At 40.0% G+C, this 71,203-nt stretch overlaps 2 protein-coding genes and 1 long non-coding RNA gene across 3 annotated transcripts in view; 1 reads left to right on the top strand and 2 right to left on the bottom strand.

The window, feature by feature from the left end:
- Sym (symplekin) overlaps positions 1-8,661 on the top strand; it is a 147,114-nt gene extending 138,453 nt beyond the window's left edge. The window contains exon 20 of the mRNA XM_068351892.1: positions 8,590-8,661. Within this exon, the coding sequence (XP_068207993.1) occupies positions 8,590-8,661 (72 nt within the window). The remainder of the gene's footprint in view (positions 1-8,589) is intronic.
- Positions 8,662-10,622: 1,961 nt separating this feature from the next.
- LOC137628472 (mitochondrial intermembrane space import and assembly protein 40) lies at positions 10,623-34,484 on the bottom strand. Its single transcript, XM_068359632.1, has 3 exons — positions 34,333-34,484; positions 21,280-21,366; positions 10,623-13,071 (listed from the first exon to the last, which is right to left on the bottom strand). The coding sequence occupies exons 1-3, from the start codon at positions 34,352-34,354 to the stop codon at positions 12,788-12,790; spliced, it is 393 nt and encodes a 130-aa protein (XP_068215733.1). The 5' UTR covers positions 34,355-34,484; the 3' UTR covers positions 10,623-12,787.
- A 31,344-nt stretch (positions 34,485-65,828) lies between these two features.
- Positions 65,829-71,203, bottom strand: part of LOC137622407 (uncharacterized) — an 18,833-nt gene continuing 13,458 nt past the window's right edge. The window contains exons 3-6 of the long non-coding RNA XR_011040447.1: positions 70,736-70,823; positions 67,827-67,994; positions 66,224-66,311; positions 65,829-66,022 (exon numbers count right to left, since the gene is read on the bottom strand). This is a non-coding gene — a long non-coding RNA (uncharacterized lncRNA). The remainder of the gene's footprint in view (positions 66,023-66,223; positions 66,312-67,826; positions 67,995-70,735; positions 70,824-71,203) is intronic.

Here is a 71,203-nt window from a genome sequence, read left to right as displayed (position 1 = left end):
CTGTCTGACTGAACATCGGTCCTTCTTCAGCATGGACTGGATGCATTCTTGGGCTTGACTGATTCTGGGGGCCGACGGAAAAGCCCGAAAAGCTTGACTCTGAATCTCCATTCCTAGGTATACTATAGTTTGGGATGGGACGAGTTGGGACTTTTCTATATTGACCAGGAGACCCAATTCCTTGGTCAGATCCAGAGTCCACTGTAGATTCTCCAGACAGCGACGACTTGACGCAGCTCTTAAAAGCCAGTCGTCCAAATAGAGGGAGGCTCTGATGTTTGCTAAATGCAGGAATTTGGCAATATTCCTCATCAGTTTGGTAAAAACTAGAGGTGCCGTGCTTAGGCCAAAGCACAGGGCTTGGAACTGGTATACAACCTTCCCGAAAACGAACCTTAGAAAAGGTTGGGAATCTGGGTGGATGGGGACGTGAAAGTAAGCGTCCTTTAGGTCTAACGAGACCATCCAGTCTTCCTTCCTGACCGATGCTAGAACCGACTTTGTCGTCTCCATGGTGAACGTCTGCTTTGTGACAAAGACATTCAGAGCACTGACGTCTAGCACCGGTCTCCACCCTCCTGTCTTCTTCGGCACTAAGAAGAGGCGGTTGTAGAAGCCCGGGGATTGATGGTCCCGGACTATGACTACCGCTCCCTTTTGTAGTAAGAGAGACACCTCTTGCTGTAAAGCTAGTCTCTTGTCCTCCTCTCTGTACCAGGGAGAGAGGTCGATGGGAGTTGTTGCTAGAGGGGGCTTGCGCAAGAATGGAATCTTGTACCCCTCCCTGAGTAACTTCACAGACTGTGCGTCTGCGCCCCTGTTCTCCCAGGCCTGCCAGTAGTTCTTGAGCCTGGCTCCCACTGCTGTCTGAAGAAGGTGGCAGTCAGACTCTGCCTCTAGAGGACTTGGAACCCTTCTTCTTGCTCCCACGTTGACTTCCGGCACGAGCACCTCCTCTGCTGGAGGCTCTGCCACGAAAGGGCGGAATGAACCTTGACGCTGGAGTGTCCATCCTGGGTCTAGGCACGGAGGGCAAAGGGGTGGCTTTGCGTGCGGATGACGCCACCAGGTCATGAGTGTCTTTCTGGATCAAGGAGGCGGCAATCTCCTTGATCAACTCTTCAGGGAAGAGACACTTCGAGAGCGGAGCAAACATAAGCTCCGACTTTTGACATGGGGTGACTCCAGCTGACAAGAAGGAGCAAAGGTGATCCCGCTTCTTGAGGACCCCGGACACGAAAGAAGCCGCAAGCTCACTAGAACCATCCCGTATGGCTTTGTCCATGCAGGACATAATGAGCATGGAAGTTTCCTTATCAGAAGGGGAGGTCTTCCTGCTCAACGCTCCCAAACACCAGTCCAAGAAGTTAAAGACTTCGAATGCACGGAAAACTCCCTTCATAAGATGGTCCATATCCGAAGGAGTCCAGCAAATCTTGGAGCGTCTCATAGCCAGCCTGCGGGGAGAGTCTACCAGACTTGAGAAGTCGCCCTGGGCAGAGGCAGGAACTCCCAAGCCGAGAACTTCTCCCGTGGCATACCAGACGCTAGATCTGGAAGCAAGCTTGACCGGGGGAAACATGAAGGATGTCTTCCCAAGTTGCTTCTTGGACTGCAACCACACTCCCAGTACCCTTAAAGCTCTCTTGGACGAGCGAGCGAGTACGAGCTTCGTAAAGGCAGGTGCTGCTGACTGCATGCCTAAAGCGAACTCAGAGGGAGGCGAGCGTGGTGCTGCAGACACAAACTGATCCGGATATAAATCCTTGAACAGCGCAAGCACTTTCCTAAAGTCTAAGGAGGGAGGCGCGGTCTTGGGTTCGTCGATGTCCGAGTGTTGGTCGTCAAGATGTGCAGCTTCGTCATCATCAGAGAGTCCATTGTCTGAATGTTGAGGAGGAAGAGGCAACGGAGTAGGTAACAGCTGGACGGCTGAGTCCGGCAGCACGGGTGCATGCGTGGCTGCACTGGACCCAACGTCATGCCACTGTGGGTCAGTCTGAGAACTGGCAACAACCATAGCTGAGTGGGTGCGCAAAGCGTCTACTCCCGACTGTGGACGGATAGCGGAGACCACCGTGGGTTGCGGAGGCTGACGCACCGCGTCAAAACACGGCAGCTTAACTCCACCCTCCTGTTGTTGTGGTAGCACACGCACGTCAACGGAGGGTTCCGTGCGTCTGTGAACGTCAGTATGCGTCTGGCAGGGTCGACTGCGCATGGGTGGAGGAGCTCTCACAGCCGGAGTGTGGGAGCAGGCAGCCTCAGCGTCTGCTGGGCGCACAACCGTGGTAGGTTGTAGGCTAACGGGTGCAGCGTCAACCTTCTCCGCACGAAACTCCTGCATAACAGCAGCTAACTGAGTCTGCATAGACTGCAGCAAAGACCACTTAGGGTCTACAACAGCTGGTGCGGCAACAGACGGAGTTACTGCCTGTTGCGGTACCACTTTGCCTCTCTTAGGAGGTGTGCAGTCGTCGGAGGACTGCAGCGAGTCCGAACTGACCCAGTGGCTACACCTGGGCCGTTGGACTTGCTCGGAAGGGACCTTGCGTTTAAGAGGCCGTGAGACCTTGGTCCATCGTTTCTGGCGAGAAACCTCTTCTGCAGACGAGGAATGAACGGGCTCACTCGTCTTCTTGTGGGTGGGACGATCTAGGCAAGATACGTCCGAAACCACGGAGGGAACGTCTGTCCGCTGATTAAAGCCTGTCGAACCCTTTGGTCGTACGACATTGCTTCTCCCCTGGGCTTGGGAGCTTGCAAGAGGTCCCGGACTGGGAGGACGACAGGCACGAACAGACGCACCCTCATGCGTAACACTGACACTTTTCACTGCACTAACACTCACTTCACTTCCCACTGCACTTTTACCTTTCAACTCCCTGACGTCAGCCATGAGTTGATTGCGGTCATTCGCCAATGACTCGACTCTCTCACCTAGAGCCTGGATGGCACGCATCATATCTGCCATCGAAGGTTGATGAGAGCTAGCAGGGGGGTCGGGTGCAACCACTACAGGGGAAGGAATAGGTTGTGGGGCATGGGGAGAGGAAAAATCAATTGAGCGAGACGAACTCCTCCTGATCCTATCCTTCTCTAGCCTACGTGCATATTTCAGGAATTCTTGAAAATCGAATTCCGAAAGCCCAACGCATTCCTCACATCGATCTTCCAATTGACAGGCTTTACCCCTACAATTGGAACAAACGGTGTGCGGATCGATAGAGGCCTTCGGAAGACGCCTTGAACAGTCCCTAGCGCTACACTTCCTGTACTTGGGGACTTGAGAAGGGTCAGACATCTTGAATTAGTCAAAGGGGGGAATTCAAAATCTATCCAAGTCGTCAACAAATAATCCAAAATCCAATAAAAGAATGCAAGGAAGTATTGAAGATAACTTCTGCACAGCGATAGCTAATAACCAGAAATGAATACTTCACCAAATAACGTGAAAATCAATCCAGAAAACAACAGCGTATTTAGTAGGTCTTGCCGGTGGCACGACAGAGAGAAAATTGGTTCTGTGTTGACATGGAGTACTTGAGTACCTGCTCGACAGATGGCGCTGTTGATGTACACCCCCACCTGTATAGCGATCGCTGGCGTATTTCGTCCTTAGGTTTTTCTGTCGGGCAGCAGAGCTGACAGCTATATGATCACCGGGTAAGTTTAATATTGAAAAATTTTATTTTAATTGTTAATTACATCCTTCTCTTATAGTTTATTTATTTCCTTTCCTCAATGGGGTATTTTCCCTGTTAGAGCCCTTGGACTTACAACATCCTGATTTTCCATCTGGGATTGTACCCAGCATGTAATAATAATATGATAAATTTCTGTTGATATATCATTAGAGTTTTACTGTATTTTATTACTGTACAGTACCTGTTTCATCTCAATCCCATTAATTCTTAATATCATTATTTCGTGTCCTTGATATCAAGCTTGAGGTCTAACAGTCTTATGTCAGAGTTAAAGGCAGCCTGACTATGCATATCTTACTTTTCAAGAGTATGCAACTGGTGTGAACAGGATTGTGATTTGTGTGCCTCATATTTATCATCTGTTTATTCTTTTTTCCCTTTAGTATAGTACAGTTACTAAGCAATAAAATTGTGAGTCCAATTTGTTCCTACATATATACAAACCTTTTGTCCTTTAAAATTGGGGATGTTTTTAGCTGAACTGGAACTGTTGAATTTGTTAATGAGGTAGTTAATGACAGGTAGTATTTGCGTATGAGTAGCCCCACCCACCTGCCTATCGAAGACTTCCCTTTTGTCTTTGGGTGCAACTAATATGGACATACTGTTGCAATTTATCCAAAGGCTTTCATATTTTTTTATTACTTTCCAAAAAGAGAATGCTGCCTGTTGTTGCTGTATTATATGCTGTATCTGCAGTATGTAACCCTGCTGCATAATTCCATGCAGGTATTGGAGCTAAGGGGATAAATTAAAATTGTAGGTTCTTGATATTCCCTTATATTAAAGACAGACAGACAAACATGAAAGCAGAAGAAAGTCTCATACTTGTCACACTTCAGTGACCACTTTACAAAGACTGGCTTATATATTGCACATGGCAGAAACTATGTGTTGTCACATGTAAATTAACAATAACATCAATATACATGAATTCATATGAGCTTGGCAATAGATTTGATATCTATACACCTCCCTTCCCCTTTACACTCGTAGCACTGTCTCAAGCGGAACAGCAAGTCATTGGGGCTTTGGGGGATCAAGTGATGGCTCTTATTCCTGGCCAGAGCAAGTGAACTCAGATCTAAGCAGAGGTGTCATCGGTAATGTTGAGCACTTGTTGTAAATGTTTGTTTCTGAACCGTACATGACCCCTTACTTGGAAGGCGCACCTCATACTGAACTGCCTTGACTTGCTGTGGCCCATCACGATGCCAACCATGTCCCATCGTAATGTCCTGATGTCCTGTATCCTGACTAGTTGACCGATGGTGAGATTAGTTAGAGGAATAACATATGCATTATAGAGGCTTGCGATCTTCTTGGTGTGGGGGTTAGTATAACAGTCATAATCCTCAGACTTGGTTTGCCACTCGTCTGTGAATGACTGTGGGTGGGCCGAAACACAGGTGCGGAAAGGGTGGCCATATATAATCTGCGCAGGAGAATGTCCATTTGGTGTCGTGGTGTTCTGAAGCTCTAGGAGTCTTCTATCCAAGGCTTCACAATCTGTGTTCCCAGATGGGGCATTCTTGATGACCAGGCATTTGACACATTTCACGGCAGCTTCCGCGTGTCCATTAAACTGAGAGTAATGCGGAGAAGTGATGATGTGGTGATCACTCCATCAGTTGGGGAATTGCTTGAAGGCTTAGTTGGAAAATGGGTGTTCTCCATTGGTCCGTATCCATAAGAGGAGTGGGACACTAACCTTGTGAAAAAAAACAGAACATTCTTCTGACTTTAAGATTGTGTCACATCCACAGGCCAGCCTGAAAGTCTGTCAGCAACAACAAGGGAGTATTTCCCTGCTACGTGGACGAAGTCAGCAGACACTTTTGAATGGCTGGGTTGGGGGGTTGTTACACCTGTAAGGTTCTTGTTGCTGACTGGAGAGAATCTTTTGGCAGGTGTCGCAGCTTTCTGCTCTACTCTTATGTTGTCATCAATGCCTGGCCAAAATTCAGTTTGCCTTGCATGACGTTGAGTAGCTTTGATGGCATGGAGGCGAAAAAATACAGTTTGCCTTGCACGGCGCCTAGTAGCTTTGATCCCCCGGTGGCTGCCATAGAGGCGAAGCAAAGTGCATCTACGGAGGGCTGTAGGAATGACGATCCAGGGTCCGTATAATACTAACTCCTTGTCTGCATAAAGGCTATCTTATAGCTTCCAATATGGGATGGCAGAGGCATGTAGGTCATAATGTTTGGTGAGAAAATCATTGGAGATGTAATGGATGAGGCAATTGTAGTTTGATACTGAGATACAGTTGTAAATTAAAATTGTAGGTTCTTGATAGTCACTTGAATTAAAGACACAAACAAACCTGGAAGCGGGAGGAAGGCCTATGCTTGTCACATTTCAGAATGACCGGATTATGCATTGCCCATGGTGGAAACTAACATTGTTGTTGCATGTTTTTGTAATTTTGCCTCAATGTTTAATCAAGATAGTGTTATTGTTTAGGTATTAATAAAGTACTGTATGAATATTAATGTAAACATAACTCTTCTGTAAATTATTAATAACATCAATGTACCTAGAGTAAATGGATATGAGCTGAGCTGTACATAATGTATTTGTTATCTATACAAATGGATGGACTAAGTAAAAGATTTGTATTTGGTTGGGCAAGGCTGGATGCTGCAATTAGTTTATGGCTAAACTGGCTGAAAATCCACTCTTTCTGTGATTCTTGTTGGGAGCATGATTGTTTGTAATTATCCCCATGTGCAGAATGCAGATAGTGGCAAGCATATACTTTGAAGGGGAAAAGAGAACCAAGCCTTCTCTGGTGTTGGTTTTGGCAATCCCCAAGAAGCCACCAAGGAAGTCTTTTACCTCTTTCTTTCCCATATCGAGTAGACTGCTTCTGTGATTACACACATGGATCAGTCCCCAGAGAGTATGCAGCAAGAGCAAGGAGATCTAGGATCTGTCCCAAGGGTTTTTTTCAGGTTCTGGCGATCTTTGGAATTCCCCTTGTAATCGCTGCACATAAAGAGGTTGGAAGCTCTTGTCCTGTGCTGTGTAGATTGCTAACTACAAATTTGACATAAGGAAGGCTTGTACCTCCTTAGGTCTGACTGGTAGGCCCTCTATGACTTTGTTGAGGGAGTTGGTAGTTAAGCTTACCTCACCCCTGATGCTATGAGTAAGAGGCTGCCAGTCTGGCCATCGGGCAACCTGACAGAGACACTGGGCAAAGCTGTGGGTAATGAATGTCTTTCGGGACAGTTACATTACTAACTTTTCTGGACCGTTGGCTCTACCTATCTTGCATACCCATATATAGGATATTTTTTTTGTCTGATCCTCCAACATCACTGAAAGACCTGGCTTTGCAGGCAGAAGTGGAAAGGACGTTGAAGAAGAACACACTCGAGGACGCTTGAGAAGTCTTCAAGCTTCTAGTCGACTCTTCCTGGTGGAGTAGTTAATTGGGGCTGGAGACCAGTCATTAACCTCTTTCCACTGAACAAGTTTGTTCTTTTAACAAAGTTCAGGATGGAAATGGTACGATCTGTGTTGGGTTCCATTAAAGAAGGAGACTTCATGCTTTCATTTTATCAGAAGGATACAGTACGTACTTCTAAATACTCATTCATTAGTGCTCTCGGAATTACCAGCACCTTCCTCTATGGTATGGTGTACCAGTTCAAGACTGTGCTATGGGCTGTGTACTGCTCCTCAGGTATTCATGCGAGTGTCCACCGTGGTAGCAGCTTGGGCCTATTTACATGATTCAATGATCCTGGCCTCCTCTGTGAGGCAGTTGCTACAGGCTCAAGATTGAATTCTTGCATTTTCTCACTATCTGAGGATTTTGATAAATTGGGAGAAGTGGAATCTCCTACCCAAGAATAGGTTGAAGTACTTAGGCATACTGATTGACACGGCAGTCGCGAGAGTCTTTCCTTCAGACAATTTCATCAGTAAGCTTAAGGAGATAGCACTGCTGTTCCTGTTCCAAGACAGTATTGTACTCCAAGCTCGGTGCTGGCAGAGTCCTCTTGGCTACCTTTCCTTGCTTGAACCACAGAAGCATACTTTTCCTTAGGAGGAACAGTAAGACCTTTGCACTCCTCAACAATATTACAATACTGTCCGTGACACAAGACACAAAGAGATTGCGGATCGTGATCGCCCAGAAATAATTCCATTGAAAAATCTAGGCAGAAATTACTAACAAATCCAGAAGACATTTAAATTTACTAAACACTTAAACTGTTGTCAGACTGAGTGCAACACAGGGACTGAAAAGACAGGTTCTGTGGTGTGCCCAATCTTCTTTTCTTATCATCAAGTGCTATTGTTTCATCATTACTTTACAAGAGGAACACATCTACTTTGAAAATTTAGTACTTAGAATTGCTTAATTGCCAGACCCAGAATTTTTTCTTTTAATCAGATAGTTATTTTTATAGAATTTAGTATCTATTTAAGAATGGTAACAGACTAGTAATTATAATTTATTATTAATGTGGATTAATATTGTCTAGAAGAATCTAATAATTATTTTCTTACAGGACTGATTTTGTGAGGCAATGCTTGGTGTTCCAAATTCATAAGACCTAAAGGATATCTGAAGCTGCTGGTGTTGCTGTTTCGTATCTTATTATTGTAGTAATGAAGGTTACTGCAAATGTGATTAGTTGTAATTAATTGTTACTCAGGTTGACTTCAATGTATACTGGTCTGAATTTCAACGTGTAAATTAACTATATTTTTGTTGAGGGTTTTGCTGAATTTTTATAGATAGATTTTTAACATTTAAATGTAAACTAACACAAAAATCCGATTCTCTGTCCATTATAGAGATATATGGTAAATTAGGTATTGCTAGTAACAATTTTCAAACCAAAATGTAATCTTTTTATAGGTTTTACATGAGTTGATCATTGATGCTGTTTTCAAATGTAAAAAATATGGAAATTTTTCAAACTTTTTATAAATTAAAACACCTGTGTTTAAGGTTAAAGTTGCAAAGAATTCCTATCATGAAAATTAATCTTAATCACACTCAAAGTATTTTATGATTCTAGAACTTTTCACAAAAAACCTTTGGTTGAATTATTTTCTTGTATCCATATTTAACTAGTTATTTTCTGCAATTTTTTTCCAAAATTATTCCACAAGTAGAAACTGTAATAATTTAATTTTTTTCTGGTAAAGTCTTTTCCAACTTTACTCTTTCTTAGATGTGGTACCTCTGTTATTTGTGATATTTTTTGAGTTACAAGTGAAAGTCATTTTATTGGAGCTTAAGTTCTCATTTTTAATGAAGTGGAAATTCAGAAATCATTATGATTGCTTTGAAAGATTGACATTTATGCTGTTTTTGGACTTCATAGCCTCTCAAAGTCATCATAATGTCATCCTCATTAGCGATATATGAACACTTTAACACCTAGATGTTAAAATGTGCTGACATTTGAGTAAATAAAAAGTAGGTTGGTAAAATGAATTAAAATTGTTTCTTGCTGTCTGAGGCCTATGAGGATGCACTATGTAAACAAGCATTAAGTTTTGGAGTTGTACTTCTAGGTACCTTGGAATAGTTGAACAGTGGCGTCAATATTCCAATGCTGGATAAATAGAATTTGTTTCACAATGAAACTTTTAAACTTTTTGTTTATCAGTATAAAATCCTATTAAATTATTACATAAGTGTCCTGCAATAAAAAATCTTAGCCATATCCCCAATTGAATCCACATAACAGTGAAGTATCTACATCGCAAAATATTTGCAAGATGCCCCAGGCAACTAAATTTTCAACCAGTTAATATTGAGATTGCCAGAGATATCTTTTCATGCTGGACTTTACTTCGTTATCGTAATTAGTAAATTGTGTAAAAAGGCCACCGAGTTTATGCTCTTCATTCTCACAGGGCTGGTCCAAAGGGTGTGTTCTTAGATATTAAATTTTGCTTCATAAAATATAGTTACAGTACTTAGGAATTAAATGATTTTGTTCATGTACAGTAAACTGTATAGCCACTACAAAAATGTCTGACAATTTTAATTATTGTCCTTGCTTTTTATTTTGAATAAGTACTGTACAATATTTCTTTTATCTTAAACTGTGCTGTAGAATTATACAAGGTATCTATCCGTAAATACATTATGCAACGTGTTTCCTTGAAAAATAGAATTTTGATAAAATTAATCATTTCTACACTCACCTAAGGTTCATTAGACAGTCTTCTCATAACTATTCCACTTGCTCCCGTCTTTTGTTCCTCGAATCCCGATTTAGTGTTACTTAGCTTTAGATTAATAGGGATGTCTTCCGACTTTGATAAGCTCTCCTGTTCAAGAGGTTTGCTGCTAGATGAAAAGGATCCTAATTCATATTACGTGTCGAGAGCAGCATTGTAATTTAGACAATTGTTCGAAGTATGTTAACAGTCCCTCCTAGGAAAGAATCAGTTAAGCAAGAAGTTTACAAACTAGAGCAATTTTTCCTGCATGAAATAAAAAATTCACTCTGTGAACCACACATCCACTTACAAACAAATGGGGCTTAAGGATGTTTTACAGCATCATAGAGCTTGGAATAAGGTGCTATACATTTATTCTGATTATTTGAATATGTGCCAATTTCATTATATGCATTACTACAAGGAAAATATACAAAGATATTCATTGCATGCTTTCAGAGATAATTTAACCAGTCCTTGTTCAAATAATTTTTTCTAAATATAGTGACAGTAACAATAAAGAAATTAAATGGGCAGGCTAAGAGGGACACAAACTTAATAACCTGATTTTTAAATTAAATTCTATTATTTTCGTGAACCTTTGAATAGAAAAGACTGCTTAATGCTCAATAATTTTATCGAGGGACTGCCACTTACCCTTCTTGTGGCTAAAGGGGAGTGACAACAGGATCACGTACAAAAACTAAAAACAATGATCCCGATTTATTGTGTTGAAAATCTAGACGATCTATGAATAAAGTAATGCTGTTCCACTAGAACCAAGGGAATGCTGCAATTGCTCATTGGTACAGTACTTTTTATAATGTACACCACATTTTATGTCCTTAATTTTTTTGCAAATAATTTTGGAGGGAATGTTGTTGCCTCCAAGGATGTTTTACACAAAGCCATCAATTATGCCTTCCATTTCTTTCCCAGGCCTTCACCTCGAAAATTCTCCCGAAAAAAAGGAAAATGAAAAATGATTTGATATAAAATTCCCTGCATATTCAATAATGTGGAATAAAGTAGAATTTCATAACCTCACGATATAAACATCAATCCATGTAAATGCTGACATTAGGAAATTAAAATACTCTGTAGAATATTCCAATAACACATTTTCCTACTTACTGATACAGTATAGAAAATTTGTTGGTAATGATGTACAAATTGCGTATTTTTCTCGTTTTCATCAAACAATGCATTCTAACATAGAATTAAAAGTATCTTTTATACATATCTGCTCACTTATAAAGTATGGTATATAAATTTGTTGGTAAATATTCGATATACAAGACTAACTTTGCTCAAGCTATTTTAGTCATCTGCTCATTCTGAGTGTACATCCCAAAGACATATTAACCCTTAACTTTTAGAAAAGAAAGCCATTATAACCATAAGAGATATTCTTTGAGATTCTTCACTACAAACATACAAATTCACAAATGCTTTACTGCTTGTCCAAGCAGGGACCAAACCCTGAATCACTAATTCCTATGAATGAATATATGTGGTATGGTAGAAAAAAAAGGTATAAAGAATTTGCATTTATAAGATCTATCAATGTAGGTTTATAAAGTTGATACATCCTGACAAAACCTTGCCACATTATGATGAAATACTGTATCCCTATCTTACATAAGACCAGTTGGATGCAACACTGGTTTTATTTGGAGATCACTTTTATCATGACAGTTGACACTGTAGGTATTACTTAGGGTCTTTGCAGTGTCCCTTTGCCCCTAGCTACACACTGTAAATAATGTACAAATTGCGTATCTTCCCCGTGTTCATGTTAAACAATGCAGTCTTTAATAAGATTAAAGAGTACATAAATTTGTTGGTAACTATTGGTAACTAATCAATATGCCAATCAACTTCTCAAAGTATATAAGTCATATCTGCCCATACTTCAATTTTACAGCCAACACACAAATTACCCATTCAGCCCGTAACTGCTCTATTTAGTTACTATACATCTGTTCCTGTTACCTTTCTTTCATGTTGCTGTCCAATCTCCATTCACTTTAACAATGAGCTTAATAATGGGTTCTAATTAGACACAATAATGTATGTGTAATGAGGTAGACATGGTTTACCCTAGAAGGAAAGGCCATTCTAATTACTATATGTTATGGCATTTAACCTGTTTCCAACCTGTGATTCAGGGCTAGATATCTACCAGAATAGCAATGAGTCATTTGTAAAGCAATAGTTGTTCTTTGATTCAATTCCCATTATTTAAGCAGTTTCCATAAAATATTCGGCTTCAATATTTTGTGAATTCCTGAGTTTTCCCACTGCTTATTTGTTTAACACAACTAACATATTCACTTGATTTCAACTGGAAATTACAATAACAGATTTGTTCATCAAAATAAGAATGAAAATTTCACAAAGAAAGTTTTCTCAATTGCATATGGAATTAATGTGCGTAATGATGTACATTTTTAAAAAAAATTCTTTACTAGAGCATTTAAATACCTTACAAAGCAGACATTCTATAAGACTGTGACAATACATGCTGCATATAAATATTTCTAGATTTATAGCTGCTGCACATGCTTTGTGCTACAAATGAGTATTTGTTTGGAATGTTTCTACTCATGTACTGATCTTGGCAGGTTTACTATAGGTAATCTGGTCTATTTCTTCAATATTGACCTATTTAAATACAAGCTAATAGCTTTGTACACAAGGTTACTTACACAATATACATATGATGTTCTTTGAAAATTTCATAACAAACTCTGTTTACCAGCATACTATACATTGTTATAAAACAAATCACAATCACATACAGTATAACATTAAAAAACAAATTTACAATATCTACAAATCCCAATATAATATAGCTAAAAACAAGGCAAAGGCTAATCCTTTGTTACAACTTCGGATTTAGACGATTCAGTATTAGCTTCTGTAGGTAAATCTTGCCCCTCTTTATCGTCTTTGTTACCATACACGTTTGGGTATTGAGACATGCACTCTGTCATCTGTTTGAATGGTTCTAAGCAATCAGAGCCTTTGGGATCTGATGTAGAATAGTGGAAACAAGTGAAAGCTTCTCGGAACTCAACACCGCACGGACCAGTTGCCATTCCTCCTAAACAGGGGCAACTCCAGTTAATTTCACCATCTGGCTGTAGTAGGCCAACTGGAAATAAGAGAATTCTTATCAGGAAAAAAAAACAGTATATATAAAAATGAAAAAAAAAATTGACTAAAATTTATTATTCCCATATTCACCTCTGAATAAAATCACAAATTTTTAAGTAATTTGTATTTTTCCTAACATACTTACCGAGAACTACTTTCTTAGGAGGTACCTAGAATCTCCTCTCAACCGACCAGAGTTTTGTGTAGTTTACCCTACTTCCGTTTTCTGTGAGGACTACCCCAGGCGTAAGGATACGTGCCCTGAGGCTAGTCCCGAGCCAGGTCGCGTGTTAGCTTGGGTCTAGCTCCTCAGTAAGTTCCTGGATGTTACAAAATGTCTTAAGGGTCAGTAAGGCACTCGGGGAAGGAAGGGAGGGCCATTACCCGAAAGTAGTTCTCGGCAAGTATGTTAGGAAAAATACAAATAACTTCTAAATTTGTGATTTGTTCCAACACAGAGACTTGCCTCGAACTACTTTCTTAGGAGACTTACACTTTAGGAGGTGGGAGTGTCTTCCTGAACCCAACTAATCTGGGCGACCAGGAACCTAGGTAGGAAACTAGGTTCTAAGATATCCGGAAAACGAAACATAGGGAAAAACTACACAAAGAGCTCATGTTAGTGTCTAAGTACTCACCCTTAAAAATTCCATGATGCTGAGTCCTGTGGCAAAGTTGGTTGCGGTGGTTGAGCCCAAGAGGTAGATGGGGTGTCTCTCCTCGTCTGGCTAGGAGAGGCTCGAGAAGTAGAGGGTCCATCCGACGTTGTCCTCCTGTAAGCAGGTCTCCTCATGGAGTGAGGTCTGGGCCCACTCACTTCCTTCCTCTTCATGACTTTCTCCATGATTTCCTCCATTTGTTTCAAAGGAAATAGAGTCACCCCACACGAGCAGGCTCCTCAAAGCCCTTGCTTCTCTGTCAGGGATTTTCCGGGATAGCTTGGTCAGGACCGTATCCCTTCTCCTAAGAATCCAGTTGGCCGACAGGGCAAGAGACTGGAATGTCAAGAACTTCAGTGTCCTTCCCCCGGAGATGATGAGTTCCTTCAGGAGGGCCTGATTCGTTGGGTCTGTCAAGTCGTAGGTGGCTTAGAAACCCACCAGAGTAGACGCCCACCAGTCCAACCAGGAGGCAACGTTGACTAAGTCTTTAGACATCTCCTCCATCATCGTCGCCTCTGACAAGGAGAAACAAATCGGGGCTGACGAGACTCTGTCCTCCGGGGCACCCTGACCTAACACTTCAAGGGAGGCCTCAATTTTGCAGGCTCCCGGTCGCTGCCCCTCCGGCACATAAAATTCACTCTGGGACCTTAGCCCTGGAGTAATTTTGAGGTACTCTGGGATTTGGGGGCTTCGGCATTGCCCGCCACAACCTTGTCCACGTGCGTGCGCCCCAGAACCACGTCCCTGGCCACAGGCAGCGCTAAGAAGGGTTTCTGCTGTACGGGGCCCTCCATTAGACGATTGAGGCTGGAACGCCAGGCATCTTCGTCGGTGGGAACAGGCTCCTCGATCCTGTGATGCCTCCGTATGAGGCCTATAACTTTCCGATAGGCTGAATCCTCGGTTGGAGAACCTTCCCCGTCGCCGACCGCGCCCTCCGTCTGAAGCTGAGGCGATGGTCCGACGGGCACCTCCGTCTGTCGCTGGGGTTCTGACTCGACAGGCACCTCCATGTGGCGGTAACGGGCTGTGTCGACGGGCACCTCCGCACCAGGCCTGGGTCTTGGGACGGGCACCGCCGTGTCGGCGAGGTCTTCCGTCCTTAACCTGTCCTTCGACAAAGAGGGTGAGACTTCCGTGGGCTTACCCGACGGAGGAAGTTGTCCCTGCGAATCCACTGGTCGAGTCTATTTTGCTGACTCGACGAGGCTGCCCGTCCGAAAAAGCGACTCCCTCCACTGTGCAGGTTGAGTCGGTTGTTTAGCGGTCTTACGCCTGTCTGAAGAGGTCCTTTTGTCTGGTCCTTATGAGGGTCAAACCTGTGGCTGGCAAAGGGCCTCCTTGGAGAACCGTCTCTGGACCGCCGACTCGCAGAGCTCGGGATAGCAGCGAAATCCGCGAGCTTCCTGCGGGGGACGAGGACCCATTCTTCTTTGGGAGACCTACTCCTCCTGTATTTCTTCCTCGGGGACCTGGAACGCCTTCTACTATATCTCGACCTCGAACGCGACCTCGAATGGGAACGTCTGCTCCTAGATCTATCCCTCCTCCGGCGGCGCCTCCTCCACGCTTCTCCCTCCGAAGAGAACGATGAACCTGCCACTGAAGACTCCGACGACTCTGCATAACACGACCGAGGGGCAGGCGCATGGGGAATGGAGGTCTTCGTGATCCGTTGGGTACCGGAGGTCGAAGGTTGTAGAAACACATCAGGAACCGCCGAAAGAGGAGCTGGGGGGGGGGGAGTTCGGTTGCACCACGTTGGGGAACCAGGAACCAAAGCCATCTTCCATCTTCAACGGGGACCTACCTGGAGTTTTCGGGAGCCTTCATCCGAAGGGCTCCGCTACCGTCGAGTCCATCTTATCTTGGGTGCCATCAGCTGCCGAGGTACCTGAAACACAGGCCCATGAAGCGGGCGAAGAGACAGGGACATTATTACCCCACATGGGGTCATCAGAGGAGACGTGCCCTCCATGCACAAGGGCAGTCTCCAAGACCCCCAGTAAAAGCACCTTCAGGCCCCCCACTTGCCTGCGAAGATTCAGCAACCCCAACATCACGAAGACTAGACTCCTGGGGAAGAGCAATCGGCTTCTTCCCCGCAACGGACTTACCTCGTCCCCTACTCTGGGTAGGGGAAGAAGGAACAGAAACATCGTCAGACTTCCCTCCTGGCGACGTCAAGGGCGAAGAGGTGCTCGCCTTCCTGGGGGATTGCTTAGCGGACTTCTTCTTTTTCGTACTAAAACGAACCCACTGGATCTCACTCCAAGACACACACTCCGGGCAGAATCGTACTAAAACGAACCCATTGGATCTCACTCCAAGACACACACTCCGGGCACGTGTCTGTCGGCGAGCACACTTTACCCCTACAGGAAGAGCAAAGGGAATGCGGGTCAACCTCCGGCTTGGATAAAAACACTCCACACGACTTCCCGGCTCTAGGCCCAGGACAACGGCGGGCCTGTTCCATAATGCACAACACAACACCGTAAGACACAGGAACGCAGGGAAAGGATAAGGAACACACTTGGGAAAGCTTAGGGAAAGCACAAGGGAATCAAGCAAACACGCGAGAACACAAGGGAAAGCACAGGGATACCACGCGGGAGACACGTGGGACACACGAGTCGGGGACACAAAGGGTCGCACAGAGAATGGAGAGCGTCGGGATGGTATCACAACGCGACCAGAGAACTTACTGAGGAGAGAGACCCAAGCTAACACGCGACCTGGCTCGGGACTACTGTAGCCTCAGGGCACGTATCCTTGCGCCTGGGGTAGTCCTCACAGAAAACGGAAGTAGGGTAAACTACACAAAACTCTGGTCGGTTGAGAGGAGATTCCAGGTACCTCCTAAGAAAGTAGTTCGAGGTAAGTCTCTGTGTTGGAACAAACAAACTATTAAGTGGAAGTGTCACCTTCACAATCTTTAGATGAAACAAAGAATATAATCCCCCCCCACATACCTTCCCATCATCAAATTAGCTAGCCAAACCCTCTCCACTCTTGGAAAGAGGAAGGGGCCATAGGATTGGCAGTAGATTAGCATGGGAAAGAAGGTAAAGAACTCTTCAGATTTAAGTAGACTTCAACAAAGAAACCAAGTAGAGTGGCCCACTAGTTCTATTCAGAGCTGAGTACAGTACTGTACAGAAATAGATTTCAGTTTAATAAAATATTAAATTCTATGGATATTACCACTGAATAGAACAGCTACATAAAACTTTCTGGCCCGTAGATGATGCATACAAACAACCTGAACCAAAATCTACAACTTACAAATTACGTCAGTAACCATTTTGCCTTTGCCTTTGTTTGTAACTTTACACAAAAACTGATGTACCAATTTTGATCAAACTTGGTAGTCATGTTGGTTATGACCTAAGGACGAATCTATACCACTTTGAGTAAAGTACATCAAAGTAGAGGTATGCAGCAGTACTTTGAAAATAATTGCAATGTTAAGTAAATGGAAAATATTTTATTAGTTTAATTTTTCATTGTGAACAACAAACATCAAGTAAAAACAACTAAACCAATTTCGACGAAACTTGGTGGTTATGTGGGCTATCACCCAAAAACAGCAGAAAGGTTTCCATTGCCTTCCTGGAACTTTCTTTGGACCAATTCTCGGTCCGCATCAGGTTTCCCACCGACCCTAAGCAGAGGTCCAGTCATGAAGTAGCCTGCATGGCATACCTCACCACCTTTTCGTGGTTGAGGATCTCCACCGCAGAGAACAAGACCTGTAACCTCAAGAGTCTCTCTAGAGAGATTACTTTGGTTAGTTCCTCCGCTGAGTTGGGAAGATGAAGGGCCAGAAGAGGCTCATTAAAGATCTCATAGAACTTCCTCTGCTGCCCAAGAGGCAACGGGAGGAGTCTAGGGGATGAACTTCCCCAGAGGGAGCTGGAAGAGCCGGTGATTTGGGCGATTGCCTTCCAACGGGGACTCTTCAGCCCATTAGACCAGGGCAAAGCTGCACTGGTCTTGGGGGCTACCGAGTGCCATAGAAATGGTCTAAGACTATGTCTTTACCTTCCTGAGGGGCCCCTGCCATCTGACAATCCATTGATGGCCCTCATGTAGGCCCAGACCTATCAGAAGGTGTGGTCGGACTCCCTCTGCTCTGCCTCCGATAGCCTCGGACTAGCAGCCTTAGGAAGATGGTTGTCGTGGGTCGTGGTCGTCTTCAGGATAAAGCAGTTCAGCAGTCGTTGGGCCAGCTGGAGAAAGGCTCTTGGGACCCCCCTGAAGGCTTAGAAGTCCTTGTAGAGGATTTTAGAAAGGTCTTGAAGTCCTTGAACTCCTTCCTTAGAGGGAAAAAGGTCTCCAGGAAAGAAACCTTTGGAGGGTTCTCCCTTCGTTCCTCGCCTGCAGGAGGAGAAACAGCCTCTTTTGGCTTTGAAAGCGGCCAAAGTTCCCTGGGTACCACCTCGATAGGAGACGGGCGGAAGGAACTTACCAGAGACTCCTCTCTGAGAAGCGACTCTTGAGAAGATGATGCCGGTATTGGGAGTGGTTTACGAGGGATAGGGACGACAATGCTTAGCCTTTGCCTGGAAGTTCTAACTGGAGTTATTCTGACTCTAGGCGAGACTACCTCCTGGGAGAACGTGGCCTGCGCTTGGGAGCAGGAGAACAGGAGAGGGCGAACAGCGAGTGCCAACGTACCGGAGAGCGCCTAGAAGCTTGCGAAGGAGAAGGTTTTGGTGTTAGCCACTTCTCTTTTGAACGTCGGTGTTCTTTGGAAAGGTGACGTTCTGGCGAATGACGGCAAGGTTCGGGAGAACGCTTACTTTCTGGCAAACGCTGACGAGCTTCTGGTGGCTGACGCTTGGATGGAGAGCGCAGAGAGGTCGGTGATCGATGAACAGTTGGTAAATGCCAGTCGCCTATCAATCATTTAGGAGATCGGCGAGCTGGCGAACAGCGAGACTGACGGCTGCAAGACTGTCGCCTGACTTCCGATTTCTTAGGAGATCGATGAGTTACTGGTGAACAAGGAGTCAACAGGGATTGGCGAGAATTCGAAGGTGGGTGAACAGTTGGTGAGCCGTCGGTGAGTGAAGAACCATTGGCAAATGGCAAGCAACTGGTTACTTGCAAGCAGGCAAAGGATGGGGACTGTGAAACAGTCTGGCCCCTAAGAGTTGATGGACCTTGGCGAGCAGGTCTGGAATCCGAAGATTTGATGGGTGAACGAACAAGTCGGTGACGTGCGTTGGACTGGCGAACGGCGAGGGTCAGTAATCAGCAGGCAAAGGGTTAGACTGACGAGACTCGTCAGACTGACAATCCCTGGGCGTCGGCGAGTGCTGAGGAGTCTGTGAACGGCGAGGTTCCTGACGATCCTCCGAAAGGGATCGTTCAGCAGCAGATGGTGAAGAGCCAAACAGACGTCTCTTTGCCCAAGGTGAAGGAGAACGTCTGAGGTGACGACGGCCACAAGCTCGACGAGTTCGCCGCTGGCGAGGGCTGCCTAGAATGATGGTTTCTCGCTGGCCTCCGAAGGGGTGTCTCCATGGGGGTTCTCCCTCACGAGTGAGAGGTACCACCCGTAAGAGAGAGTTGCTTCAGACTGCTCCACCCCGGACAGAAGATTGGTGGGGAGAGGGAAGCGAGGTCTTCGGCAACGGCAACAGAAGAGGCAGGGTTGGAATCGTCGGGCGGGACTGCAGAAGACTCCCTAGGGTCGCGGTCTACACTAGAAAGGGCCAAGGGATCTATCTTCGCAGAGGAAGAATGTTGCCTCTCCCCACCCAGTTAGATGAGCTGCCAAACAAGCCAAGGGACAGTCACACCTGAAAAACAGCAGAAAAGGTTACGGACTCCCCCGGGGGAGAGGAGGAGCAGCTTCGCTAGGGAAAGCAGCACCGTCTCTCGAGGACCGAGGTTATCCAGGCATTAATTGACCTGCGCTACTGTTCGATTGTTCCCCAAGAAAAACTAGTTGAACCGGAGCTTCAGAGGAATAGTGAGCCGTTGGTGCATGGCAAGCCGTCGGTGAGTGAAGAACCGTTGGCGAATGGCAAGCAGGTATATGATGAGGCCTGTGAACAGTCTGGCCCCTAAGAGTTCATAGAACTAGGTGAGCAGGTCGAGAATTCAGAGATTCGATGGGTGAACGAACAGTCAGTGACGAGCGTTGGACTGGCGAACGGCGAGGGTCAGTAATCAGCAGGAAAAGGGCCTTCTTCTGTCATCGCCCAAAACTTAACCACTGGGAGGCAGATCACCCAAGGGATTCTAAGTAGGTGTTATCACTATTACACAGCTGCCCTCTACAGGTGGGACATAACCGGTGAAGATCAGTGTCCACTGAGGGCATAGAAGTCCTGCAGGAGTGGCCTGCAGGTCCTCATACCAATGTCCAAATACATGCACACACACACACTGAAAAGAAAGAGAAGTGAAAAAGATTAATAATGACAAGAAGAGCGATAATGTCTGATCTCCACCCGAGCCAGAAGTAAAGTGAGGCTCAAAGCCCAGGTGTGGAAGTGAGAGGGGTAGCTACTAGCCTCCCTAACTACCGGGTGCGTGGTTAACCATCGCTAAAAATCTAATGACTCGTCTTTTAGCTTCGCCGAAAGTAATACCCTAATAAATAGCGTTGGTTTGTATTTTAGTTATGGAAAAAACTTGGAATATTAATGTTTCATCTCAATAAAATCATTAAAATTTTATTTATTTAATATCCTACAGTATGCTGTACCATTAAATAGTATATTGAATTAGTCACTAAGTTACCTTAAACAGCATGTTGAGCTAGTCACTAAATTACCTTAAACAGTATATTGAGTTAGTCACTATATTACCATTTTGTTCAATGACAATTTAGGGGTTCGGGTAAATGGTCTTATAACTCAAGTGGTGCTTAACGGGAAAAAGGTTGCGATTCCTGCTTCAAGTGAAGGATCTTTAAAACTCCATCCTGATTCAGGAAATTCAGCAAAATTTTCAGATTAGATATCATCAATGGAAGATCCGTGCTCCTGTGCCGAAAAATATTAGACTCCAGCTAGAGGGCAAATCCATTACAAGATTGCCAAGGGTTCTCCACTAGGTCCCCCTTCTTTATATCCATGGTAATTTGTCAGCCATTTTATAAGTTTGGATTTAATCATTCTACTATAATCCTTTGCTATCACTTCAATGCACTTCTTACTACCTCCACCTAAAGTCCAGATGATTTTTTTCAATTCTTAGTATCAAAATACCACTTGCATCAACACAATTCAATTCTCATTATGTCACAAAGTATAAGACAACTCTTATCAAATATTAGACAGTATCTAAAATAAAAATAATTGATTCATATCTAGAAACATGCTCTAACTCTTACATGAAATAATGAAATATTGCACTGGTTTAATACTACTTTATAATACTTACAAAATACAACTATATTACAATGTACACTGTACAGTAGATCCACACAAGGCAATAAAAATTTATATTGAAGACAGTTTACATCCTGTACTGTATTAATTTCTGAAGCCATATTAAAGAACTTAAAACCCAATTACCTGGTTGTTCATCACTGTCTTCAGGGAAGGAAACTTTTGCTGGAGTCTCATGGTCTTCTTCTGTCACAAAGATCACTCTGTCTTTCCCTGTGAATAACAAAAATAGAAATTTCTAAATTCTGGCCTCTTAATAAGATAACTAGCTATTTCAGCTTATAATATTCTTAACTCACCATAATTTCTACTCCATATGACACTAAGACCTTCTAGATGTATTTATAACTTGACTCTCAAAGCTTGTTACCGCAATTCTTCTCTAAACTGTACTATGCACTTGATTATTTACCTATCCCTCTCCAATTACTGTATTTCATTGTATGGTATATGTTATTCTTCATATATCATAATTTGTTTGCTACTTTTTCAAAAACTCATTTAATTTGGAGTTCACCACTAGTGAGCCATGAGGAAGTTCTCATAGTTCATAAGGTATTTAGTGAATTTGGTATGAAACTAGTACTGCCAAAAAAATTCTTGAAAATCTATTCAAAATACGGCAAGAGCAATTATTTTAATAAAATTCCCTGGCGTCTACTGTACACTGTTTGCTTCTCTCTTGAAGCTGGTTAAATGGCAATGTCTACCATAAAAACAAAAAATTTCTTGTTTTCTTTCCTTGGAGCAGCACTGTCCCTACAGTATAGTGTTGGGATCATCTGGCATTTTATGGCACTACTACTACTACATGGGTAAGATATATACCTTTGTCTTTCAGTTCTCTCGTAACAGGTTAGAGTGCACAGTTCTACCTGGACTTGATATAGTGTGTTGTACGAGGTTCTGTAGAAACTTATAATTAATTATTAGAAATTAATGTGAGCTGGCTGTTTCTGAATTCTATGTTGTCTTGTAAAGGTTGTTTAAGCAAATTTATTGCAGACGATAATGACCTGCATAATTCGTGTCATGTGCCATGGACACAAGTGGGATTTAAATAACCGTTGTGAAGAATGTACTGTAGTTCCCTCCCAGTTCTTTTATATAAGGGTTATCATCAGTTAGTAAGTGTGTCAAAGATTCAAGTCCTAAAAGAAAATTATCTTTTAATTCAGGGGAAAAGCAGATTAGACTAGGCTTAAAGGCTAGATAAGACTTTGGCTAGTTGAGTACTGTAATGAGGAAGTGAGGTTGCTGATGCCAAACTAGCTATAACCAAACTTGTGGGAATTGATACTAAAGACCTTCATAAGTATTTTTGTTTTTTATTCTGTTAAGTTTGTGTAATCTCAAAAGAATAGTGAGCCATCAGGCAATGGCAACGATCATACTCTAACCTTCACTGTTTTGAATTCAAGGCTGCTTCCATACTAAGTTGTGGTTGGCAGTTCAAGTATATCAATAAGTAAAGGTTCTGTTGGTACACAGCACACTATAGTCATTAAGCTCTCCTTGAGCTACCCTCTCCCAAATTACTTCAGGCCCTTCTATTGCATTACCCTCTCATTTCAGTGATCTGGTTAACTCTACGACCACCAAATTTCAAGATAGATGACTGGGCAGGCACTTTTGGATCCTAATATTCCTCTGCCTGCTGAAGTAAGCACTAATGAGGAACCTTTGTATATATTTATTTATAATGTGGCACATTGGAAGGCTACTATGGACCATAAGTCATAGTCAGTACTTCTATAAAAGCTTCAGCAGAAGCTGCGAAAAAGTTGCATCATGTTTTGAATGACAGTGGGGATCAGCCTCACCTACGAGCTCGACCACTAGCTTATCTTGAGTTTTATCTAGTGACGTTAATGAAATTGCTAGTACCTCTACTGCCGACAGGAATCCCTTAGCAAGCACAGGCTCAAAACAGTAGTTTTTGAATTTTGTTGCTGAGTGTACAGAACAACTGTGCTCCTCTATAGTTGGGCCAGTATCCAATGAGCAGAAACTCAATTTAATTATTTCTCCTATGCTGTGACCCATAGTAGATCAAGATTGGATTGATAATGTGGTAGTTCAGGTAGCTGCTAAAGCACAAAGAGACGCTCTGAGGTAAATTTTATGAAGCCTTTCTTATTTTCCCTACCACTTGGTATCTACTACTACTTCAGATTCAGTTTCCATCACTCCTAGGAAGTCTTTTTGGAACATGCAAGCCTTCAGGGTTTCGCTCTTACAGACAGGACTCACCAATCTCATAAAAAAAAAGAAAGACGGTCCTTCCCTGGAGGTTCCTATAGGGGTACCGTAATACTTTCCAATATTCAGAAAGCTTGGGAAACTCTTTAACCCAATCCTTAGGTCCCATCCGGGGCAAAGGAGGGGTATCAAATTTCTGTCCTCAATTTCTACCAACTTAATTCAGTTAAAGCTCATCTTTTAAGACTGGTAGATTACAAAAATTCTAAAGAAGAATGGGTTAAGAGGAGGTTTTAGATCCTTCCCCAGAGTTTTAAAATGACAAATTCGGAGATAATTTGTATTTTTCCTAACCATACAAACCTTAGCTATTTACATAGGGTTTACTTTCGGCGTAGCTGAAATGACGAGCCATTAGAATTTTAACGAGGGTTAATTACCCCCGCGCTAGTTAGCAAGGGGGTAGGGGAGTGGTAGCTAGCTACTCCTCCCCCCCCCTCACACACCGGTGAACTGCTTCACTTCACTTAGAGGTAGGACTTGCCTTGGGGGACAGGGCTGGCGGGCAAATATGTGTAAATAGCTAAGGTTTGTATGGTTAGGAAAAATACAAATTATCTCCGAATTTATCATTTGTTCCGTAACCGAAATATAAACCACGCTATTTACATAGGGTGACTTACCCTTAGGTAGGGAGGAAAGTCCCCAGCCTTACTGGCTTGGGCTTACCCGGGGACTCAGAATCCGAGTGAGCAGCACTCGAGAAAAAGAGTCCCTGCACTTCGCAAGTTTCTTGCTACGCAAGAAACGTGCGGCCTACATAAGCTTGTGTGTGGAGGGAAGAAGTGTGACTTGTCCTAGGAAGTCGACCTGAGGTCCTTTAGATGGAATTCTAGGCTAGGACGTTCCCAATACCACCTCGTCAGGGTATGGGGGACGCGACAGTATTAACTTAATACTAGGAACACAAGGAAGCATGGTTTACCTGCAGAGGTTTGAGGTCAGCTATGCAGAGAACCCAGGATGCTGCTTTCCCCAAGAGAGGGGAGGATGAAGAAAAAAGTAAGGGCCAGACATACTTCTTTCATTCATGCAGTCTACAACCGGGTAACAATGCCCTCAACCTTCTGCTACCTGTCCATTAAGGAGCCTGAGGTTAGGCCAGATGTTGTGTAGCCACCACAGGGCCGATAGAAAACGTAACGAGGCTCCTGTGGGTCACGTCCTGCAGGTAGTGGGCTGTGAAGGTCGTTTGACGCTTCCAGACTCCGGCTTGTAGCACCTGCGTCACAGAGTAGTTCCTCTTGGAGGCCAGGGACGTTGCGATGCCTCTGACGTCGTGTGCTCTAAAGCGACGTGACGGAGGAGGGTCTGGATTCAGGGCGTGATGGAAGACCCTTTGAATCCAGGCTGAAAAGGCATTCTTGATGACCCTCCTCTCTGTCCTCCCTGTGCTCCCAAACAGGGCTTGCACGTGAGGACCAACTGCAGCTGTTCTTTAAGATAACCCCTCCGACTCCTTACTGGGCATAGCAGAAGGTCTGGGTCATCTGTTACAGAACAGAGACTCGAAATCCTGAAGGAGTCGAACGGAAGGTCGGGGACTCCAAGATTTTGAGTCTAGTAACCAACTCAGGGACGAACCTGAACGCTACCTCCACTTATCCTCTTGAATGGGCGACGTCGTACGAGAGACCATGAAGTTTGCTGACACGCTTGCCCGAGGCCAGAGTGAGCAGGAGCACCGTCTTCCAAGACAAGTGACGATCAGATGCCTGGCGTAATGGTTCGCAAGATCTCTTAAGAGCCCTAAGAGCCCGAACCATGTTCCATGGAGGAGGTCTCACTTCCGACTGGGGGCAGGTAAGTTCGTAGTTTCGTATGAGCGAAGAAAGATCCAGCGAGGAGGAAATGTCTATTCCTTTCAGCCTGAAGGCCAGGCTTAAGGCTGAGCAATAGGTTTCCACCGCCGAGAGCGAAAGGCGCATTTCCTCCTGCCGATATACAATAACTCCGCTATTGCTGGAATAGTGGTATCAAGGGGAGAGGTACCTCTCCCATGACACCAACCACAGAAGACTCTTCACTTCGCCAGGTAGACCCCTGCGGATGACTTTCGCAGGTGTCGAGACATCCGCTCCGCAACTTGTTGCGGAACGCCTCTCTCTGTGAGGAGATGCTGGATGGTCTCCAGGCGTGAAGCCGAAGCGATGTTACGGCTTGTGGTAGATGTTGCAGTGCGGTTGTTTGAGTAGCTCGTGTCGTGGGGGAAGCTCTCTCAGGAGTTCCGTCAGGAGATGCAGAAGTTCCGGGAACCACTCTGCATGATGCCGCAGCGGAGCTATCAGAGTCATCGACAGGTTGACCGATAGTCTGGTCTTGTTGAGCCCCCTTCTCAACAGACAGAACCGATGTAGGAAGGCATCTTGCCAGAGTGCCTTGGGGTCTGGGACTGTGGAGTAGTACAGCGGAAGCTTGAAATTCAAGGCTGTCGCAAACAGGGGGGGCCGAAGACCACTCGGTACTCTCTATCTGTGTGGCCCTGCTCAGACTGTCGGAGAGCACATTCCTTTGCCCGAAATGAAGCCAGCCAATAGGGTATTGAGTGGACTTCGGTTCATCTCAGTATCTCTACTGCAAGATGAGAAAGCTGTTATGAAAAGGTACCTCCCTGCATGTGAAAAAAAACCACTACCGTGGAGTTGTCGTTCACGGAGTGACTCGCCAGGGTCTGTTGGAAGTGTTGAAGGGCCAGAATACGGCCTTCATTCCTAGCAGATTGATGTGGAGGTACCTTTCTGGTTCTGACTATAGGCCTGATTCAGAACGTGGGCCCCACCCTCCTTCTTTTGACGAGTCCGAGAACAGTATCAAATGCGGGGGAAGGACGAGAAGATCCATTCCCTTGAAAAGGTTTCCGTAGGTCAACTACCACTGCAGGTCCCAAAGGGACCAGAGTGTCCGGGGAATCGTTGTCTTGATTCCACCGGGACTTGGGCCGCCAATGCAGGGATCTCATCCTGAGGCGGCCGTTTGGAACTAGCCTGGACAAGGAGGAAAGGTGACCAAGATTGGGCTGGAAGCTCTCCTCGTCTGAGGAAAGGTTCTGCGACTATCCTCAGCCATGCTATCCTGACATCTGATGGGAAGGCTTGGAGATTGGAGACTAATATCATGCCTAGATATCCCAGTTGTTGAGATGGAAGCAAAGAAGACTTCTTGAGAATTACCATGATCCCTAGATCTTGGCAAAGTCCCAGAAGCTTGTCTCGGTGTTGAAGAAGGGTCGATTCCGAGACTGGCTGGGTTAGCCAGTCATCCAGAAAGCGAAGGAGACGGATGCCGCTCCTGTGCGGCCATGAAGATATCAGGGTGAACATTCTGGTGAACACCTGTGGTGCTGCGGAGAGATCGAAATACAGTACCTTGAACTGGTAAATCTTGTTGTCTAGGGTGAATTTCAAGTACTTCCTGGAAGACGGATGGATTGGGATCTGGAAGTACCCGTCCTTCAGATCCAGCGTGCACATGAAGTCTTGTGGTCTCACTACAAGCCTGATCGACTCTGCTGTCCCACGCTGAACAAAGTTTGTTCGACAAACTTGTTCAGGGCTGAGAGGACGATGACAGGTCTCCGGCCGTCAGACGCTTTCTTACGAGAAAAAGTCGACTGAGGAAGCCGGGGGGGGGGGGGGGGATGAGAGGAAGAAGAAGAGGAAGAAGCCGTCGATGACCTTTTGGAGAGCATCCTTCTAGAGCATGGTCTCGACTTCTATCCCATGGCATAGGAGCTCAGCGACACTGGATTCGCTGTCAGTGGAGGTAGAGATGTAAAGAACGGGACGCGATATCCTTGGCTGATCACGGAGATCGTGCAGGAATCGGCCCCGAGTTGCTGCCACCTGAACGCGCAACCTTAGGCATCCCCCCCACTGGGGACCATGCAGGGGGGTTGCCAATCCTAGCGTTTGCGGCTTCGGCCGCTCCCTCTAGGATTATTGCCTCCCCAGGAGGACATCCCGCCCTTCTTGTCTCTGACAGGAGGGGGCTGCTGTTTAGACACCTTGTCCTAGCTGCCGGGGCCGGTTCCGATGTCCTAGGCTGACGAAGGTGTTGTTGTTGAGGCGCTGGAGGCTTGTAGGGTCCGGATATAAGCGCCTTTGGAGGAGCAAATCGTGATTCGACTTTCTCCACCTCTCAGCTGTCCGTTCCCCGTCCTTGGACTCAAAACAAGGTCTTTCCAAAGATGGAAGAGTGTTTGAGCTTGCCGACATCCATGGTTGGGACTTCCGAGAGGAACCTCTCGGTCACTGCATCTCAATGCTTCAACATCGAGTTTGTCCACAAGTTCGAAACTTGGTGAGCCGGGAAACGATGGTGCTCGTGCCCGAGAGGAGGAAAGTTTCCATGACCTTCCTGGAGATCTCCTTCGACAAATTCTCGGATCGCAACAGGATGCCCAGAGATCCAAGCCAGACGATCAGCCATGAAGTGGCCTGCATCGCACACTTTGCGTCTTTCTCTTGGCTTAAGATCTCCGAAGTCGAGAATGTCACCTGCCAGGCGGAGAATTTCTCGAGAGAAAAATTCCCTGGTAAGCCCCTTCCACGGAATGGTGGAGAGGAAGGGCTAAACCAGGTTCCCCATGATCTCGAAGTACCTCCTCTGCTGACAGCTGACAGACGCAGTGTCAGCGACTCCCGCTGGAGGGAAGGGGATCAGATGATCCTGAGGAGTAGAGATGATGGGGCCTGCCTGAAAAGGAGGAGAAGAATGTTGCCCAGACCTCTCTGAAGCTTCTTCCTGCTCCTGCATGTGCGCTGCTTTACGTCTACAGGTGAGAGATCATGCCAACAATGATCTGGAAGTACGCGCTCCAGAAGACTCGCCAGGTTGCCCGCGTTACGAAACCAGACGGGAATCGCGGACGAAATCGCGCTGGCGCTCGTGCGATGGAAAACCGTTCGTTCGCGCGTGGGCGAACATGGGTGCGCGGTCGTAAGGGCGAGTGCAGGCGGCTGGGACTGGCGCTCGCGCGATGGAAAACTGTTGGTTCGTGCGCGGGCGAAAATGGTGCACATGTGCGCGGTCGTAAGGGCAAGCGCAGGCGGCCGGGAGACCGATGGCGCGTAAGCGAGCGATGGCGCATCTTGGCGAGCGACGGTCGTAGGCGGGCGAAGGCGCGTTGGCAAGCGGTGGCGCGTAGCGACCGATCGCGTACAGGAGAGTTAACCCGTGGGCGTGTAGGAAACCTACGACGATTGAAGAATTGGCGCGTTAAAAACGCTTGCGTGCAGGCGAAGAATTGCGCGGGCGCTTAAGAGATCGCTGGCGGGCAAGGAGAGCCCAGGGGTGCCTGTGAGCGCCCGTGCGCTAACTTAGGTGTCTCCTGGGCGGCGCGGTGTGAAGTGGAAGCGTGCTGGTGCGTTGGCGCGCTGGAACTGGAACCGCGCGAGGGCGCGAAACTCCAGAAGGGCGCTGCGAGCCCAGAAGAACCTGTGAGCCCCAGTGCGCTAGCGTAGGAACTTCTTGAACTGCGCGCGACGAGGCAGGAACCGGGAGATCGTAGGCGCGTAGTTGCGTGGCCAGAAGATATGCGCGGCCAGAAGATATCAGCAAGGGTGCAGAACCAGAGAGATCGTCGGCGAGGAGGCGAAGGAATAAACTCCTTGCCTGCGCCCAGATCCGAAGATCGTGGGCGCGTGGGCGAACGTCGGCGCGTATTGCACACATCAGGAAAGGGGGCGCAGATGTGCGCTGGTGAGCAGGAGAACGTGGGAGTTCAGGAGACCGTAGGTGCACAAGGCGCGTAGCCGCACAGAATGTCCCAGAAGCGTTGGCGAGACTCAGCTACCAGCGATCGCTGGAGCGTTGATTCAGCAGAAGACTGGTCCACAGCAGGAGAGTTATTTGCGAACTACTGCGCGCAAGCGAGCAGGAGAACGAAGTTGCACAGGTAAAAACCTGGCACCTAGGGACTTACTCACATTGTGAGATAAGCCCTTAGCCCCGAAGGGACCGGTGCCCGTCGGAAAACGGGGTGGAGTGGCGCCCATTGCGCATCTGCGTCCAGGAACGGAGCTGGGAGACAAGAAGGTCAGGCAGGTGTCGGAGATCACGAACGATCTGCCGAAACGTCTAGCGAAGCAGCTGTAACGGTCTGTTCTCTTCGAGGAGGATCCTCTGCGGCTGAAGATGAAGACGACCACGAACAGGAGCACCATCATCAGTCCTCCGAAGAGGAGTCTCTGTAGTGAACTCCCCCGAGGGGGAGAGATACTCGAAGGAGAGACCGTTGGACTCAGCTGCCCCCTCGAAGGATGTTCGGAGGGGGGAACTGAGCCTTCAGCAACAACAGCAGGGGAGTCCTCCGAAGAGGAGTCTCTTAGAGTGTCCTTCTCGTGAACGAGAGAGGAGAACACTTCGTAGAAGAGACCAGAAGAACTGATGAAGGCGCCCCTTAGGGCCGTTGGATCAGCAAGCTGACCATAAGAGAAACCCTCCGAAGAAGAGCTCCTGCAGCTGCCCAGCCCCTTGAGTGTAGCTGCAAGTGCGACCGCTCAGCACCAAGAGCATAATCGCACAAATTCCATGGTCCGGCCTTGCAACCGCTCAGCCCCTAGAGCATGGTTACAAAAGCGGTCGCTCAGCACCAAGAGCATAACCACCCGAGGACCAGGAAAAAACCAATCAGGTAATTATTAAGGTAAGAGAACTTGCCCCCCCTGAAGGGGAAAAAACTCATACCTGGGAAGGGAACCTCCCTCGGAAGGGAAGTTTCCCACCCATTAAGGCGAACCTCCTGAGCATTCTAAATGAACTAAGGAGCTGACAGTTGTCACGGGAGAACTTCTAGGAGAAGGGAACACGCCCATGACGAAGTCGTAGAGGAGGCAGCAACAGCAGACTCCCCAGGCCCAAACAGGACAGCTCTGCTTCGTTGGCACATTAGGCAAACAAAAAACTAGACAGTTAACTGTTAAAGTAAAATAATTAGTTAACATTTAATCCCCCGGGGGAACTCCGAAGAGGAACCCCGAGGGAAAAGAACATAAGAATTACGCACCAGGAATGCGCCCTCCTCCCCCACTGACACTCAGGGAAGGGGGGGAAGGCAGAGAACTGTAACAAAAACAGAATTATAACAATTATAATTATATAATTCATCTAAGAATGTTCACTAATAGTAAGAACGAATGAACCCCGAAGGGAAGCGTTCTACACAGAAGCTGAAAAGTTAACAAATACAATTAGATTTGATTAAAAATAATTGAGACAAAATAAACGGAGTAGCAACTCAACCCGCAACGGGAAGGAAGCTACTATAATACAAAGTAGTAATAAAAGGGTGAACGACCTCAAGAGAGAGAGAGAGAGACAGACCGTAGTCAAACTAAACTCCCATGTTCCGTACGCCGATAGACCAAGTTCCCCGTAGGGAAGGAGGAACAGTGGAGAAACAGATAAATAAATAAAGTCCAGCGATGACGATTCCCCACAGCGCCCGCCGAAGGGAAGACAGAAGGACCAAGGGAGAGATCGCGACCCATGAAATGTCACCGTGGGGACCTGGGACCACACGGAGATGTTGTCGTACAATTGAGTGGACTTCCTACACACACACACACACCACAAACACTGAAAAGGAAACTTACTGTATTTCTATACTCAAATATATACATAAACATAAGAATGTTTACATATATATTAAGTATGAGAAAAGTAAGTAATCAAGACAAAACAATAATGGCTGCCATGCGAGGACGGGACAGAAACGTCTGTTCATCGTCCGAGCCAAAAGTGAAGTGAAGCAGTTCACCGGTGTGTGAGGGGGGGAGGGGTAGCTAGCTACCACTCCCCTACCCCCTCGCTAACTAGCGCGGGGGTAATTAACCCTCGTTAAAATTCTAATGGCTCGTCATTTCAGCTACGCCGAAAGTAAACCCTATGTAAATAGCGTGGTTTGTATTTCGGTTACGGAACAAATAGGTTATTCCTAATACCAAAGGCATGTGGAGATGAACGCCATTCTGAATGTTTCAATAGAGTCCTTTCATTATATGTCATCAAACTTCCGGTCCGCCATCTTGGAGGACATACAAAGACGCGTTCAGTGAATAGCTGTGGTTGAACTCTTGAATAGTTAGCCATCTCATCACATTCACATTCACACAATGCCCAGTTTTTGCGCTATTGTTGGTTGTGGGTATCGAGGACAAAGAGGTGACAAGAGTTTCTACCGCATACCGGTAGTTATTCAGAATCAGAACAAAGATACAGAAGAATTATCCAAGCGCAGACGTGACTTGTGGTTGACCAGCATATCACGGGCTGATCTACGTGAATCCTCACTACCCTGGGCACGTATCTGTTCTGATCATTTCATATCAGGTCAGTCTCGGCTAGGCCCTAAAAGTATTATTATTCCTGTGTAAACATGCTATATCCGATCGCATGGGTGAGTTCACAAGTATCATCGTCAGTTCAGTGTGTAGTGTGTGTGGGGGAGGGGGCATCGCAATTTTTTAAACATCAAAAGGAGCATCTCAGATTTTCAAAACAAAAATTAAAAGCGCCCATATTGGCTATATTAACAAAGGCTACTTACCTAGGTCTCTATTTCGTCAAGGTGCTCATGCCTATATATAAATAAGTGTATATATATATTTATTTTAATTTGTGTATTAAATTGTGCAGACATACAGGCCTATGTGATGAATAAACATTGATTATAAATTATAATAATAATAATAATAATAATAATATCTGAAAGCTGGTTTAACCCGAAGGGGGCTTCAGCTTATATATGAAACATCGAAAAAATCATTAAACTTGCGCATTTAATTGCAAGGAGGCAAAACGATCATCCAAGAGCATTACAATAGAGTTTGTCCATCATATGTTTATATGTATATAAGAAATTATAGCATTTGTAACCAAACACAAACACAATGGTTAGGCATGAACTGATAAAGATTTGACATTATAATGCAAAACTTTTACATACATTTTGACAATCAAAAATTATAATACACAAGGTTAGGCTAAATTATCAATACAGTATTAGCTTTATAATTATAAACACACTCTTCATTGGCCCAGTGTTTATCTAATTTTGGACTTAAAAGCATTAAAGGGAAAAACAACAAATTCTGGAAGCAGATTATTCAATGGAAATGTATGCCCACTCATGTTCTGCCTTTGTAAGTTTAAAAAGCATCTGAATTGCATGTGCCATAAGTTAAATGAATTCTGCATCTAGTATGGATCTAGGCCATCAATTAGATCGAGTTTCTGCTTGTAAAAACGCTTATCACCACCCGACAATTGTTTGACAAAGTCGCTCTCATTGTCCATATTCGCTGTAGCAGCTGCCATGTTTTCGCTTTGTATGTCCTCCAGCATGGCCACCGGCGATTCCCAGGGACGTCATTGAAAGGACTCTATTCTAAACTGGTACAGCATACAGTTATCGATGAATTTTCTATGGAATCTCTTTCAACGGTTATAGGGGAAGTGAGGAAAATGGATTGGATGGTTCCAATGGACTTGGCATAGACTTACTTTCCCATTGTTATTCATTTACCAAATCAAACAATCATGGTTTAGTCTTCGGACAACTCCTCAAATATTCACTAGGATGATGGCTCCCATCTTAAAAGGTTTGATTTTCCTGGGCATGAGTTCTATTATACCTAGATGATAGGATAATTTTAAACACAACTTTGGAAAAGATTACAGTTTAGCAACTTTGATTACTCAGGTTATTGAGAAGGTTAGAAGTCCTAGTCAATATGACACTCTCTACTGGTGCCATTTCAAAGGATTCAGGGACGATAATAGCAACAGTTCCTTTTTGGGCTTATAAATCAGAAAAGAGAATTCAGTCCTTCATTTTGTTGATGTGATCAGACTATAAAAACAAACAAAGCAGGAAACATTGCTAAGGCTTACTAAGTAAATCAAGTATAATATAATAAAAGGCTATGCCCTGTATATAAATACCTGTGTCATCACTAGTAGACATAGAAACCTCATGTTCCCCCCCTAACCCAACCTAGAATACTTCATTCTAGGGTTGTTTGTCTCATTTTCAATCAGAAATTGATAAAAGATGAAATAAGTGGAAAAATATATGGTTCATGCATTTAGCTAGATACTGAACTATCATATACTTATCAAGAAATTATATGATACACCAAAACCTGCTACAAACCAATCTGATCGATGGTTGGGTCACATTTAAAAAAATTAGTATAAATGTCCTCCCTTAACCTAACCTCATATACCAACCTAACTCACCTTTTCCTACCCTAACTATTTAAGAAAATATACGTAGCCAACCTGCTACAAACTACGGAGCCTTTGTATGTCGCCGGTCAGTTCCTACCTTGTGGGTTAAAACTGGACATCAACAAACCTCAACTTTCCTCCCTAACATAACCTACAAGCCGTGTCCTTACCTACTTATCTAATGGGGGGGGTGGGCTAATGGCCCCCTGCGACCCCCATTACACTAATGTATATTAAGTTAGCCCTAACCATACATGCAGGTGGCCGCTATCATGCATACACCCCCTACCCTGACTGTTTAAGAAAATATATGTAGCCAACCTGCTACAAACTACCGTATCTTTTTAAAGCATGGTAAGGGGGGCTCCCATTTCCCATCAAGACAGGACCTCTCACCGTAGGTTAGGTTGTGGTAGGATACATATGTCCTTCTTTTTCTCCCATATCAGCAACAATGTTATTGTACCAACTGCAAGTGCTTGGGATAATACCCCGATAATTTGCACTATAAACGTTACAGTATAAATAAAGGAACATATCGTACCATAAACTAATCCAATTGGTTCCCGGCATGATTTGAACTCTGGGGCTTAATGGCCTGCGTACTACATGCCAAAGGGGCCTACTCACTACAGTATCATATATATGAAAGACAAGGACATTTTCATATGCACAAAGGCTCACCTTCTTGCTTGCAGTACGACATAATAACAATTGGTTATTTGACTCTGAACCAATTAGAATTTTCAGATTCACGCCGACTCAGGCTCAGCTGGTACTTTAAAGAAAGCGAATTTCTTAGCGAACATTTTCTTAACGAACAGACATCCGTATATATCTTTTACAGTCCTCTCGGAAACTAATATAACATTTATGTCAAAAATTGTTAGGATAAAAATATTACTGTAAATAAAATTAAGAATATTGTGGTAAATGTTTTAAAATGAATGGAAATGAATGAATTCCGTTGACGACAATTATACACATTTCTGTAAAATAGTATTTGATGGCATTACATTACATTTCATAACTCGCCGACAGCAGCCGACAACAAACCTTTCAGCAAAAGGCAGCTATTGTTAAGAAAAAAAAAAAATCCTGTCTTCTACAAATAAAAGGAAAGCCGTCTCCATTTACCGCCAAATGCAGTCTTTATTATTTTATCCTCATAATGCTCTATTGCCATTTATCACTATAATGTGATTTTTCTCATTTATCGTAAAAAATATTCACCACTTATCATGAAAATTAAATTGGTTACAAAAGCCCAAGGAACAAACGTTTCACATTCATGTATTTTGTTATAGTTTAAAACGTTTTTTTTTATATTAATGAAACATATAACGTCACATTTTATAAACAAGTAAATTACATATGAATATTGCCATAAGAATACACTGCATTTTTTTTTCTTTTTTCTTGCTAAACGTTTTCTTAACAAAAGATAAAGGGCGTCCTAAAGAGTCGCCAATAAAGATGTGGAGTGAAACTGTTGATTTCTAGACTCTCGTCCCTCTCAGTAAGGTATGTAATTATTCCTGATTCTTGAACAGTTAATGTTTACTATATCTGAGTAATTCATACTGAAAACCTAGAGTTAAATGCAGTGCACAAGTGTTGTGCAGCTGTTAAGTGTAGATGTTCTGTGTTTAAGATCTGGGCTAAATGAGAATAACAGGCGATGAAATGCCAATGTCAATCATGCAACTTCGTTCTTACAAGTACCAATTACAGCAAAGAAGTAAAAGTATTATTTTAGTTGAGTGAAGGTGCCTCAAGTGATCTTAACATCTCGAGAATAAGCCTTTTTGGAGTTTCAACGTACAGTTTATTGTAAATTTAATTAACTTTTTTTTCGAAGAAATCTCACTTGATTAGAAGTGCAGCTGCTATGTATCGTCGGCTGATATGTTACCAGTTCCTATGTACCACTGTTCTGCGCTATGTTGGAATCTGCGCCGATTCCGAATCGGGGTTGCGCGATGTTAGAATTCTTACTTTGTGCGGCAAAGTTGGAATGCAGTGTTGGGTTCCGGCGGGTGTTGACGCCAATATAAAGCACAAGCAGACGACATTAACGTCAAGTGCTTGTCAGTCAGTGTCCTGTGGTATCATACTGCATGCATCAACCAGGAGTCAGTTCCTGCCATTTGGATATGTGGGAGGTGTTAGTTATCACGTAAATCAATTCATAATTGACGCTTTGGTTCAACTTTGATTTGACACAACAAGTCAATTGGTTATTTCTTTATGTTTTTGCCTGTGGATAAGAATTTCAATTTAGATAGATTGTGCATGATATATAAGTATTTTCTGGTTAGAGGAACTATGCAAGGATTGTTGAACCCAGGCATTGCTTTGATTTGCTATTATACAAAAGGGCCTTTCATTGTAAGTTTGTTGTTATTACTGATTTCAATGATCAATGTTAAAATAAAACGATGGAAATTGATGGATTCTGGTAACATATTAAATGCATTTTTAACAATCTCATGGATTAACTGTCTCCTGGCTTATGGTTTAGGCATTAATATGGCTATGATGATCGTGTTATCATCTTCATGAGAAATTTGTTTGACATAGTGACAGAAGTGCCAACGTTAAAGATTTGTATTGATTTATAAGACAATCTAATAAATTATTAATGATAAATAATCCAGGTTGTTTTTCTGTGTTGGCTTTTGTTCATTGTGCATTTAAGTATCATATCCCCTATCCTTTCTTGACTTCCCAACATCAAGATGTGGTTATAATTGCAAAAAAAAATTATTTGTAATTTATGACAATTGATAGTGTGTTAAAGGTGCTTTGAATCATTATAAAATTAACATACACACTGTTTAAAAATACCAAATGCATAAAAAATGATATTAGTTAATTAACTACAACACCCTCCCCATTGTTTGTGAATTAGAGGCTGACATTCAACAATTTTAAGTGGCCTAAACACAGTGACAGGTAGGGGTGGAAATTCCATACTACAATAACTAACACGCCTTGGAAACAAATTAAACACACATAATGACCTGACTTTACATAATGGCCTGATCACTGCATATACGACGAGGAGATCACCCCATAGAACCTAATACTGTTAACACACCTATTGCTATATAAGGTAAACGAGTCAGTCGGTGTATTTACGTGAATCTGTTTCACTCCACAGCAACCAAAGTACGATTCCAACTTGGTCGCGCGATCTGGGAATCTTCACATTGCGCAGCGCCAAGTGAGAATATTCCAACACGGTGCAGATTCTGAGATGGGTCGCAACATAAGTATTAATAACAATAATAATAACAATGATGATGATGACAATAATAATAATAATAATAATAATAATAATAATAATAATAATAATAATTGATGATGCGCATATGTGATAAAATAAGAAATTGCAACAGTGGAGAAGCTACTGAAAGTTAAGAGAGTTTTATAAGCCACAATGTTACCTGGATTATAAGGAAAATCATTAATTTAATAATTGCCTCTAATATTCATCCATTAACTTCTCTGTCCTACGAGGGCAGCCATTTAAACTTAAAAGGATCGAAATAATTGACTATTCTAAAAATATTTTGCCATTTTGCTCCTGCTTTGATTTTTTTTTTTTTGGAAATTCATTAAAGAAATATTTTTATTATAACATCATTGTTGACCATAGATCAAAAAGATATATACTATTTTTTATTTGTATATTAAATTTTTTATAACTTAATTCGTTGACGGTTTTTGAAATTCATTAAAAAAAATTATTAAATCATTGCTACCCAAAGTTCAAAAAAATATATAAGTTTTTTTATTTGTATATTAATTTTTTTCATAACTTAATTCATTGAAGGTAATGGACCTATATTATATCTTTATTAGTGTATGCAACCCGTCATGAATGACGTTTAAATATTTAAATAGATATACATACTCACAGATTCTCCTCCCGTCCTGAGAAATGAGGAGAGACCAAGTAGTCATACGTTTCACAATGCTACTGAACGTAACAGGAAAGAAGTATACACACACATGCACACACACACACACACAAAATCAAAGCAGGAGCAAAATTGCAAAATATTTTTAGAATAGTCAATTATTTCGATCCTTTTAAGTTTAAATGGCTGCCCTCGTAGGACAGAGAAGTTAATGGATGAATATTAGAGGCAATTATTAAATTAATGATTTTCCTTATAATCCAGGTAACATTGTGGCTTATAAAACTCTCTTAACTTTCAGTAGCTTCTCCACTGTTGCAATTTCTTATTTTATCACATATGCGCATCATCAATTATTATTATTATTATTATTATTATTATTATTATTATTATTATTATTGTCATCATCATCATTGTTATTATTATTGTTATTAATACTTATGTTGCGACCCATCTCAGAATCTGCACCGTGTTGGAATATTCTCACTTGGCGCTGCGCAATGTGAAGATTCCCAGATCGCGCGACCAAGTTGGAATCGTACTTTGGTTGCTGTGGAGTGAAACAGATTCACGTAAATACACCGACTGACTCGTTTACCTTATATAGCAATAGGTGTGTTAACAGTATTAGGTTCTATGGGGTGATCTCCTCGTCGTATATGCAGTGATCAGGCCATTATGTAAAGTCAGGTCATTATGTGTGTTTAATTTGTTTCCAAGGCGTGTTAGTTATTGTAGTATGGAATTTCCACCCCTACCTGTCACTGTGTTTAGGCCACTTAAAATTGTTGAATGTCAGCCTCTAATTCACAAACAATGGGGAGGGTGTTGTAGTTAATTAACTAATATCATTTTTTATGCATTTGGTATTTTTTAAACAGTGTGTATGTTAATTTTATAATGATTCAAAGCACCTTTAACACACTATCAATTGTCATAAATTACAAATAATTTTTTGTTGCAATTATAACCACATCTTGATGTTGGGAAGTCAAGAAAGGATAGTGGATATAATACTTAAATGCACAATGAACAAAAGCCAACATAGAAAAACAGCCTGGATTATTTATCATTAATAATTTATTAGATTGTCTTATAAATCAATACAAATCTTTAACGTTGGCACTTCTGTCACTATGTCAAACAAATTGCTCATGAAGATGATAACACGATCATCGTAGCCATATTAATGCCTAAATCATAAGCCAGGAGACACTTAATCCAGGAGATTGTTAAAAATGCATTTAATATGTTACCAGAATCCATCAATTTCCATCATTTTATTTTAACATTGATCATTGAAATCAGTAATAACAACAAACTTACAATGAAAGGCCCTTTTGTATAATAGCAAATCAAAGCAATGCCTGGGTTCAACAATCCTTGCATAGTTCCTCTAACCAGAAAATACTTATATATCATGCACAATCTATCTAAATTGAAATTCTTATCCACAGGCAAAAACATAAAGAAATAACCAATTGACTTGTTGTGTCAAATCAAAGTTGAACCAAAGCGTCAATTATGAATTGATTTATGTGATAACTAACACCTCCCACATATCCAAATGGCAGGAACTGACTCCAGGTTGATGCATGCAGTATGATACCACAGCACACTGACTGACAAGCACTTGACGTTAATGTCGTCTGCTTGTGCTTTATATAGGCGTCAACACCCGCGGCAACCCAACACTGCATTCCAACTTTGACGCACAAAGTAAGAATTTTAACATCGCGCAACCCGATTCGGAATCGGCGCAGATTCCAACATAGCGCGGAACACCACTACTTTGTCTTGTATGTACCATTGTTGGGTTGCTATGTACCAGTTCCTGTGTACCACTGCTTTGACTTGTAGGTACCAAACAAGGCTGCTATGTACCAGATACCAAGTTAAAAGACAGAATATTTATTGTAATATAAAAATTAAAGACACGTGATATAAAAAGTAATAGAAATACATTAAAGGATAACACCAAAACATAAACATATTTAAACTGTATACAGTAATAATTAAATTTTGTCAACCAACAAAATTCAGCATAGTGTAGCCTACATTGACTTAATGCAGCCTTAGTCCTCAGTATAATCCATCAGTTCAGCGTACCGGTTTAGACAAATTGAGGTTATGTATTTGTCCTCATATGCCAACCATAGGTCATCAAGGTTAATTTGCTTTTGGATAGCATGATTCATTTAAAATCTAGACATTTTCTTTTGGTGCACTAATTTTACAATCATAGAAATTCTACTAAATTCGTCATGCAGAGTACTAATTAAGAGGAACACGTTTATAGATTACTTTTTGCTGCCCTGTTAATTGTATGGTACCGTCCTTCTTTATCGTTATTGGTCCAAACAGGACGTTTGTAAGAGCTCTAAGAATATGGAGGATGCATCTCGCTCATGATATACTCATAACTGGAGTAATTAAGTTGTAAGGACACCGCTCCCTTCGTTGTCCAGAAAATCAACAAACTGTTTATTTATTTGAATTCTCCTTTCGCCACACCGTGGTTTCCCATGTATATGTATTCCGCTCTATCAGAGCTACATTTTGACATATGTATTATTTCATTACATGTTTCTGTTAACTCATAATTCGTATATTTGTAAGTGTAAGAAAACACATATATTTTGGCGGGCAATTCAATCTGATTTGGCGCCAGCGCCATCCTACCTTTCCGTCCGCACCTTGTAATATACTCCCACGCACATTTGAATAAAGTATCAGTTGATCTTAGTGACGCTTGTCTCACTGTCCTTACAACTGGTGACCCCGGAGTTGAAAGTAGCATCAGCGGTTTTGGCTTTGCCATTAACGGACTTATTACGGCCGTGCTACCTTCTCTATACTCTGTTACCTTAGGCGTGAGCCTGCTTTTGGTTCTCCCACACTTCGGTGCATGTAAGGCAGTAGGATGAGCTTAACCAACATATCAACTTCTCGCCTCTTCGCCGACTCGTCGTCTGGCCACGATGCAGGAAGCAACACGCCCATCGCACCCAACGGCCTCGCCTCCACGCCCAAAGTCAAACTGCCGCCCTTTTCTCAACACAACACCGCTTCCTGGTTCCTGAGAGCAGACGTACTCTTCCGCGTCGCTAGACTCAGCGACTCCTACGCCAAGGCTGACATCGTTCTCACCTTCATACCTGAAGAGGTATTCGACAAGATTTCCCCATGGCTCGATGCCCAGGCCGGCCAAGTTTCATACGACGACCTGAGAACGAAACTCATCGGTATCTACTCCCTCTCCGTCTCAGCAAGGGCACAGAAAGTCCTGGACCTCGCCGGCAAGCCCATGGGTGACACCTCTCCTGTCGAGGCGTGGGACGAGTTAACCGGTCTGCTTATACTCCCCGAAACAGACAGCAACGGCCGACGACGTGAGATTAGCTTATCTCGCGAGATCTTTCTTCGACGCCTACCACAGGACGTAAGGGCCCAATTGACAGACGCCGACACGCTCCCGATGAACGAACTCCTGTCGAAGGCTCAGAAGCTCCACGAGGCCTCCAAAGCATCTCGCCTCGGAGCATCATCGTCAGCACCGACTTCGTTCTCCTCCTTCAGCAGCTGCTCTTCCATAGACTCCTCGGCAACGGCCCCTGAGGACAACGAGATCAACGTTCTATTAAGAAAGAAACCGCCGCAACCAACACGACCGAACCCTAGGACTAACCCAGCATGGTACTTCTACCACCAACAGTTCGGCAGCGACGCCAAGAAATGTAGAGCACCATGCAGTTTTCCTAGAAGATGACGCCAGAAGCATCCACCTGCCATCATCGCAGCCGCAGGTAACCAAAACAAGAATGGTTTCTATATCCTCGATACCATTTCCAACCGTAGACTCATGGTAGACACCGGCGCAATGCAGTCAACGTTCCCACCTTCCAAGTCCGACCTAGACCGTGGTCCCGACAAAAACGCTCCCTCACTCATCGCCGCCAACGGATCTCCCATACGGTGCTATGGGATTAGGACCCTCAAGATATCTATCATAGGCCGTTCGTATTCTTGGCCCTTCGCCATCGCTGACATCAATCGCCTCCTCCTCGGTGCAGATTTCATCGCCCACCACGGACTCCTCGTCGATGTCGCTAACAAACGTCTCATCGACACAGGAACCTGCCAGTCCCGCGCCCTAGAATACGGCCCTGCAACAATGTCCGTATCCGCCGTAACGACGCACCCCTACGCCGACCTCCTACAAGAATTTCCCGAGGTTTTCAAGCCCGAGCTCCGACACTCGCCAGGTTCCCCGTCCAAGCACGGGATCTACCACCACATCACAACGACAGGACCTCCTACTCACGCCAAATTCCGCCGCCTCCCGCCCCAGAAACTGAAGGATGCCAAACGTGCCTTCGAGGACATGGAACGCATGGGTATCTGTAAGAAAGCATCGAGCCCCTGGGCATCACCCCTACACATGGTAAAAAAGCCGGACGGGTCCTGGAGACCTTGCGGCGACTACAGGCGCCTCAACCTTATCACAACGCCCGATCACTACCCGCTGCCCAACATGCAGGACCTAACGAACGCGTTACACGGTGCGAAGTATTTTACCAAGATGGACCTCCTCAAGTCTTATTTCCAGGTCCCCGTATTTCCGGAAGACATCCCGAAAACTGCCATTATAATGCCGTTTGGATCCTACACCTTCGCATACTCAACCTTCGGTCTACTCAACGCCGGGGCGACCTTCCAACGACTAATGGATAGCATTCTGGGTGACCTACCTTTCTGCATCTGCTACGTCGACGACATCCTGATATTCTTGAAAACTAAGGAGGAACACCGGAGGCACGTCCGCACCGTCCTCAAACGCCTACAGGAGAACGGCCTGGTCGTACGTTTCGACAAGTGCACGTTCGGTGCGGAAGGAGTGGATTTCCTTGGTCACCGCGTATCCTCGTGCGGGGTAAAACCCATAACAACCAAGGTCGACGCCATCAGAAAGTTCCCGATATCTACGACCATCCGCCAACTTCAGGAGTTCCTGAGGATGGTCAATTACTACAGGCGCTTCATCCCCAACATCGCACAAACCCTGTCACCCCTCAACAACGTCCTGAAAGGAAAAGCGAAAAAACTTGAGTGGGTTTTGCCCCAGCAACAGGCATTCGCCCGGACGAAGGATGCCCTCGCGAATGCCACCACCCTGGCTCATTTCGACGACAACGGGCCCCTGCGACTAAAGACCGACGCCAGCAACGTCGCCTGTGGGGCTGTGCTGGAGCAACTCGTCGATGGTTCTCCTCGACCGCTGGCATTCTTCAGCAAGGAATTGAAACCCGCCGAAACAAGATACAGCACCTTCGATAGGGAACTCCTCGCCGTCTACCTCGCCGTCCGCCACTTCAGGCATATCTTGGAGGGCACTCCCTTCACAATCGCGACGGACCATCAACCCCTCGTACACGCTTTCACGAAATCGACAGACGCATGGTCCTCCCGACAACAATGTCATCTCGCAAAAATCGCCGAATTCGGGTACACCATACGTTACGTCCCAGGAAAGAAAAACCCAGTCGCGTACGCCCTTTCAAGGATTGAAATTGACGCAATCCACCTGGAAATCGACTACGCCAATCTCGCAACCGAACAACGCACCGACCGAGAAGCACAGGATCACCTGATGGGGCCATCCGCGCTCAAGATAAGTGCGATTCCCCTCGGACCAGCAGGAGTAACTATTCTTTGCGACACCAGCACCGGCCGCCCACGCCCCTGGATACCAGCCTCCTGCAGAAGGAAAATATTCGATATCATCCACGGACTTTCACACCCCTCAGGACGCACCACCGCTCGCCTTCTGTCTGAAAAGTTCGTCTGGTCAGGGATAAAAAAGGACGCCCGGGAATGGGCGAAGTCATGCATCAACTGCCAGTCAAGCAAAGTCAGCCGTCACACCGAATCGGGGGTAGGCGATTTCCCCCTGCCAAAAAGACGTTTCGGTCACATACACATCGACGTCGTGGGACCATTGCCCCCTTCTGGATCTGCTCGCTACCTGCTTACGATCATCGATCGCTCCACGAGGTGGTTGGAGGTATCGCTGATGACCGAAGCTACGACTCAAGCATGTGCCGAAGCCCTCCTGTCAAGCTGGGTGATCAGGTTTGGCGTTCCTGACGACATCACGACAGACAGAGGCCCCGCTTTCCTCTCAGAAATATGGCTCGCTTTGGCGAATCTGATGGGGACGATGCTCCACAGCACCACGGCATACAATCCCGCGGGAAAGGGCATGGTCGAAAGAACTCACCGCGCCCTCAAGGCATCCCTGATGGCGAGCTGCACTGACGGGGACAGGAAATCACGACTTCCTTGGGTACTCCTCGGCCTTCGCACCGCCCCTCGCGCAGACGGCGAACCTTCGCCCGCCGAAAAGGTTTACGGGGAGGTGCTCGCAGTTCCTGGCGAATTCTTTCCCTCATCAACCGACAACACGCAGCTGGATCACCTAAGGGACATCGCCAGGAAGTTCAGGCCATGTCTCAAAACTTACCAGGAAAGAACCAAGCACTTCAAGCCAAAAAAACCTGGATGACTGCGGGTACGTTTTCGTCCGTGTCGACGCTCATCGACAACCACTAACTAGACCTTATCGAGGCCCCTACTGGGTAATTAAGAGGACAACGAAAGCATTCCTTCTCGACGTCCATGGCCAAGAGGACTGGGTCTCAATAGACCGTGTGAAACCAGCATTTCTCGAAGGAAGCGACACCGCCTCCGCCGGACCTGGCAGATCCAGATTTCCACCTCAAAACAAGGCGCCCAACGAAAGAAAAATCATCAAACAACGACAAGAGGAAGAGATCCTTACGCCGACCGCCGGCGCGCCCCTCCGTTCAAAAACAAGAGGAACCCTCTGACGCCCGAAAAGATACGAAAATTGATCATCAGCCCTCTACGCCGCCCGATGTCTTGGGGGGGGGGGGGGGAGTACTTGTAAGGACACCGCTCCCTTCGTCGTCCAGAAAATCAACAAACTTTATTTATTTGAATTCTCCTTTTGCCACACCGTGGTTTCCCATGTATATGTATTCCGCTCTATCAGAGCTACATTTTGACATATGTATTATTTCATTACATGTTTCTGTTAACTCATAATTCGTATATTTGTAAGTGTAAGAAAACACATATATTTTGGCGGGCAATTCAATCTGATTTGGCGCCAGCGCCATCCTACCTTTCCGTCCGCACCTTGTAATATACTCCACGCACATTTGAATAAAGTATCAGTTGATCTTAGTGACGCTTGTCTCACTGTCCTTACAAAGTAAACACTGAGCAAGTTCATTATAGTTTCGAAGCAAATAGTGAGCAGATCCACTGAAATTTCTAAGCTGTCCTTTTCAAAGCAAATAATGATCAGAGCTCTATTTGCGTGGTAAACAAACAAACATTATTATTAATTATATTAATAATAATGTTACATAGCTATAATCATGGTGTATAGCAGGCAGGGATGACATATAGCTGCCGGTAGTACATAGCAGCCAATGGTACATTGAAGCCTGTTACGATAAAGTACAGTAGTTGGATCTGATGTTGACAAATGGTCTCCCATGGTGTTATTAGATAAGTGAAAATACAACACAAATCTTGGATGCAAGAAAAAGGTACCAAACAGTTGTTTGCTGTCTATAATTCTGAATATTATTATTCCCTAGCTGTGCCTACTAAATGAATAAGTTGATAATTAACTTCATCCTTATTCAAGCTACGTGTGCTCAAATCTCAAACCCCAAGAAAAAGCCACCGATATGTTATTTTCTAGATATTTCAATCATATTAGTGTAGTACATTTACACAGTTTTCAGGCAACTATATTTCAGGGACCATCTGAAAACTATTTATGATAAAAATATTAAAAAATAGAAATACAGTTTTATAACCAATCTAAACTATCTTCAAGGTATCGCAAAATTTTCAGGTCCTACATGCCCTTCATCCGAAGTTGGTCACAAGACTCTTGACTGAATATTAAGGGTTTTGACTAAGTAAAGATGCATTATTTATGTTAAATTAATTATTTTTGATAACGAATACAGAAAAAAAATCTTCATCCAATAGAAGCTATGGTTGGGCTATGTGTTCGAATGCCAAATACTTAATCTGTATTCTCACAATGTGACAATTGTCTTTCAAAACTGCTAATTTCTCTATTCAATTTTTTTTTTTTACACTTTATTTAGTAAACTGGGGGTGTATGTATGATAGCGGCCACCTGTATGCATGATGACGACCGGTTATGGATGCGGTAATGTGAGGGGGGTCGCAGGGGGAGCTGATCCCCCCCCCCCCGTCAGGTAAGTAGGTAGGGGCACGGCTTGTAGGTAAGGTTAGAGGGGGAAAGTTTAGGTTAGTTGGTGTCCATTTTTTATGCATTCGGGAGGAACTAGCCACTGATATGCAAAGGCTCCAGAGATTAAATTACACTAATATTGGTTTTACCATAAAAGATGCATATACCCATATTTTGCAAAAAATGCAGTTTCGATAATTTGAACTGGAAGTTTAAAAATAAAATAGAACAGTTTCCTATAAAAATTGCGTTGAAGAAAATGAAAATTATCGATGACAGAAAATATTATAGTATAAATGGGTAACTAATATATTAATAGATCTCTGTGCTGAACAACGCAAATTTAATGAAAAATTGTTTTGATAGGTAAAAAACAAAATTTAAAACGATGTCAATTGCATTTAAAGGTAACCTTATCCAGTCGCTATTATTTGGTCGCATATTGATACAAAAACTTCTGCAAATTAGGCGGTATTATTATAGTTAAGGACGGGGAAAAGCTTTCTAATACTATAATTTCACCTGTTCTTACCAAGTGTAGCTTGTATAATTCTACCCAAGTTTCTTGTTCCTACTAAGATGACAAATGAGTATAGGTAGATTCTGATGTTTTAATGATTGTTCAGTTGTTGAATTGCTCAGGTGAAGGGTCATGACGCTCACTCATATTTTCGGTTTATGTTCAATAAAAGACAATTTGCCCGTATTCAAAGAAAACGTAATTTAGGTATTAAAGCAGACTACTGTAAAATAAAACAATCTATGAGATTCATATGCGGGTCACAGTAAAACGCGCCCAGGAGAAATAGAAGTCATCGAGGAATTAAAAGTGTGGATAAATCAATGGCAATGTGGTATAAGGAATAAAGATTTTAGGTTCAAATAATTTATTTTTTTATACATCATGATGATACTCGAATAACAAAGAAACACACTGGAATATAACAGCATCATTTATATCTATGATATTTAGGGCGTCTCTTTAACTCTTTAACTTGGTGTAGACTAGTTTCGAGACTTGAAACATCTGCTAGATTGAGTTGTGGATCAGAGGAACTCTTACTTCACAGTTTTAGTGGTTTTTTTTTTTTTTTTTTTTTTTTTTTTTTTGTGCAGAGAAACATACTGATATTTTCTGTTTGTGTGTAGAAATCTGTGCGTTTTTTTAGGAAACCTTTCCCCCACACTACAATCATCGACGTATTGTCTATTTTCCCCTTCAGCTTCTCTCTTTGCATTGTTGACATTGACAACAATATATCCAACGTCGTTTTTAATTCCTCTTGGAATGTTCGTGAGTAAAGGCCCTTGGCCAAGAGCATTCAACAGATCATCTTTGTCTAAAAAAATGCCAGCTTTGTTACTTCCTTCTTGTGGTAAAATCTATTATATTATACACAAATCTAAGATTTTACTAAAATGACGCATACAAAAATGTAATGCAACATACGTTTATTTCTTCCTTTAGCTCCAAATGAATTGATGGTTTAAATGTTAATTTCCGTTTCACTTCTTTGTCTCTGAGGAATTGAAGTATATATATATATATATATATATATATATATATATATATAATATATATATATATATATATATATATATATATATATATATATATATATACTGTATGTTTAAGACAACATATAATATTCTTATATTTGAAACAAATCTTTGAAGTGTTACCTTTCAATCATTATTCATTAATTATTCTAATGTCAAATTTCTCCCGGGCGCTATTTTATCTTAATACGGGCGTGTTTTACATTCCCCGGGCGCATTTTAGTCATACCGTTTATATGCTGTTCGCTTTTTAGAAATTAAATACAGTATTTGTCAGAGATAAGAGGAAACCCTCTCTTCCTGCCCACATCACCGTGAGAGAGAGAGAGAGAGAGAGAGAGAGAGAGAGAGAGAGAGAGAGAGAGAGAGAGAGAGAGAGAGAGAGAGAGAGAGAGAGAGAGGAGAGAGAGAGAGAGATAAAACTATAAAAAAAGTTTTTTCCTGAGGGATTCCATATGAATACAATTGATTTATGATCGAGTTTTCATGAAATACTGATTTTCTAGGATGTTAAGGAAGCTTCTTAGTTTTTCGTTTTGCATTTCGTCTATTTTGTAGAGGCGTTGCAGAAATTTAGTGTAAGAGTGAAACGAGTGAATCTGTGTAGGAAACGCGAATGTGTTAAGCTTTAAAGACACCAGAACTAGACTGTAATTGCTTTTGATTTTAGAGTGGCCATCTGTCTCTCACATCGAAGATTCACAAACAATTCTTATCCGAATATGCCAATGTAAGAGTATAAACACTATGTAATAACGATGTCCAGAAAACTGCTTATTTTGAAGGCGAGTTTTAGGTAAACGCTGTTGTATCCATGTATGGCAATTAACGAATAAAATCAAATGCTCACACTCGATTAATTCTAAACGTTCTACCACACCTTGATTCCTAAAATGCTCAAAACAATGCTACTAAATTGATTGCAAAACACTTTTCTTGGACTTTCCATACGGGTATTGGAATTTTTAAGCAAAATGACAAAATGTACCAGATAAGAGAATAGACTTTGCCCAATGATTCACTTCAGTTGTGTCCGGTTTTTATTTTCCATCCTCTTTTTTCACATATGAAATTAGTGTTATCCTGATCTTCACAAACGAATGTTAAAATATTTATAATTTGATAATCTTTTGTCTTAATCAAGGAGCAGAAACTTTTAAGACGATTTAATTGCATGTGAAATTCAGCTATAATTTTGATAAAACTGTGTTCTTCAGTATCTATAAGATTGCTTCTTTTGAACAATTCTATAAAAAAAGCTAAGATTTTCATAAGCAATAATGGTCATGGAGACCAAATACAGATGGAGCCACCTGTCTCCCAAGGACGACAGAAAAAGGATTTCTGCTTCCTTGATTTATAAAGTTTTACATTCTGAACCTTCAGCCTCTTAAGCGCCTTTTATGTTATGGGAATGAGTCTGTGAACGTCAATCGTGGATAATATATGTAAGTATTTATTTTCTTATAAAGATACAATTGACTATACATTCATGGTGTTTCGTCTCCATGTGCGTGGTATTTCACTCAGTTAAATTAAAGTCGGGGTGTTGCGAATTTAATCTTTATGCTAACATTTCCGTGTCAATCTATCCAACTCCATACTCGTGACAAGTGTCTTCATTTTTACGTATGAGTCTTTCATATGTGAAATGGTATTCCATGTCCTTGTATGTTTTACCAAGTATTGTAAAAATTTTCTCGTATGCAGTTAAGCAGGTCTCTTCATTGATTGCTTAACTGGGCTTTGCCTTGAAGTTTCTGGGCATGAGTAGATTACTTACACGTGCAAATTAATAGCTTTTGATATAATTTTTATATTTTAAAATAGTCAAAACTTGGGAGCTTTTAAAATCCGTAACTGTATTCGGCAAAATTTGTGCAAAACTGGGGAAAACTTTTTCATGCAAATAGCCAAAGTGTTTCCATCGGGAGGATTTTTGGAAGTGAGATTTATTGGAAATCTTTGAAAACCGGCAGCTGTTTGATTTTGCAGTAATTTAGTGGTTGAGATGTTTGTTAGTGAATTAGATGGTTTGGTGGGCATCTTGGGCAATTGCGAATTTGTAGAATTCCTATTTGATTAAAAAATAAAGATTGAGGTTAGGTTTTTAATCTAATTTGGCTGGGTTCCTGTCGCAGCTGATGTTGACAGCTGCGACAGGAACCAAGAGAAAGTATAGATTTTTGTTGCTCAAGTGACGTGTTCAAACGATTTGTTACACATGTTCAAAGTTTTTGCTCTGTAAGGAGAGGAATCAAACGTTTACCTGTTTTTTTATTAAACTGATCTCTCACTTTTGTGCACTTTTTATTAAAAGTAATTACAAAGTAATTTCGCAGGAACAGCTGCTGCTGCACTTTTTAGTGATAAAAATTGCTAGAAAAATTTTTAATTTACGAAGTAAACAAGTCTGGTGATGGTTTAAGTTTCATATCACGTTGTTCATTTAATGTTAAATTGTCACCGTTGTTTAACGGTCAAAATGTCTTAGTTTTCTCTTGAAGGCCTTAATGTCTTCAATCATTCCGATGTTTCGCAGGATCTTATTATATAGTCTCGGGCCGCATATTTAAAGGCTCTGGAGACTTAAGCAGACATATCTGGCTTTCAACAGTTTGAAGCCATCTGTAACAATACTAGTGTCGACAAGATTTGTTGGGTGCGTAATATGTAGCAATTCTCTCAAAATATTTTGGACGACCGGTTCTAATGACTTGGTGGGTTAATGTACGTTTTTTTATATTCAAGTCTAGCTTTAGTCGGCAGCCAGTGTAAATCAATTAGTTTAGGGGTGATCCTTTCTCTAGGTGGGACAACTTTTGTCTTGCTCCTGTTTTTGTAATTTCTTAGTTGCACTTTTGGTAAATTGAAATAGTTGCAGTAGTCAAACCTGGTGATAAGTTTATCACTAAAGTTTCTTTACAGGATTTTCGTCCTGGTACTTATTTATAAACTCAAATATTTCTTAGATGATAACCAGCAGTTTTTTTTTAATTTATTTGGGCATTTAGACATCCTAGTCGAAGAAATTCGCCTAGATCTCGAACTTTACTAGATATCGGCACTAAATCGTTAATTGGAATATCACCAAAGTTTTGTCTTAATTTGAATATCGCCAAAGTTTCTCACTTTCTCTTACCCACCCCCATGAATTCGGGGTTTTCATTTAATCTGTCATCCATTCTCTAACACTATCAAGGATTCGGTCTAGTTTCAGTAGTTATCAACATCATTTATGGAGAAGTAAAATTGTCATCCGCAAATAGTTTTAACTTCACACCATGCGTTTGTAGTATTTTAGATAGACCAATAGCTAGTACATAACTGTGCGTGCTTTTAATTCTCTCAAGTGTAATGTTCCAGCAGTTTTGGTTGTCTTTCGCTACTGAATTTCTATAAAATTCTTTAGAATATATTCCTTTCTACACTTGGCTACCGAGAGTCTTATGAATTTTTCCTTAACAGTTTGTGACAGAATTAATTTTAATGTTTTGATTTTTTTGTATTCACAGTATTTTTTCATATTTTTACAGAATCTGATTGTCTTGGTAATCAAATTTTCTCATGTTAAAATTTTAACATTTGGATATTATAAAATGTTTGATTGGTACATATCATAGTATTTCAAATGAAGGTTTTAAGGATTTTGACTTTAAAATAAATTTCCTACAATTTGACATTTTAATAGGGAAGACTTAATTTTACTTATTTCTACAAATGTCACTTGGTTTTTGTAGTCTAAAATTCTTATAAAGTTGTGGAATAATCTTCCTAATCGGGTAGGTGAATCAGTAGAACTTCAAGAGTTCAAAGTTGGAGTAAATATTTTAATGTTGACCAGGATGTCTTTTAATAGTTTATACATGACATATGTTTTTGACGTTAATAGTTTATATAGGACATATGTTATGACGTTGTTACTGTTTTTAGAATATATTAATTTATTCTCATCTATTTACTTCCTTATTTCCTTTCCTCGCTGGGCTATTTTTCCCTATTGGAGCCCTTGGGCTTATAGCATCTTGCTTTTCCAGCTAGGGTTGTAGCTTGGCTAATAATAATGAGTCAAATTGAGTTTCCAGCGATTTCGGAAGATTGTTTTTATACTTTAATCTTAGTTTTTGTTTTGTTTTGTTCAAAATATTATTCATTTCTAGATTTATCTACTTGACAGAATCTCATAACTTCATGGTTGATTTTGGCCTTAATTTGTGCGATTATTTTCTCTTCAAGATTTGATATTTGGTCTTTGCAAAGACCTTTTCTTAAATATTGGAAACCTGACTAGTTTTGGTTAAGTTAGACTGATTACTTTACGAAGACATTAAGATGCAAATGTCATTTAATGTAATCGGTTATCAAAATGCATTAGATGTTAATGATTAAAGCTATGGCTCTTACAATTTTTGTTCTGAAGTTAGTGGGGTGTTGATCGGAATATTTTGCATTTTGATTTTCTGGTTCGCTTCTTTGGTTGAAAGAAATTTTACTGTGCTTTTAAGAATTTCATGCATAGAATTATTGAAAATACTTTCCAATCTGCCTCAGTTTTCTCTGGAGGTGAAAATTTCACTGTAATAGTGTTTATCATGTACTTAAATAATGCAGTTTAGCTGTGAAAGGCTATTGAAATATTTACCTTAAGGGACTGTAGGTTTCCCCCCCCCCACTTGAGTGGTTAAGCTCATTTGGGTATCTAACACATCTTAGTTAAGCACCTTGAACGTAATTTAAGTGTTTTTAGCAGTTAAGATAATCGATGAGACTACGGGAAATCGCATTATAAACCAAGATGTATTATTTCAGATTGCAGTTTCGTGCAAGTAAGCAGGGAATGGATTTTCAGATACTACAAAGGCATATTTTACTCTATTTCAAAATTTCAAACGAATTTTTTTTTTAATCCTGTAAGATTTTTTTCGTAACTTTAATTCTTTTAAACATTGGTCAATGCTAATTATCTAATCTTTCAAACTTCAGTTTTTCAAACTTCAAATTTTGTAACGTATTAAGTCCTCATGCAACCTATAAAATTATTCAAAATACGGTAAATGCAGTTTTTGAAACTTAACAGATCTTTGTAACCTATTAAAATTCTTTTAAGCTAGGATGAATGCAAATTTTTGTACAATTTTTCTTTCAATCACTCATTGAAATTTATATTAGTTTACTATTATCCAAAATATTGATAAATTATATTTTTCAGATACGGTTGTAAGGAACTTCAGAGGACTGAGAAATAACGTAGTGGACCAGATAAGATCATAGGAAAAAGAACCTGACCAAGAAAATAAGTTTTCTAGCAAAACATATTTAACAATTGAAATATAGTAGAAAAAGATTCTTAAATGAACCACAGAAATATCTATTTCAGTAAAAGCAGTATAAAATTACTTTGTATTTAGTAACTTTTTTAGAATTGTATACTTTTTTTTTCCAGAGTAAGGCCATCACATACAGACTACTCTTCTAACACGTGATTGTAGTCTTCATTTTGTATTTTTTTTCAAATATTTCTAATAAATATCTAGCATTGCATTTTTACTAAACCCCCATTGTTTAACAATACTATCAAGGCTTTGAATTTTGAACGCTATCTATTAAATCTCACTTTGAAATTCCTAGTGATTATGCATTTCCTATTTAAAAAATGAAAATTTGAGTATCAATATTGACTTGTCATTCACAAATGTGAAATGACTTTCCTACATATTGGTTTCTATATAATACTCTCATAACTACTAAATAAATTGAATTATCAACTAAGGCTCACTAATGGATAGCCTACACAAATTTAACAACTGGAGTTTGCTAAATACACTATCAAAATCATTTTAAAAATAATCTAGAATGATAGGAGTTCCTAAAAATAGGAATAACTGTTTTACTCGTGCCTATGCCTTTTATGAACAGTTGGTTGACAGCCTTATGGATTCCAAAAAGATCAGCAGGTAACTCGTTCAAAGAGTTTCACAGTACTGTCTTGAGTTCCGGGGTAATGGCTATTTAATAAATACAGCTATGCAGCACAACTTCTACACTAGGTGCTGATAGTACAGACTTCCATAAGGGGTATTGTTGAAATTGATAGGAAAATATAAGAAATTATTAAGGTTCAGCACAGAAAATTAATGCAACTAGGATTTGAATGTGATGTATGTAAAAGGGTAACCACTGGTCCGATGATCCCTCCTGGTCAAAGTGTCTGGGTTGGGAAAATTAAAATAAAAGCTATGCCTCAATAAGACTGGCCAATGAGTTTTTTTTTAGGGAATTAAACTTGTAATTTGTAAAAATCTAAACATTTATAATGGCGTTAAATGACTAACCTCTACGCATACAAACCTAAACCTGCTTCAGAACTAAACACACCATATTGACATGTACTACTTGCATTGTAGCTTCGAATGTTACGTAGTGGACACGTTAATGGAAATAAACTTTGATTTGGCAAAGATGAATCTGTAGTTGAACTTTACCTATGACAAGGAAAAAAAAAACCATAAAATCATATAGTTTTAAGTCTGGTATGAACCGTAGTTTCAGTATTAACTGAAGTATTAGGTGTTCAAAAAAACTACTGCCTGAAGCGCCAAGAACAGACTACGGAAATGCCGGGTCTCATGAAGGTCAATGATTGAAACATTCAAACTTGCTATTCCTGGTCCTATCACACATGGAACCTCTGTTATCTACAGGAGAGATAATTTGTTTGTCGTATAGATTTTAGGTATTTAGTATCGCAGAGTATTCCGCGTTGTCAAATTTACATTATTAAAGCATTTAGAAATTGGGAAGGTCTGTCTTAAGTTTGTGTTTATGACTAAAGGCCCTTACACACGAAGGGCAAATTCACGGCGGGCAGACAGTTACCAATTTTGCTGTATGGGTGACTATCGAATTAGATTTGACTGCACTTGAAGAGAAGGAAACTAGGTGACTTAATTATGTATGGTCTGGACGATTTGGATCGTACTAAATTTTTCACGGTAGAAAATAAGTGTACAATTTTATAGGTCGTCATTTGAAGATACATACTCTGTCCACTCCATTCTCTGAGGGAAAGCTTTTTGTCATGCGTGTTGTAGATGACTCGAACGATTTACCCCCTGAAGTGATAAGCAGCCTGTCAATAAGTGCCTTTAAGAAGTATCTTGATAGACATCTAAAACAGAGGTGACCATGAGCGTAAGTTCCCTAGCCTCTTACGATTTGTCTAGGTAACATACATGAGTGTAGATGACGTCATAGTCTGTGCCCATTGTTGAACCACTGTATGAGCGCCTGGCTATTGTTTGACACAATTCGATGTACTGGGGCCTCTGCCATCTGCCCGGCGTTTGGCCCAAGTCAAACGTTCGCCTGCTTGTGCCTAGTGTGCCTTTGACTGTTTGATCTGGTAACCCTTTCAAAGCGAAAAGAATACGGGCAAAACAGTGGCCTCCCTACATTTGCTCCTCGTGTGGCAGGGCCTTTAGTCTATGAGCCCCTGTCCATGGACCAGTTGTGGGAAATCTGAAGCAAAAGAACGAAGTCTTTCGGATGTTTAGTGGGAGCTTGTTACAGTCTGCAACCTACAATAGAGGTAGGTTCTCATCTTCAAACCATCTGTAACTATTCTTGTGTGAAAACAATTCGTTGACTGCACGATGTGTAGCAATTTTCCTAGGCGTTATGGACGACTGGTTCTGCTAACTCGAGTTACTGCATAAATCTTTCTCTATTCTAGCTTTAATAGACAGTCAGTGTAGTACAACCAGTATAAGAGTGTAATCGTTTTTAGGGGTGGGACACCTTTTATTATTCTTGCTACTTTATTTATTTTGTTATTCTTGCTACTTTATTTATTTTGTAATTACTCAAGTTGCACTTCAGGTAGATTGTGATCGATTGGGTTAAAGCTGTCAACTCTGGCAATAGCACAGTGTTTCTTTACAGAATATCCGTCTAGATACTTGTTTCGTATTTCAAATTTTGAGAAGAGAGAGAAAAAATACAGTAGCCAATTGATACACTTAGGTCACAGACTGTGATAGCTGTAGGGACTAGATTATCACCCAATTTTCTTTTAAGTTTTAATTTTTTAATTTTTGTACCACCATAAACTCGTATTTTCGTTTGAGATTTAATTGCTTTAACTGTCATTCATTTCCCGACACCAGTAAGAACGTGGTTTAAAGTTCCAGCGGTATCTTCAACGTCATTAATGGAGTAGTTAAACTGTGTATCACCGGCAAATAATTTAAAGTTCACTTCATATGTCTAATACTTTTGATAGACCTATAGCATTGTTACAAAATAAGATTTAACCTAATAGGCCTACACTTCCCTGTGGTGCGAGGGAACCGTATTAGGCTCCATATTTGTGTTACCAAGTTGTGGAATGATTTTCCTAATCGGGTAGTTGAATCAGTAGAACTTTAAAAGTTCAAATTTGCATCATATGTTTTTATGTTGACCAGGCTGACATGAGTCTTTTCGTAGTTTATATATGACATATCTGTTGTGACGTTGTTAATAGTTTATATAGGACATATCTGTTTTGACGTTGTTAATAGTTTATATATGACATATCTCTTTTGACGTTGTTACTGTTTTTAGAATGATTTATTGTTAATTTGTTCTCATCATTTATTTATTTCCTTATTTCCTTTTCTCACGGGGCTATTTTTCCCTATTGGAGCCCTTAGACCTATAGCATCTTGCTTTTCCTACTATAGTTGTAGCTTGGCTAATAATAATAATAATAATAATAATAATAATAACGATAAAATAAAAATAATAATAAAATAATAATAGGAATTTCTTAGTGTTCACTTAATCTCCCTCCTTAATAGGTAATTACATAGTCACTTGACGATTTTGTTTTCCCCTCCATGCATTTTCAGTTATTAATCGAATCCATTTTCTTTACGTCTTTTTCTCCCTCCTTTTCTAAAGTCTCCTCATCTAACTAAGAAGATATGTCTTAAACAATTATAGAATTTTCCCTAAATGGACACTTTATCACATTATTTCTTTTACTCTATTGTATAGTCATAAGGAATTATGCAAAGCATTATACCTTGCTTGAGGTTCGAGACCTGGGTATAGATTTAACCTCCCTTGTATCATATGTTATTATTCAAGTGAGGTTACTTAAGCTGTTAACACTTTATTATTATTATTATTATTATTATTAGTCAAGCTACAACCCTAGTTGGAAAAGCAAGATGCTATAAGTCTAAGGGCTCCAATAGGGAAAAATAGCCCCGCGAGGAAAGGAAATAAGGAAATAGATAAATGATGAGAACAAATTAACAATAAATCATTCTAAAAACAGTAACAACGTCAAAAGAGATATGTCATGTATAAACTATTAACAACGTCAAAACAGATATGTCATATATGAACTATGAAAAGACTCATGTCAGCCTGTTCAACATAAAAACATTTGCTCCAACTTTGAACTTTTAAAGTTCTACTGATTCAATTACCCGATTAGGAAGATAATTCCATAACTTTGTCACAGCTGGAATAAAACTTCTAGAATACTGTGTAGTATTGATCCTCATGATGGAGAAAGCCTGGCTATTAGAATTAACTGCCTGCCTAGTATTACAAACAGGATAGAATTGTGTAAAGGATGGTCAGAGTTATGATTAATCTTATGCAACGTGCATAATGAACTAATTGAACAACGGTGCCAAAGATTAATACTAAGATCAGGAATAAGAAATTTAATAGACTAAGTTTCTGTCCAACAAATTAAGATGAAAATCAACAGCTGAACACCAGACAGGAGAACAATACTCAAAACAAGGTAGAATGAAAGAATTAAAACACTTGTTCGGAATAGATTGATCACCGAAAATCTTGCAAGACTTTCTCAGTAAGCCATTTTTTTGTGCAATTGAAGAAGACACAGATCTAATGTGTGTCCCTAAAGTAAATTTGCTGTCGAGAATCACACCTAAATTTATGTCCTACAAATTTAAAGAAACATTATTAATACTGAGATCCGGATGTTGAGGAGCCACCTTCCTTAACCTACTTACAATCATACTTAGAGTTTTGTTAGGATTCAACTTCATACCCCATGATTTGCACCATGCACTAATTTTAGCTAGATCTCTATTAAGGGATTCACCAACCCCAGATCTACATTCAGGGGATGGAATTGATGCAAAGAGAGTAGCATCATCTGCATATGCAACAAACTTGTTTTTTAGGCCAAACCACATGTCATGTGTATATCGTATGAAAAGTAATGGACCAAGAACACTACCCTGTGGAACACTGGATATCACATTCCTATATTCACTATGGTGCCCATCAACAACAACTCTTTGAGATATATTACTTAAAAAATCAATAATAATGCTAATAAACGACCCACACCCTCCCAACTGTCTGAGTTTGAAAACAAGGGCCTCATGATTAACACGGTCAAAGGCAGCACTAAGATCACGGCCAATCATACGAACTTCCTATCCACAATCAAGGGATTTCTGTACAGCTTTGGTGATTGTAAGAAGGGCATCACATGCTCCAAGGCCTTTACGAAAACCAAATTGCAAACTAGGGAATAGATGATTACCTTTAGCAAACCTATTAAGACTGCAATAAAACGGTTATTATAAACTTCTGTGTATAGTCCCAAGGTTCCTGTGAAGGAAAAACACAGAGACTTATATTCTTGTTTATTCTAAAAGACAAATGTTACTAATTTGATATTTGAATTTCTTGTGTCAGGAATATTTTTGCTTATAAAAACATTATCCATGTAGTAAATGTACTTGCATAAGGATATCTGACTTCTGTTTGTATCAATATTTTCGACAATAGGAAAGAACAGAAGTGAACAAAGGTTCGTGAAAATTGAAAGAAAATATTCTTTTGATATATATTTTGACTTCAATGAGGTAACCACCTCTTCATAATGACAACAAACTTGGTTTTTCTGTTTCATTTTTTTCACCATAAATAAAGCTGATCTATTAATGGCATTACACAAGACCTCAGGGTAGAGAGAGAGAGAGAGAGAGAGAAAGAGAGAGAGAGAGAGAGAGAGAGAGAGAGAGAGAGAGAGAGAGATTTGCCACTAATAACTTCATAACTTCACATGATTGTGCACCTTAACATTTTCCTCTTCATATCTCATTATTATTATTATTATTATTATTATTATTATTATTATTATTATTATTATTATTATTATTATTATTATAAGGCAGACCTAAAAGTAAATTTCTACTAGTATAAGGGACCTAATATAAGGAAAGCATCCTTGTTCGGAAGAAAAAATGTTAGAATAAATAAGGAATCTGAAATCATTGTTATTTCCTGATCGAAAATTGTAACATATCTTTTGGAACATCAGAGAATTAGGAATGATATATATGGTTTACTTTAGAATAAAAAAAATGACTAGAATATTGTACATGGTACACAATGCACTGTTTACATCAACAAACACCATTTCATTGTAAATTTTGTAGTGAAAAGGGATACAATAAGATTTTCATTTAATTTTACGTATCAACATTTCCCTCAAGAAGACGAATTGTTTCCTTATTGAATATTTGATATATGATTTTTTTTTTCTGGTATTTGTCTTTTCACGGTTAATTATGTAACCAACAGATGTCACTGGTTTTGTAAGTGGTGACGTAACGTCTCTTGAAAGTAGATGTTTTTCCCAAAGAATCCTTGGCAGTTTCTCGACCAATCAGGAGTCGTTTCCTCATTCTTTGTCTCGAAATACTTTCACGGACCCTTCTGATTGGTTGAAACTTGGAAGAAAGCCGGCAAGATGGAACTGTAATCGGTCAAAAATCTGGAAGCAATGTTAGTGCGTGTTGGAGTTGAGACATATTCACACCTTTTAGCTGCTAAAGTTATTTACTCTTCGTGTTTGAATCATCTGCGTTGTCCTGTGTGGTTCCAGTGATCTTGAGGTATGAAGGTAAGCTTGATTTTAAGATTATGGTGTTCAGAGTTAGAAATTTCATGTATTTGAATGATTTTTCGAACTTGGCTTGCAGTTTTGTATAGGGATCTTTTGATATTTCTCTGGAAGACTTCCGGGATTATTCGTTGCTGGAAGATACCGGTTAACTTCATATGCAGTGTTTAGTAACGGCCATTTTAGTTAAAAATTCTATAAACCGAAAGTGAGGTTTAAAGTAAACGTAGAGTTTATCATTTTCAAATGTAAAGTAATTTTTACTACGTCGTTTTTAAGTCAATCTTGAAACTGCGAAATTAATTGATCGACCAAGAGTTGTGAACGTAAATCTTTTATCTATTATACTTATTATATTGCTTTGGGCAATAATTAAACTGCTAATATTGTAATGTTTAAACTAAATCGTTCATTTTTTTATAGTATTTACACGTGCAAAGCAATGAAACATAAATTTTGCTTTATAAATTTTAGTATTCTATTTTGAAGCGTTAGCATATTCTTTGAACTTTTATTCGTTATCATTCGGAGCACTGCAAAACTTAAAAGTAATTTCTTGTTGCCATTGAGAGGATTATTGAAATTGATATTTATTGGATAGGTTTTAACTTCCATTTAACCCATACGTATTTTTTGTAGTAATTTAGTCTTTGAATTTTAGAGGCTTGAAAATTGAATGTCTGTGTTTTGGGGGCTATTGGGAATCTCGAATAAATTTTAATTTTATGTTTGTAATTTTTTTACAAACTTCTAAATCTAAGATTTTAGTTATGTAACTGTGCAATTTCAGGATCTTCTGAATTAAATTTTGATAGATTTTCTATCGTACTTGATGTGTAATGATCAATCATAAGTCTGTCTTTGGTCAAAAATTTTTTTTGGATAACCGGTAAATCTAGCGAGCGCAAGGGTCCGTCTAGCTTAATAGTCCAAGTTGAATAATGTAGTCCGGTAAAGTTTTGACTGTAAAGTTTAGAAGATATTCTTTGATTTTCAAATTCAACAGCTTTTGTTGATACTAAAGTTTTCCATGATTGTTAGATTATTAGGGTGTTTAGTTTCCTGTCTGATCTTATGAAAGGGTTTTTTTGTGGTTAGACTAAACGGTGCTGTTTTGATATGCGAACTTGGAAATCATGCTGTTGCTTTGGTATGTGATTTCACCTGATATTGGGGATCTTACTTCGTTTCACGGCGAAGCAAGAACCAATAGATTTTCTAAAAAAAAAAAAAAAAAAATATCCGGGAGTAATTATTTAAGAAATAATCATGATAATTTGCGCAGCTCAACATTACCGCTTGCCAGTACATACGGGGCTTGATTTTATTTTATCGCAAGCGAAGCAAGAACCATTGTATTTTCTATCATTCTTGTTTAATTTTACCTATTGAAAATATTGAGATGATCGCCTACCAAAGCAAAATTAGAATTTCTGAGATCACACCATAAATGAGCTCATTTACCAAAGCAGCACCGAATAGATATATATATAGTAGTTATTGAGTCATTTGTCTTTAAAGTGGTGAGGTGTTAAAGCTAATGACTTGTGCAATAATATTGACAGAAGAATCATTGTTAATGTTATTTTTGGTTTTCATTAATGCAGGTTCCTTTTATCAGTTTTATAACTCTTACCCCTTTTTTCGAATATTTGTCTGTGATTTCAGTTTTGAATACATTTTTAAGTGCAGGAAAATTTAGCATAAATTTTGTAGTCTTTTATCAAGTTTCTTAGTTTTTCTCTTGTCTTTTATAGCAGTTTTTTTACTAAAAAAATAAGTAATCCAGTTTGGTTAGATTGAATCATATTGTTCACAATTGTGGATTAGTTAGCCTTAGGATTTCAATATTTAGAATATATCAAGTTTTTGAACACTATCTTTCACTCTCAAGTGTTGAGTAATATAATGTTGAGAAGTTGTTAGTCATAGAAGTTAAAGATAAATATGCCATCTAAAGGGGATTTTTTTTTTATGGTGCTTTTAGGCCTAAGTAATTTGTAGTGATTGTACTGTATACTTTTAACTAGTGATCTAGAGCAAAATACGGATAGTTATGTCAGGATTTTCGTAAAATATGAATTTCAATCAATGATTTTTCAGTAATCTGCCAATCTAAGTGTCATATTTGTACATTATAAAATGAAACATGTCTAGTTGAATTTGCTTGCTCTAATTGTAATGGAGCTAATTTTATAATTAAATTAATTGGGTTCAGGGTTTTATCGATAAAGCACTTTGAAGCTCTTTAAACCTTAAAATAGGATAACTTTTTCAGTTAAGTGTGCATAGGTTATGATAATTATGTTCAATGCTTTTGTGTAAATGGAATTAGATATTTAAAATGGCAAGAGGACTAATTTGTTTGTTCTTTCAGGTTGTGTTGGCAGAGGTTTAGATATTTAAAATGGCAAGAGGACTAATTTGTTTGTTCTTTCAGGTTGTGTTGGCAGAGGTAAATTATGGGTGCGGACGGGTCGCTACTAGTCTTGACAAACCTCCAACAAGATCTCATAGCTGTGTTTTTTAATTACGACGCACAGAAAGTGAACTGAGATTGTCAAGCCCTGTCCACACGATCGAGCATGCATGACGGGCAAACAGTGATGCCAGACCACAATAGTAATGAGGGTTGATGACAGCAGCGGGTAAATCACGGTTAGGGATTTGGCATCATACAGTGTTGCCAGAGCTCTATAATTTTCCCTGTTCTGAAGTCAACCCTCATTTTCACGAACCATTGTGGCCCGGTAATTACTGTTTGTCTGTCAGACATGCACCATCGTGTGGACAGAACTTAAAAGATCTCATTTTTTTTTTTTGTTACGACGCACAAAAAGTGAAAACAGTGATGATTTTTCCAAGACACATTATACAAGCTATAGTGGCAAATGGAAGAGTACCAACAAAATTTCACGCACATATAGAAAACCTATAATGAAATTATAGAAAAATATTCGGCTACCTATAATGAAATTATAGAAAAATATTCGGCTGAGAGAGGAATGCGGACGGAAATTAAAAAGCTCTTATGTATATATGAATACACATATGTAAGAAGATGTATTGTCTTTGGTAAATGAATTGCATTTATGACCAGGTTAATTAAATATGACTAGGTTAATTAAAGAAGAAATATAAATAAACTTTTATTTACTCTTGTTATGAATAAACTTTTATAACTCTTGTTACAAATTACACATGTTCGTTTGGTTAGCTTTTCTTTCTATATGCTTAAGCTTTCATTCGTGTTTGTTGGCTCTTACACGTTCCGTTCTTTGTTTCTCCTATACGTCTTAAACTGCGATGTAAAGTGTATCTGCAATAGAAAATTGAATATATTAATAAACATCATTGATACAATTATCAGGTCAAAAATATTGGCATAATATACCTTAATTTTTTTTTACGCACGTTAATGGTTAAAATTTAATTAATGAAGATTAAATGTTCTAAATAAACTCATCCTTAAATCATTGCTCTTGTTTAAAAGGACTAGCACAATTACAAACTATGTTTTTAAGTGTTCAAGTTAATATATTAACTTTATAGAACAAGATTTTTTACCTCAGTTTCTTGACTGCCTGAAGTTTCATTCAAAGCCATATCCAGCTTGCACAAGACAGCATTACCTGGAATAGTTCAAAATAGATTATAATGCGGTGCTAAACTTATCTTCAAAGCTAGAATTTATTAGGAAAATCACACTCCGCCAAATATGGTTAATAAATAACCAAATGTTATATATATTTACATAAGGAGGTGAGGATATACCTACTAAGGCAAAAATATTTAAAAAATTCCACTTTCGACGATTACCCACATACTACAACTATATTTTCATCAATTTAATTCTTAAACATTAACAACTTAACTGGTATAGTTATGATTCATATATAGGTAACGAACTATCTATTCACACATACGTGACAGAAACTAACACATTTTCCACTTACAAAAAAAAAAAAAAAAGAAAAAAGACATTCTTTGCTTAAATATTCAATAATTAAACAAAGTTACGACAACTAAGTTTGCAAAAATAGTTAACACATATTGTCTTAAAAGGCGAGAGGAGATAACTTCATTTAAAATAAAAATATGATTGAATAAAAACAAATTTCATAACTAGTTTGCAAATTGCTTTCACAGCTAGCGAAGACAAAGTAGAAATTTTCATCCACTTACCAATATCAATGTTTCTCGGTAGCACTTGTGAAATTGCAGCAAATTATTTTCCAATGAAATTCAAGAATAACTTATGGGCGAAATATATAAAGATTCATCTGATACAAAATCCTGAGCTTGTCTTCCATAAATACCTCTTATATTAAGGCCTCCTTGAAACCTGAAAAAATGTTTGGAATTATTTACGAATATCTGTAACGCTCAAAAAGAAATTTCTTGATTTAATAAGTCATTTGCAATGATGACCGATATACAATGTGAACAGTTTCCATACATGCAAAGACACCCAAAATATATGTAACATTAAAATAATGCAATTGCAACAATTGCAACTCTAAATATATATATCCTACCAATTATTTCTTATGAAAGAGCTGTAAATAGTGGTTTAATAACTAAATTTCTTTTCTAAAGTACCTAATGAATACCAGCTACTGGAGTACTTAAATAATTTTTACCTTTATGCAACAATGAGGCAGATTAAAAAGTATTTTCCATCGTTCTATCTATATAGTCTTAAATGAACACAAAGCTGAGTTTCTTTCATTAGTATTAAGCTCCGTAATAGATAGTTTTCAGAGTTAAAACCTCGAGATTCAAATACAAGAAATTTCCATTAACAACAGCAGCATTTTGATAAACTATGCAAGCCATTAGCTAAAACACTTAACAGTTTACTTGTTTCAATTACTGATCCTATTCAATAACATTTGTATCAAAATTCCCGTAAAAGATTCTAAATCAAAATTAGCAAATTCACCAACACAAGTTTAAGATACTGAATCAAAATATCTATAAGAATGCCTGAACAAACTAGAACTAGGAACAAATGTTACCATAAGACACATATGAGTGACAAACATTCTATCTGAACCAAGAACAAATAGTAAATTTGGTGAAAGGGCTTTTAGCTACTGTGCGCCTAGACTTTATAATAAAACTGCCAACTTAAATTTAGTACCTAAAGGGAGCAATTGGATTTAAGATAAGAAATTAAAGACATTACTTTTCACAAGATCATATGATATGGAAAATGCTGCAATCAAGGAATTGTATAAGTTATAATGAAAATGTTTCGTTAGATGATTGATATGGACCCGCCCGAGAAGTAGTTCACTCGACTTCAGTGGAGGGTTGGATTTAAACCCTAAACAAGGAAAGGTCTCGACAAAGATTAACCTCAAGAGTTAAAACCAAAGGTGTAAGAGAAAGTATTTTAGAAATAGAAAACCAATACCGTAAATACTTCAAAATCACATACTCAAATTGTGTAAAAAATCTCCAAAAATCGCTGGAAATTCAAACCGATTCGTGTAGATATAAAAGTTTAATAAATAATTAAAACTACAAATTCCAGTGACTTCTATAGAAAAGAAGATACTTTACACCTATTGACATCAAATTGCAGAAAAATTATTCACGAGTCAAACTACGTACCTACAAATCTAACAATTTGGTAATAAAAAATACAATATTTGTATAAAAATCTCAAATGTTTCATTTCTAAATATCACAATTTTACTTCTAGAAAATATGACTACCAAGATTACCAAAAACCAAACAGCTTTTAAAAATACTTTTGTAGAAATACGAAAACTTATAAATACAAACTGATTGTGAAAAAAAATTTAAATTAACAACATTTAAATTAACAATAGTATATAAAGATTAAACGTCACAAGTGTAAGAAAAATAATCTATATGAATCTACTGAAGTGTCAAGAATAACTATTCTAAAGAATTTTCCAAAAATTCAGTCGCCAAAGGTCGCCAAAACAGCTGGTACATATCACTCAAGAGAAATAAAAATCGGCACAGTTGTGTGGTAACTTTAATTAGAATACTCTACCTGACCGGCAGCTAAAACAGAAAACTCAAATGTTCCTAATAGCGTAACCACAGATTCAAAAAACCATATGCAGACAAAAACACCAGAAGAAAACTGAGAAAACTGAAAAAACTACATTGCAAAATGCAGTACAAAGATAAGACCAGAAGACAACTGAATGGGCAGAAGAAATGTCAAGTACAGCAGATATGAGACTGATAAAACTCATTGCTTGAATAAGACTGCAAAAAATTAGAAAAAAATTGGCTAAAAACAAATATTCATTAGATAACTTGGTATGAAAAATTAGATAAGAAAATAGATTTTAAAAATCAAATATTGGAAAAGGGCTTAACATTCTAATATCAAACATCTACATTACCTTTTGTGAACTAAAAGTAATTTTGCTACAATAATTTATTAAAGATATACACATTTTTAGTATTTTCTGATTTTTCCTAGTCATCTCGTTCTTGACTTCTCTGAAATCTGTTGATTTACTGTTGGCGTTTTAACTTCCATCCTGTTAGTAATTTCTTTCCATCCTGTTGGTAATTCCTTTCTTTTCTAGTTTCAAACTAGAGTTTCAAATGCACCTGAAGGAAAAGGCATGTAGTGTACATTTAAGTCTTTACTAGTCCTATCTTTGCTAGAATTAGGCCTAATTTTTCTACTTAAGTAGTTTTAAGCAACATTTGTTAAAACTAAAAATATTCTACATTTCACGTTGGATCAAATTAGAAGTTTTAATAAAGATAAAATTAGATTTTTACAAAAAAGCATAATTCCGCCCTTACCTTTCAAAAGGAATATATTCTAAATGTCCTTCTACCCATTGAAAAACAGTTTTAATTTCTTTTGCATGAAGCGGAAGACCCGGACAATCTGAAAAAAAATTTGATATATCATCAATCTTACAAGTTGTACAAATTAATAATCCTGCAAGTTATACAAATTAATCTTACAACACAAATTCACAATCATACAAATTCACAATCGTACAAGTTCCTACAAATTCACAATCGTACAAGTTCCTACAAATTCACAATCGTACAAGTTCCTACAAATTCACAATCGTACAAGTTCCTACAAATTCACAATCGTACAAGTTCCTACAAATTCACAATCGTACAAGTTCATACAAATTCACAATCGTACAAGTTCCTACAAATTCACAATCGTACAAGTTCATACAAATTCACAATCTACGCAATCGTTGAATGATAGATCTTTCCTTGAGTGACAGGCAAATATCTTTAACGCTCAAAATTAATTAGGAATCTAAAATACTAAAACTGATTAGATCTATTTTATAAAACTTCGAATGCAGCAGTTTCTAGTCCACTGCAGCACAAAGGTATCAGACATTCTTATCTGGGTTTTTGCCAGTTTTCATCACCACACCGGCAAGTACGGATAGGCGATGGGAGATTTTCGTCAGATCGTTCACAGCCAACTGACTTCGCAAGGGTGACCCTGATTAGTACAGATTTACTTAACATGGCTATGTAGAGAGTTTTCTTCACTACTATTCTTCAGAGTTATTACGCAGACAGAGCCTAAGAGTGAGATGATTATAGACCTGACAAAGCTAGAGTAGGCCATAAATTACTTTTATTTTCACGTGTGTAGTTCTCCGGTCTCTGGACAGTAAAATTTCCCCCTTTTGTATTGAAGGGTGACTGTTAGTAAACTGTGGCAGTAAAGCTATTAGCAGGGTGTTTGTGCCACGAGTGCAAGTGCTCATTATCCTCCCCTGTTGATCTTTGGGTAACTGCCGTAGGGAGACTTTCCCGGACTAAGTTCCCACTCAAACATTTAAAAATTCTCAACAGGCTATACACAAACCCTTTTCACCATTTAAGGTATCCCTACTTTAAGCAGATAGATTGATAAATTACCAGAAAATAAATTGCTAAAATCTATCAAGACAAAACCTACTATAGTAAAGGTTTCACCAAGTCACTTTGATGTTCTACCTTCAATTTGAATATTCTATGCTTTTCTTTAAATCCATTTGAAATTTTGTCAAATTGTCTATACTTATGACCAAAATATCCGCCAATCAACACTTAATCCTAGAATTACGTAGTGGTAACTAACGCCAAACTGTTTAGATATAAAAGTATTCAAGTCTACAATATTTTCTTTCACTCGAGCCAGGTATCTATTATATAATATTGATTACGCTTCGTTTCTAATGTATTAAGCTTTCCCTATTGCTGTACCTCCTCTGATAAAGTTTCGGCCAAATAATTTAAGGAATATATTACTTAAGAAATTAAAGTTTTCACTAAATTTAAACATTTTAATTTTCATGTTTTAAAGTTTAGTTTGAACTTTTTATCAAAATAGTTATTTGCATAATAGCCATAAAGCTAAACAGTTTTATGCACCTACCAGTACTGAAGATTTTGAATTTATTGGTAAATTTCCTAGTATATACTTTTAATCTATTTACTCCACTTCAGCTGTATAAAATCTTCCTTTAAGAGATTTCTCTGGTTCGTATGCATCCAGTTCTTCTTTCAGGCTTCGACACTTCCAGTCGCTATGATGATTGAAAATCTGGAAGAGAAAATTCCATGAGAAAACTCCTTTAGAAAATATTTCGGCAAATTTTTTCTGCCACCTTAATAGACTATTTGAAGACATTACCAGTGAGATGATGCTAATCAATTTTTACCAAGAAATGTTTTTAAAGAGAACAGCATTACTAAAATACTAAATTTGAAAGAATCTCTTGATTTGCTTATCCACATAGACAAACACCTGATAAGGACACACAGCTCTCGTGTATGAAGCTGCCGAAATAAAGACAAAATTGGAGCAATTCAATGTTCAAAGGTTATACCTATAAACTTAACGCAAACACTAATGATACTGTATTAATAACAATTCAATGTCAATTACTTTCTAGAATCTAGAGTCAACTTTTGCATCAAATTTCAAAAAGTTCATTCACTACCATAACATTTTCATACAAATTCTATAACAACTATTCATCTTTGTTAGGATAAAATATTGAACTTTATCTACTAATTCCAGTAACTAGTATTTATTAATAAGTTTCAAAGGAATCAAAGTCAGAAACAAAACTCGCCAGACATGCGAATACCTCGGAAGGATGAATTCTGAGAAATTTAAGTAAACGTCACGTATTAAGAACAAAATCGACCTTAAAATCAAAGGATAGATTTTGCAAAGAACCAAAACATTTAAAAAATTCTATGTGGACCTAAAACACTCCGTGTTATTGTAGAAGAATATTCTTAGTCGTTATGACCTCAAATCGAAGAAACTTAGGTTATCAACACTTATCTTTTAAGGGAGTGCTCAAGAAATTTAAGCGAACTATAAAATTGAAGTTCATTTTAGAAAAAAATTAAAGCTCGTAAGGGTTATTATATGATACTACAATTTCTAGCCAAATCCACAAACCATATGTTTGTCATATTCGCTATCTTTTTTATGCATTTCTGACCATGATTACTGGGGCAAACCCCTTATGAGTTTTTGAACCCACTTAAAAATAGAAATTTGAGGGTTACTCCAAGTATGAACCGGAGTTTTCAGATGGGGAAATGCCTAAAACTCTTGATTTGCAGCAATAATAATGGTCAAAAATGGAAAATAAAGAAGTCAAAATATATGGTTCACGTAAGTTAGTTGAAATAAAAGTATCAACAATATATGATTTTCTTGTTTTTGCTCAGCCATGGCTTGCTAAGCGACCAATGTTAACATTACATCATTGCTCCTCTTATCTGGTGAGGGGCTGCGCACGCAATTCCTGTGGGTCATTTCGGGGACAATTTTAATTTTCACATGAGCAACAATAGCTACATACTGAAAAGAATATCATTACCGAAATAGCTTAAATTACACTAGATATCGAAACAGTAGCATAGTACTAGCATGATGGTTGCCATGCTGAAAAAATGGCTGTTGTAGAACATCCGGGAACTTGCGCCTAGATATTGTCAATATCTATAATGGGTTAAAGCCAGGTAATGATTAAGTCTACAGCATACAGAACTGCTTGCAAAAGCGGATACAAAAAAGGCATGCGTAGTAACCCTTTATCAGTCTCCCAAAGTAAACTGAGAAAGACTTCATATTTTAAATGACCAAGATATTTAAGTTATTATGCTCCAGTCCCCATTGAACATAAATGTCAAAACTAAACATCACTCGTCCATTTCTTAGTGAATTCTAGTTACGCTAGTAATTAAGTATGTATTAATCCTCGAAACATGTAATTTATATGCCCTTCAACATACAAAAATGAAAGTTACTTAAGAATTAAATACTTTCAAATAAAGATAAACAAAAGAACTAAGTGCTTACAAAAACCTTCACAAGTGTAACCAAATTCACCAAATATTCACAAGCGTGTAACCACAGCCACCAGACTTTCACAAGCGTGTAACCACAGCCACCAGACTTTAACAAGCGTGTAACCACAGCCACCAGACTTTAACAAGCGTGTAACCACAGCCACCAGACTTTAACAAGCGTGTAACCACAGCCACCAGACTTTAACAAGCGTGTAACCACAGCCACCAGACTTTCACAAGCGTGTAACCACAGCCACCAGATTTTCACAAGCGTGTAACCACAGCCACCAGACTTTCACAAGCGTGTAACCACAGCCACCAGACTTTCACAAGCGTGTAACCACAGCCACCAGACTTTAACAAGCGTGTAACCAAAGCCTCCAGACTTTAACAAGCGTGTAACCAAAGCCTCCAGACTTTAACATGTGTGTAACCAAAGCCTCCAGACTTTCAAAAAATTAGAAAACTGCTAAAAAGACAAGATCAGAAGATAACTTAGTATGAAAAGTAGATTGAAAAAATCAAATATTGGAAAAGGGCCAAATATATTCAAATATTAAACACCTATATTAACTTTTGTGAACTAAAAGTAATTTTGCTACAAGAGTTTACGAAAGATGAAAATTTTTGGTATTTTCTGATTTTTCCTAGTCATCTCTTTCTTGACTTCTCTTAAATATGTTTATTTACTGTTGGCGTTTTAATTTCCATCCGGTTGGTAATTCCTTTCTTATCTAGTTTCAAACTAGTTTCAAATGCACCTAAAAGAAAAGGCATGTAATGTACATTTAAGTCTATACTAGTCCTATCTTTGCCAGAATTAGGACTAATTTTTCTACTTTAGAAGTTTTAAGCAATATTTGTTAAAACTCAAAACATTTTACATTCCACTTTGGATCAAATTAGAAGTTTTAATAAATATAAGATCATAGATTTAAAAAAAAAAAAAAAAAGTAAATCCACCCTTACCTTTCGGAATGAATTTATTCTAATTGTCCTTCTACCCACTGAAAAACAGTTTCAGGTTAATTTGCATGAAGCTGAAGACCCGGCCAATCTGAAAAAAAAAAAAAATGGATATACATGGATACATCTTACAAGTTATAAAATTAACAATCATACAAGTTATACGAACCAACAATCTTACAAGCTATACAAATTCACAATCTTAAAAGTTGAAAATTTTTTTTAAAAAATCACAATCTTTCAAGTTTATACAAATTCACAATCTTACAAGTTTATACAAATTCACAATCTTACAAGTTGATACAAATTCACAATCTACACATTCGTTGAATACGATCTTTGTGACAGGCAAATATCTAACGACTCAAAATTAATTAGAAATTTGAAATACTAAAACTGATTAAATCTATTATAAAACTTCGAATGCAGCAGTTTCTAGTCCACTGCAGCGCAAAGGTAGCAGACATGTCA

Source organism: Palaemon carinicauda, chromosome 2 (assembly GCF_036898095.1).
Source record: "Palaemon carinicauda isolate YSFRI2023 chromosome 2, ASM3689809v2, whole genome shotgun sequence".
Taxonomy (NCBI): Eukaryota; Metazoa; Arthropoda; class Malacostraca; order Decapoda; family Palaemonidae; genus Palaemon; species Palaemon carinicauda.
The sequence above is the reverse complement of the archived record's forward strand: the minus strand, read 5'-3'. Positions and strand labels throughout refer to the sequence as shown.

Bases quoted from the DNA above. Each gene is read 5' to 3' on its own strand.
- LOC137628472 (XM_068359632.1), bottom strand. From the start codon at position 34,354: ATGTCGTACTGCAAGCAAGAAG. The intron at 21,367-34,332 runs GTGAGCCTTTGT...TGTTATTCACAG, and splicing joins GTCGTACTGCAAGCAAGAAG to GGAAAGACAGAGTGATCTTT. The intron at 13,072-21,279 runs GTAATTGGGTTT...TCTTATTTCCAG, and splicing joins AGACAGTGATGAACAACCAG to TTGGCCTACTACAGCCAGAT.